Source organism: Aegilops tauschii, chromosome 3 (genome assembly GCF_002575655.3).
Source record: "Aegilops tauschii subsp. strangulata cultivar AL8/78 chromosome 3, Aet v6.0, whole genome shotgun sequence".
Taxonomy (NCBI): domain Eukaryota; kingdom Viridiplantae; phylum Streptophyta; class Magnoliopsida; order Poales; family Poaceae; genus Aegilops; species Aegilops tauschii.
The window spans coordinates 123,354,111-123,426,199 of NC_053037.3; the positions used below are offsets into that span (position 1 = coordinate 123,354,111).

The following is a 72,089-nucleotide window of genomic DNA, read 5'->3' on the forward strand; positions in this document are numbered from 1 at the left end:
GCAATTTCCTTGCCGGGGTCGTCTGCCTTGGCCTTCTTGGTGGCGCCGGTGTCCTCGGATCCCTCGACGGCAAGCATGGTCTTGCCCTTGTGCTTCCTGTTGCGGCGCCGGCCCTTTTTCGTCGGGGTGCTGTGTCTTCGTCTGTGGAGTCGGTTTCCGCGCCGGCGTCCTTGCCGGGGTACTTCCTCCCCTCTTCAGCTCGAGCGCACCTATCGGCCAAAAGATAAAGTTCGGCCACATCTTTGACCTTGTTCATCGCCAGCTCTTCACGCATCTTGCGGTTGCGCACATTCTGATGGAAGGCGCTGATCACGGCGGCGGGATGAACATCTGGGGTGTTGTACTGCACCCGACTGAACCTCTGTATGTACTTGCGCAGGGTTTCACCTTCCTTCTGGGGGATGATATGCAAATCGCTTGCCTGGCCATGAGCTTGGTGGCCTCCTATGAAGGCGCCAACGAACTCATGGCACAAATCCGAGCAAGAAGAAATGGAATCCGCCGGCAAGTGCATCAACCATGACATGACATTGGGTTTAAGCGCCAACGGGAAGTAATTGGCAAGCACCTTGTCGTCGCGAGCTCCGGCAGCTTGCATCGCGATGGTGTAGATGCTGAGGAACTCCAACGGGTGGGTCTTGCCATTGTACTTCTCGCCAACGTCGGGCTTGAACGTGCGGTGGGAGGGCCACTGGAACTGTCGCAGCTCAGGGGTAAAGGCTGGGCAACCCACCTCGTAGGGTAGGCCGCCAGAGCCTCCCGGTGCTGGGTGGCCCATAGTGGGCCCCGCCCGCCTATCTGACTGGTGTTGTGCTTCGCGCCGGCGCTCGATGGTGGCTCGAGCGTCTTCATGGGCTCGCTCCCGAAGAACTTGGCTCTGATCGCGGTGGGTCCGTGGGCCGGACGATGCTATGGAAATATTATCACAAGCGTCGTCACGACGAACCGACACCCGCGGTGGCTGGCGTGGGGGAGGAGAATGCACCATGGCCGCAGCACCTCCGGTCTTTCCACCACTGGCATGCGATGGCTCGACGGAGCGCCGGCCTGAGGGCCCCGCTGGCCGCGGCTCATCTTTGTTGGCAACACCGACGAGGCTCCGGATGGTGGCTCTCCACTCGTCGAGCTTTTCCGCAGCAGGAAGGAAGTCGAGGAGCAACTGCGCGCGCCAAAGCTTCTGTTGGCGTGGGTGGCGGCGAAAGCTGCGTGGACCGTGACGCGCTCCGACTTCTAACCACGTTAGAAGGAGCTCTATCATGGCCTTGCGGATGTGCACCATTGTCGCCAGCGCCTCGGTGTGCATGCTGGTCTTCTACATCCTGCAAATGAGGCACATGACTCTTCCCACGGCGGCGCCCAGGGTCACCAACGTGGTGACGCTGCTCGTTGCGCACAACCTGGGAAGAGCGCGTCATGGGCGCCGGCGTAGGCGTCTTGGAAGTCGCCGCACCGCCCGTGGGTGGCATGACGCCGCCCCTGGAGGGCCCCGTGCCGCCTGCGGGGGGCTCGGCTCTGTCTTTGGATTTGGTGGTGTGCGGCCCGTCGTCTCGCGCACAAACGACGCCGCTCGCCAGGCTTTGACTGCCAGAGCGATGTGGGTGTTCGCGGGCCGCGCCTCGGCTTCCGCCCGCGGCCGCCCCACCACTCGCCCGCACTGGTACGGGTCGTTCGGCCCCTGATGAACCGATCATTGTGATCGTCTTCTTCTTGGGAGCCATGGCGATGAAGGACTTCTAAACTAACTGCTAGACCGGATTTTCACAACTGTGCAGCCCCTACCTGGCGCGCCAAAGCTGTTGGTGGAAACGACACCTATGGGATCACTGGGATCCCTTCTACGGTTGGCGGGTGCGGGGTTGTGCAAAGAGCGGGTCTGGTAGTCAGCACAAGGATCGTTTACTCAGGTTCGGGCCGTGAGGATGCGTAATACCCTAGTCCTGCTTTGGTGTATATTTGAGTGTTCTTGAGCTCTCGAACTAGCTGTGGTGCGTGCCTTGTCCAAAAGATTTGGATCCTCATCCAGTATGCCTCGGGCCTCCTTTTATAGACAAAAGGGGTTGCCACATTGGCCACAGGAGGTGGAAAGGTATACAGTGTACAAGCTTATCGCCTGTCATTACGGGACAAGGCGCATTAAATGCGCCCCTTAGGTGTCCCATTGCTTTATTGGGGACGGCGACAAGTCCTGTCCCGTCCGTCGCCGCTCCGCCTCGCTCCGACACGCGTCTAGGCCAACGAGGCATGCAGCGCCACGTAGGCTGGCTGGCTGCTGAGATGGCGTGGTGGTAGGGTCTTCACAAAGATCTGCATGCCACGACGCAGGTGCTTGCTGAGTTGGCCTGGAAGCCGCACGTTGCCACGCAGGTGCCTGCCCAGCTGGTTGGGCTGGCAGCTATATGGGAACGGCAGTGGAGTCTTGGCAGACGTGGGTCTGGCCGTGGCCCCGCAGGTGTCCTCGGCAAGGGTCTCGCCGGGCCCCCCGACAAGGGTCTTGCCATGGCGTCGCGGTTGTCCCCGACAAGGATCTTGCCGGGGGTCTCGTGGATTTCCTCGGCAAGGATCTTGCCGAGGATCGTCGTCTTCTGGTCCTCATCTGATTTTGTGTGCTTATGATCTTCACAAGATCCGCATGCCACCACGGAGGTGCCTCCCGAGCCTTGGTTCCAATGTGGTTGATGGTATTGGAACCCTTGGGCTCAAGGGTGGCGCGCTCTGCTGGCGTTGGGCAAGTTGCCCCGGCAAGGCTCTTGCCGGGGCTGCGGAGGCCGCCCCGGCAAGGGTCTTTCCGGGGGAGTCCACTTTGCCCTCTTGCTCTTTGTGCCTCTGGTCTTGGTGTTGCTTTGCCCGTCTTGTGCTTTTGGCTAGAGCGCTGCTCTGGTATTCTTGTGCTTCTGCTCCCTCCCTTTGCCCTGCTAAGTGCAGCCGCAGGTGCGGCTCTGACTTCCCGTGCACAAGTAGAGGGGTAAAAAGGAGAGCCCCTACTTTTGTACACCGACATTGTCCCAGCTAGCCACTATAATTCTGCAACCAACAGAGCATTGTTTCCGGAATGTAGCAACAATCATGTAACAAAGTGCGACTAAATATGGCATTGCGGACCAATGAGCTATCCGTAGGTACACAACAACCTAAAAATGGCATCCAGCAGGGCAACCTAAAAAAGTAACTAAGCTCATGAGCAACTCGTAGCAAGAATAACAGCAGTTGCAACAACAATATCCTAGGATAACATCATCATACAAAGGAAAAAAGATCGAGCGTGCGCATAGAAAGGCATGAAGCAGGCGATGAGAACAGAGTAGCACCTGAGCTGGTAGCCACCAACAGCCAAGACCATGAGACAACCACAACAAGCAACAACAACAACAACAGTCCATGATGTGTAAACAGATTGCAAAACAATACCAGAAGCTGAAAATGGATTAGAGATGTTAACAGTATGGACATGCAGTTCCAAATAAATTAAGCTCCTGTAGCAGGTGATGGTGCCGGTTCAGCATTGTTCACAATACGGATATGAAAAACGAAGAAATAAATTAAGGCATAAGACTAAACTATGACATTCCCTTTCAGCATTCTATTATACTGTTAAGAATGCCATTGGTCTGCTTTGCCTAGCATGGCGAAAACAACAGAACTGCTATATATTCAGAGATGCGTGCAAAAAATAAATATTGCAGGAAGCCTCATGAAGTATTTGTAAGCCTGCAATTGTAAGCTTTACTTCTATAATTATTAAATTGCCTAGAATACAAAATAAAATGTTGAATCATCTGATATACAAAGCTAAAGACAAGTATCAAAGGAGGGATAATCAGTATGCAATATTATCACGATGCTAGACACCACTATTCTGAAACACCAAAACATACAAAATAAGATTATAAACACATATTTAAAGGCCCAGTTAAGGAGAGACGGAAGTGAGATTCACCAATGGATAAAGAGGAAAGGCCAGAAGGCAAACCCCCAAAATTAGTCACATGCTGATAATTTGCTCTCACATCTTATGCCTGACCCGTTTGCCCAAGCTTGTCATTATCCCCCATTGCCCAAGCTTGTAGTTAGCTGCAACATGCACTGGATTTTGTGCTTTCTTCCCTAGGTGTTGGCTAAAATATTTGTTGATGAAACCTTATTGTAAAATATGCACGTCTGAACACTCTCATCTCTTTATGTCAACTGAAAGCGAATTATCTCTAGCTTGATTTCTCACATAATAATATGTATGTGTGATGTGAGCGCATTGATCGGGCTCAATTTTTAGAGGCAAAGAACTGGCATTTCTACTAGTTGAGCAAAATGACATCTATGAGCAAAAGAAACAATGCAAACTTATTACTATATTGTTAGCACCATCAAGATGAACAAAGTAAATAAATAGACCTTCTGAGCATAGAAGACACACAACGGTATTGTTATAAGAAGCGAGGCAAAAATCTTCTGTGATATCTCGATACATGTGATTGCCCAATGCATGAGCATGTGTATAGTTATAAGAGGGGCGAAAGGAAGGTAACGACGGAAAAAGAAAATGGAAAGCACAAAAGATGTGTTAACAAAAGCACTTGTGCATCAAGAAAAACAAAGTCGGTATGCTTTATAGGGCCATCGTCGGTACAACACCTCCTGGATGATGGTGCCAAAGCAGAGTGCATCTGAATATTGCTACCTCTTGAGCATTGCATTGGTTTTCTCTTGAAGAGGAAAGGGTGATGCAGCGAAGTAGCGTAAGTATTTCCCTCGGTTTTTGAGAACCAAGGTATCAATCCAGTAGGAGACTACACGCAAGTCGCCTCGTACCTACACAAACAAATAAGAACCTTGCAACCAACGCGATAAAGGGGTTGTCAATCCCTTCACAGCCACTTGCAAAAGTGAGATCTGATAGAGATAATAAGATAAATATTTTTGGTATTTTTATGATATAGATTGAGAGTAAATATTGCAAAATAAACGACGACAGAAATAGGACGTTGGCTGGAGATTAATATGATGGAAAATAGACCCAGGGGCCATAGGTTTCACTAGTGGCTTCTCTCAAGATAGCATAAGTATTACGGTGGGTGAACAAATTACTGTCGAGCAATTGATAGAAAAGTGCATAATTATGAGAAAATCTAGGCATGATCATGTATATAGGCATCACGTCAGCAACAAGTAGACCAAAACGATTCTGCATCTACTACTATTACTCCACACATCGACCGCTATCCAGCATGCATCTAGAGTATTAAGTTCATAAGAACATAGTAATGCATTAGGCAAGATGACATGATGTAGAGGGATAAACTCAAGCAATATGATATAAACCCCATCTTTTTATCCTCGATGCCAACAATACAATGCGTGCCTTGCTGCCCCTGCTGTCACTGGGAAAGGACACCGCAAGATTGAACCCAAAGCTAAGCACTTCTCCCATTGCAAGAAAGATCAATCTAGTAGGCCAAACCAAACTGACAATTCGAAGAGACTTGCAAAGATAACAAATCATCCATAAAAGAATTCAGAGAAGATTCAAATATTGTTCATAGATAATCTTGATCATAAACCCACAATTCATCGGATCTCGACAAACACACCGCAAAAAGAATTACATCGAATAGATCTCCAAGAAGATCGAGGAGAAATTTGTATTGAGATCCAAAGAAAGGGAAGAAGCCATCTAGCTAATAACTATGGACCCGAAGGTCTGTGGTAAACTACTCACACATCATCGGAGAGGCTATGGTGTTGATTTAGAAGCCCTCCGTGATCGATTCCCCCTCCGTCGGAGCGCCGGAAAAGGCCCCAAGATGGGATCTCACGGGTACAGAAGGTTGCGGCGGTGGAAATAGGGTTTCGTGGTGCTCCTGGATGTTTTCAGGGTATATGGATATATATATATCGGAGGAAGAAGTAGGTCGTTGGAGATGCGAGGGGCCCACGAGGGTGGGGGGCGCGCCCATGGGGCAAGCGCGCCTCCCTGCCTCGTGGCCTCCTCGCTTCTTTCTTGACGTCCACTCCAAGTCCCCTGGATCACGTTTGTTCCAAAAATAACTCTCCCGAAGGTTTCATTCCGTTTGGATTCCGTTTGATATTCCTTTTCTGCGAAACACTAAAATAGGCAAAAAAAACAGCAATTTGCACTGGGCCTTCGGTTAATAGGTTAGTCCCAAAAATAATATAAAAGTGTATAATAAAGCCCATTAAACATCCAAAACAGATAATATAATAGCATGGAACAATAAAAAAATATAGATATGTTGGAGACGTATCAAGCATCCCCAAGCTTAATTCCTGCTCATCCTCGAGTAGGTAAATGATAAAAACAGAATTTTTGATGTGGAATGCTACCTAGCATATTTCTCAATGTAATCTCGTTTATTGTGGCATCAATGTTCAGATCCGAAAGATTCAAGACAAAGTTTAATATTGACATAAAAATAATAATACTTCAAGCATACTAACAAAGCAATCATGTCTTCTCAAAATAACATGGCCAAAGAAAGTTATCCCGACAAAATCATATAGTCTGGCTATGCTCTATCTTCATCACACAAAGTATTTAATCATGCACAACCCCGACGACAAGCCAAGCAATTATTTCATACTTTTGGTGTTCTCAAACTTTTTCAATTTTCACGCAATACATGAGCGTGAGCCATGGACATAGCACTATATGTGGAATAGAATGGTGGTTGTGGAGAAGACAAAAAGGAGAAGATAGTCTCACATCAACTAGGCGTATCAACGGCTATGGAGATTCCCATCAATAGATATCAATGTGAGTGAGAAGGGATTGCCATGCAACGGATGTAGAGCTATAAGTGTATGAAAGCTCAACAAAAGAAACTAAGTGGGTGTGCATCCAACTCGCTTGCTCACGAAGACCTAGGGCATTTTGAGGAAGCCCATCATTGGAATATACAAGCAAAGTTCTATAATGTAAAATTCCCACTAGTATATGAAAGTGACAACAAAGGAAACTCCTACCATGAAGATCATGGTGCTACTTTGAAGCACAAGTGTGGAAAAAGGATAGTACCATTGTCCCTTCTCTCTTTTTGTCTCATTTTTTTATTTGGGCCTTTTTTTATGGCCTCTTTTTTTCTTTTTTTTCGTCCGGAGTATCATCCCGACTTGTGGGGGAATCATAGTCTCCATCATCCTTTCCTCACTTGGGACAATGTTCTAATAATGATGATCATCACACTTTTATTTACTTACAACTCAAAAATTACAACTCAGTACTTGGAACAAAATATGACTCTATGTGAATGCCTCCGGCGGTGTACTGGAATATGCAATGAATCAAGAGTGACATGTATGAAAGAATTATAAGGGTGGCTTTGCCACAAATATGATGTCAACTACATGATCATGCAAAGCAATATGACAATGATGAAATGTGTCATAACAAACGGAACGGTGGTAAGTTGCCTGGCAATATATCTTGGAATGGCTATGGAAATGCCATAATAGGTAGGTATGGTGGCTGTTTTGAGGAAGGTCTATGGTGGGTGTATGATATCGGCGAAAGGTGCGCGGTATTAGAGAGGCTAGCAATGGTGGAAGGGTGAGAGTGCGTATAATCGATGGACTCAACATTAGTCATAAAGAACTCACATACTTATTGCAAAAATATATTAGTTATCGAAACGAAGTACTACGCGCATGCTCCTAGGGAGATAGATTGGTAGGAAAAGACCATCGCTCGTCCCCAACTGCCACTCATAAGGAAGACAATCAATAAATAAATCATGCTCCGACTTCATCACATAACGGTTCACCATACGTGCATGCTGCGGGAACCACAAACTTTGGAACAAGTATTTATCAAATTCACAACTAATGAACTAGCATGACTCTAATATCACCATCTTCATATCTCAAAACAATCATCAATTATCAAACTTCTCATAGTATTCAATGCACTTTATATGATAGTTTTTATTATACCCATCTTGGATGTTCATCATATTAGGACTAATTTTATAGACAAAGCGACTACCATGCTATTCTAAAAGACTCTCAAAATAATATAAGTGAAGCATGAGAGATCAATAATTTATATAAAATAAAACCACCACCGTGCTCTAAAAAGATATAAGTGAAGCACTAGAGCAAAATTATCTAGCTCAAAAGATAAAAGTGAAGCACACAGAGTATTCTAATAAATTCCGATTCATGTGTGTCTCTCCCAAAAGGTGTGTACATAAAGGATGATTGTTGTAAAATAAAAATGAAAGACACAAATCATACAAGACGCTCCAAGCAAAACACATATCATGTGGTGAATAAAAATATAGCCTCAAGTAAAGTTACCGATAGACGAAGACGAAAGAGGGGATGCCTTCCGGGCCATCCCCAAGCTTAGGCTTTTGGTTGTCCTTGAATTTTACCTTGGGGTGCCTTGGGCATCCCCAAGCTTAGGTTCTTTCCACTCCTTATTCCATAATCCATCAAATCTTTACCCAAAACTTGAAAACTTCACAACACAAAACTCAACAGAAAATCTTATGAGCTCCGTTAGTATAAGAAAACAAATCACCACCATAAGGTACTGTAATTAACTCATTCTTTATTTATATTGGTGTTAAACCTACTGTATTCCAACTTCTTTATGGTTTATACCCTCCGATACTAGCCATAGATTCATCAAAATAAGCAAACAACACACGAAAAACAGAATCTGTCAAAAACAGAACAGTCTGTAGCAATCTGGATAAAACGTATACTTCTGGAACTCCAAAAATTCTGAAATAAATTGGTGGACGCGAGGAATTTATCTATTAATAATCTGCAAAAACAATCAACCTAAAAGCGCTCTCTAGTAAAAAAATGGCAGCTAATCTCGTGAGCGCTAAAGTTTCTATTTTTTTACAGCAAGATCATAAAGACTTCACCCAAGTCTTCCCAAAGGTTCTACTTGGCACAAACACTAATTAAAACATAAAACCACATCTAACAAAAGGCTAGATGAATTATTTATTACTAAACATAACCAAAAAGCAAGAAACAAAAATAAAATATGGTTGCCTCCCAACAAGCTCTATCGTTTAACGCCCCTAGCTAGGCATAATGATTTCAACGATGCTCGCATGAAAGACAAGAATTGAAGCACAAAGAGAGCATCATAAAACACGTGAAAAACACATCTAAGTCTAACATACTTCCTATGCATAGGCATATTATAGGAAAACAAATCATCAAGGCAAACAAAAACTAGCATATGCAAGGAAACGAAAAGAAACAATAGCAATCTCAACATAACGAGAGGTAATTTAGTAACATGAAAATTTCTACAACCATATTTTCCTCTCTCATAGTAATTACATGTAGGATCAGAAGAAAATTCAATAATATAGCTATCACAAAACATATTCTTAGCACGATCCACATGTATACACAGTTGACACTCTTCCAAAATAGTGGCATTAACATTAACTAAAGTCATGACCTCTCCAAACCCACTTTTATCAAAAACTTCATATGATTGAACATTTTCCAAATATGTGGGATCTAAAGTTGACACTCTTCCAAACCCACTTTCAATATTATTGCAAACATTATTATCAATCTCATATTCATCATGGGGCTTAAATAAATTTTCAAGATCATAAGAAGCATCACCCCAATCATGATCATTGCAACAAGTAGAGGACATAGCAAAACGAGCATCCCCAAGCTTAGGGTTTTGCATATTATTAGCACAATTTACATCAATATAATTTATAATAAAATCATTGCAATCATGCTTTTTATTCAAAGATCTATCGTGAATCGCTTTATAAAGTACATCACAATTTTCGGATTCACGAATTTCAAGCAAAACCTCATAAAGATAATCTAGTGCACTCAACTCACTAGCAATAGGTTCAACATAATTGGATCTCTTACAGAGATTAGCAAGTGGATGAGGATCCATAAACTTTTAGCAAGCGAAGTTGCAAGCAAAAAGAAGGTACATGGTAACACAAGATTGAACAGAAGGAGGGCGAATAAAACGGCAAAGGTGAAGTGGGGAGAGGAAAATGAGAGGCAAGTGGAAAATAATGTAATGCGAGGGATAAGAGTTGTGATGGGTACTTGGTATGTCTTGACTTGGCGTAGATCTCCCTAGCAACGGCGCCAGAAATTGGCTAGTTGATAGGAGATCAAATCTTGACTTGACTTTGCGTAAGCCTCCCCGGCAACGGCGCCAGAAATCCTTCTTGCTACCTCTTGAGCACTGCGTTGGTTTTCCCTTGAATAGGAAAGGGTGATGCAGCAAAGTAGCGTAAGTATTTCCTCAGTTTTTGAGAACCAAGGTATCAATCCAGTAGGAGACTACACGCAAGTCGCCTCGTACCTACACAAACAAATAAGAACCTTGCAACCAACGCGATAAAGGGGTTGTCAATCCCTTCACGGCCACTTGCAAAAGTGAGATCTGATAGAGATAATAAGATAAATATTTTTGGTATTTTTATGATATAGATTGAAAGTAAAGATTGCAAAATAAATGGCAACAGAAATAGCACGTTGGCGGGAGATTAATATGATGGAAAATAGACCCGGGGGCCATAGGTTTCACTAGTGGCTTCTCTCAAGATAGCATAAGTATTACGGTGGGTGAACAAATTACTGTCGAGCAATTGATAGAAAAGTGCATAATTATGAGAAAATCTAGGCATGATCATGTATATAGGCATCATGTCCGCGACAAGTAGACCGAAACGATTCTGCATCTACTACTATTACTCCACACATCGACCGCTATCCAGCATGCATCTAGAGTATTAAGTTCATAAGAACAGATTAACGCATTAGGCAAGATGACATGATGTAGAGGGATAAACTCAAGCAATATGATATAAACCCCATCTTTTTATCCTCAATGGCAACAATACAATGCGTGCCTTGCCGCCCCTGCTGTCACTGGGAAAGGACACCGCAAGATTGAACCCAAAGCTAAGCACTTCTCCCATTGCAAGAAAGATCAATCTAGTAGGCCAAACCAAACTGATTTCGAAGAGACTTGCAAAGATAACAAATCATACATAAAAGAATTCAGAGGAGATTCAAATATTGTTCATAGATAATCTTGATCATAAACCCACAATTCATCGGATCTCGACAAACACACCGCAAAAAGAATTACATCGAATAGATCTCCAAGAAGATCGAGGAGAACTTTGTATTGAGATCCAAAGAGAGAGAAGAAGTCATCTAGATAATAACTATAGACCCGAAGGTCTGTGGTAAACTACTCACACATCATCGGAGAGGCTATGGTGTTGATGTAGAAGCCCTCCGTGATCGATTCCCCCTCCGGCGGAGCGCCGGAAAAGGCCCCAAGATGGGATCTCATGGGTACAGAAGGTTGCGGCGGTGGAAATAGGGTTTCGTGGTGCTCCTGGATGTTTTCAGGGTATATGGATATATATATAGGACGAAGAAGTAGGACAGTGGAGCTGCGAGGGGCCCACGAGGGTGGGGGACGCGCCCAAGGGGGCAGGCGCGCCTCCCTGCCTCGTGGCCTCCTCGCTTCTTTCTTGACGTCCAGTCCAAGTCCCCTGGATCACGTTTGTTCCAAAAATAACTCTCCCGAAGGTTTCATTCCGTTTGGATGCCTTTTGATATTCCTTTTCTGCGAAACACTGAAATAGGCAAAAAAACAATTTGCACTGGGCCTTCGGTTAATAGGTTAGTCCCAAAAATAATATAAAAGTGTATAATAAAGCCCATTAAACATCCAAAACAGATAATATAATAGCATGGAACAATAAAAAATTATAGATATGTTGGAGACGTATCAAATATACATATAGACATGGGAGGAAACAACACCCGAGTGTTTGCATAGCAACTTAGTAAGGCAAGGATGACACATAAACATAGGTAGACATGCATTGCATATGGAAAAAAAAGATTGGCTAATTTAGCAACATTAACAGGATGCATGAAGCGGGTAAGAAGAATAAACAACAAACACAATGTGGTGAGAATGAAATAACCAAGAAATGACTTGAACCACAACACCCATACACATACAAAAACAATCACTATCTTACCCACTAATTTGTCCATATGCACACATATAAAACAAACTGAGGAAGAGTTATGAGCAGGAGTTAACAAAAGGCTACCTAGCACTCTAGCAGATGGAGCCATCCCACTGTATCCTCTCAGACCGTGGCACCTCTCGGAGCATAGTTGAAGACAAACCTCCAAATTCCTAGGAGAAATTGACCACCGCAACACCTATCAATAATGCTACACAAATCAAGATGGAAAGGAACAAATCAGGTAGAAATCAACTCACCCACATCACCAATATAAGAAAGAAACAAAAGATTTTTTCCCCAATAACACGAACCTGCAGCCATAGCACAAAAAGCCTCCTGGAAGTCGAATTTGGCATCGACCTGGACTGCGAGCTATGAGGAGGGCTGGTCGTACATCACATCCACGGCTGCACGGCGGCGCCGACCTGCAAGCAAAAGGAAGATCATGAGAAACTGGTGCGCGTTGGTCCTAAACAAACGGTTTTTAACCCCTTTCCGCGACGGCATCTGGAACCGTCGCCAAGTGAGTGTGGGCGATAGGGGGGTCCTTCCCACATGACCCAGAAACCGTCGGGGATATGCCCTCCTGGCACACACGTTCGGCAACATGGGGTCGTGTGTGAACGGCGAGCGCGCAAATACGGAAATACATATAGTATAGATAAAAAATACAATTAGACGGCGAAATTGTTTCCGGTCACAAGTACATCCCACACAGTCAGTCCCCGCTAAACGTTTCTGTTCGTATGTACATCCCACACAGTCGCTCCAAGGAAAACGTTTGCGCAAGGTGGCGTAACGCAAACAGTTTTGAAGAGAATGTCGTGTGTGATTGTTCATTGATCCAACATAGTTTATTCCTAGAAACTGTGTGCGTTGCCTGAGGCCATCGCCCAAGGTGGTTTCTCATTAACCGTTTGCAATAGGAAAACCCAATTAGCAAGATAGTTGGCCAATTAGCAGGCTAATCCCCTATTTTCATAATCCATTTACTAATCTAATTGACATTCATATTAAGCACATAATATATTCCATTTCCATATTAAGGAAGCAGGATTTCATAATTGAAATACATCAGAGTACAACATGATATAGCTTCAGCACTCAGCTACCCCATTACACAACTGCACCAGCAGCAAGTTTGACATGCAACATCTAGAACCTTTCGAAATTAGCATCTTAGACGGTACATAGAGAGATGCATCTCATCTGAAAAACTGCTGAAGCGGAAGGCGAATATTGAGCCTTCATTCATGTTGAAGGTCTTTGCAACTTTATGCCAGTGCCTGTGGATGATTGACCGTCCATCCTTCAACCTCTTCAGGAACACTTCAATATTGAACCGTGGGTGTTGTATGAAAACTTTCCTCGCCTCCTGACCACAAAGGTGGTTTGAGAGGTAATCATCATTGAAGCCTGAAAACAAGGATGTGCATAAATATCTTCTCTATATTGGAAATGGGGCAAAGGAATACAAAAAGGCAAGGTATAATAGTTAGTACCATCTTGTAAACCTCAGTGCTTCCCATTGTTTCCCTGCAACACATATAAGGTAGTTAGTCATCACGTTAAGTAAGGGTTCGCATGCTATCAGTAAAATATGTTGATGATAAATAAGCACATTGCAGATTCATCAGATTAATTCAAGCCACCTGGAAAACCCATTTATCCAAACCAAGCATGATTAAGAACTAGGAAATATAGCACTCGTATATGTTTCTCATGTATTAAGTGCATCCAAATTCGATTTATTCCTCACATGGTATACAATAACAGAATGCAGCCACAGCAATTGAACATCGCATTGCAGAATTGAACAAAGCAGTTAACTAAACACCACAACAAATGAACCAAACGTTAACTGAGCACCACATTGCACAATATAACATACTCCTAACAGAAGATCAGACAGTTAACCAAACCAAGCATGCTTAACAACTTCGGAATATGGCAATTGTATTTGCTTCTCATGTATTTAGTACAGCCAAGTTCGATTTATTCCTCACATGGTAACAGAATGCAGCCACAACAATTGAACATCGCATTGCAGAATTGAACCAAGTAGTTAACTAAACACCACAAGAAGTGAACCAAGCCACAACAATTGAACCAAGCAGTTAAGTAAACACCAATTGAACAATATAACATACTCCTAATAGAAGATCAGATAGTTAACCAAACCAAGCATGTTTAACAACTTGGAAATATTGCACCCTGAAGAATTGAACATCACATTTGCAGAATTGAACCAAGCAGTTAATTGAACACCATATTGCACGACATATAGAACATATACACTATAGCAGAAGATTGCATGGTAAAAGTAGATAGCACAATTCACTAGAATTTGTTAAGGAAAGGCAGTAGCTAGCAAACTAAACATGGGTCCTTATAGTGAGCTAATAAGACAAGCTACTCCTCATTGTCGGAGATATCGATGACGATTGGCTCCTTGGACATGGAAGAGGGCGAGGCCTCCGCATCGTGGGTGCCCTCGTTGTAGTGGTGAGTTGCCTAGGCCGCTCCGGGCACCAACCTGCTAGCTCTCGGGATGAGGTAAGCACGTGCACGCTGAGAAAACACCTCGTAGTCTTCGTCGAAGCCACCGATGGTTGCCTTGAGAAAATGCCACGAACTGTCGTTTAAAGCAGCCAACCGCGTCGCGGCGTCGCGCGCGAGGCGTCAACGGTGGCCTCGACGGCGAGGTGCTCCTCCAAGATCTGGGGGTCGGCACGAATGGCAGCCATCGCGACCTCATCCGCGCGTGCGGCCGCAATTTGCTTCTCCGCTACCAAATGCTCCTTGAGGTCCTAGGTATACTACGTGCACCATGGCTTAGGCCGGCGCTTATTTGGTGGAGGGGTCGGTGATTTGGGTGGAAGATGTCACGCTCGCGCCGGCGGTCAGGTCATGTGGGATGTGGAAGGAGGGGGAGGATGGGGGTCAGGTGTGGATTACCTGCCTGGATAGGCGAGGCCGAGCAGCATGAAGGAGGGTCGCCGGCGAGGAGGCGGCGGTGCTGTAAGCAAGGAGTGAAGGTTTCAACTTCGAAAGGGAGGCGGAAAGAGGGGAAATGTGGCTTTTGGTAAGGTGGAGGGGGCGGGGCGGTAGATATTTCCACGGAAGCCGAAAATTTGGAATTGCTTCAGCCAAAAAACGGGCGCACAAAGTGTCATCAAACACGGTCCCTTATTCAGACACGGTCCAAAGATATTTTGTGCTGCATCTCACACGGCTGGTTATAATAAACTGTGTGGGATCTACTAGATTTTTGGTCTTGATTTGAATTACATAAAGTGGCCACAGCGGCCATGGACGGTGTTTCAATTGCTAGACCTTTTATCTGCAGTGATCATAAAAGAATTGGAATTATTCAGGGTTCGTTTGGACATTTTTATGCATTAAGTGAGTTTTCAATGCATTTATGTGCATAATTCAAATTTGAACTACATACACATGCTCTAGTGCATATAAATTCGTTGAAAAATCAAATCTTTGTCGTTGGGTGCATGCTTAGGTCCCATGCAAGAAATGGGAACGAATTTCAAACACCAGGGCACCGTTGATTGCCGGCAAAACAGTGAGATGCCTGGTTTTTAAATTCTAGTAAATCCAAAACTCGTCTAAAATTCATGAAACTTGGCATGCTATCATGGAGCGGCATCAAAAATGTCGTGGTACCAATTTTGTCCCATTTGGGGCAGGTTTGGGTATATGCTTCTCACAAATCGGAGCTTCTCACAACAAGCATCATGGTTTTCGGTAGGGAACGTCCCACCTTTGGGGACGAAATGATATCCATTGCCTCTTATTGCTTTCAAGTTTTTCTCTCGTGTCAACATAGAACAACAGGAGTGTTGTGTGAATTTTTGTGATTTTTCGCGGTTCGTTTGGACATTTTTATGCATTAAGTGAGTTTCCAATGCATTTATGTGCATATTTCAAATTTGAACTACATGTGCATGCTCCAGTGCATATAAATTCGTTGAAAAATCAAATCTCTGTTGTTGGGTGCATGCTTAGGTCCCATGCAAGAAATGAGAATGAATTTCAAACACCATGGCACCGTTGATTGCCGGCAAAACAGTGAGATGTCTGGTTTTTAAATTCTAGTAAATCCAAAACTCGTGTGAAATTCATGAAACTTGGCATGCTACCATGGAGCGGCATCAACATGCCGTGGTACAAATTTTGTCGCATTTGGGCAGGTTTGGGTATATGCTTCTCACAAACCGCAGTTTCTCACAACAAGCATGATAGTTTTTGGTAGGGAACGTCCCACCTTTGGGGACTAAACGATATCCATCGCCTCTTATTGCTTTCAAGTTTTTTTCTCGTGTCAACATAGAACAACATGAGTGTTGTGTGAATTTTTGTGATTTTTCGGGGTTCGTTTGGACATTTTTATGCATTAACTGAGTTTTCAATGCATTTATGTGCATAATTCAAATTTGAACTACATGCACATGCTCCAGTGCATATAAATTTGTTGAAAAATCATATCTTTGTTGTTGGGTGCATGCTTAGGTCCCATGCAAGAAATGGGAATGAATTTCAAAAACCATGGCACTGTTCATTGCCGGCAAAATAGTGAGATATCTGGTTTTAAATTCTAGTAAATCCAAAACTCGTCTGAAATTCATGAAACTTGGCATGCTAGCATGAAGCGGCATCAACATGTCGTGGTACAAATTTTGTCCCATTTGGGGCAGGTTTGGGCATATGCTTCTCACAAACCGGAGCTTCTCACAACAAGCATGATGGTTTTCGGTAGGGAACGTCCCACTTTTGGGGATGAAACGATATCCATTGCCTCTTATTGCTTTCAAGTTTTTTTTCTCGTGTCAACATAGAACAGCAGGAGTGTTGTGTGAATTTTTGTGATTTTTCGGGGTTCGTTTGGACATTTTTATGCATTAAGTGAGTTTTCAATGCATTTATGTGCATAATTCAAATTTTAACTACATGTGCATGCTCCAGTGCATATAAATTCGTTGAAAAATCAAATCTTTGTCGTTGGGTGCATACTTAGGTCCCATGCAAGAAATGGAAATGAATTTCAAACACCAGCGCACCGTTGATTGCCGGCAAAACAGTGAGATGCCTGGTTTTTAAATTCTAGTAAATCCAAAACTCGTCTGAAATTCATGAAACTTGGCATGTTATCATGGAGCGGCATCACCATGCCGTGGTACAAATTTTGTCCCATTTGGGGCAGGTTTGGGTATATGCTTCTCACAAACCGGAGCTTCTCACAACAAGCATGATTGTTTTCGGTAGGGAACGTCCCACCTTCGGGGACGAAACGATATCCATTGCCTCTTATTGCTTTCAAGTTTTTTCTCATGTCAACATAGAACAACAGAAGTGTTGTGTTAATTTTTGTGATTTTTTGGGGTTCGTTTGGACATTTTTATGCATTAACTGAGTTTTGAATGCATTTATGAGCATAATTGAAATTTGAATTACATGCGCATGCTCCAGTGACTATAAATTGGTTGAAAAATCAAATTTGTGTCCTTATGTGCATGCTTAGGTCCCATGCAAGAAATGAGAATGAATTTTAAACACCAAGGCACTGTTGATTGCCAGCAAAACATTTAGATGCTTGGTTTTTAAATTCTAGTAAATCCAAAACTCGTCCGGTGTGCAGATTCACCGAGAAGCGTGTGAGATGTTCAACGCAGGATTTGTGCATCTCTTCAACGCAAACTATTCAGTGAAGCAGTAAAGCAGCAGAAAATAAACCAAAAAATATACGTGCTGCCACATGCCCCGTTTGTCGTGCGAGCAGGCGTGAGTTTATGGGACGCATGCGAGCAGTCCGTTGCGCACGCATACCGAGAGGCGTGCGTGCAGGTGTGTGTATCGATGGGGAGGCGTGTGAGTATCTGTGTGAAATGATGGTAGGAATGGTAGACGTCCGCCGCGCAGGCTCACCGGGAGGCGAGGCAACTTTTGACCACAGCCTGCCTCGCTCCCACTGGTCCGTATTAATTGCGCGCCCGAGCCGCCGGCCATAATAGGCGGCCGCACGCTCATTCCACAGTGGTCACCGACGTCTGGACTCCGGAGTGTATGACGATGCCGCCGAAGCGCACCATCGGAGGGAGTGGCGACGCCGGGGCTCGTGAAGCACCCGCACAACGCATCAAGCTGGCCACAGAGGTTTCCGTCGCCGCCGACGAGGTCTTGCGCGGGCAGCAGCATGACCTTGAATTCGTCGGCGCCATCGTGCCCCCCCCCAAGCTGGAGTCGGAGGTCAACAACAACTCCGGCAACAACTGCGACTCTGATGAAAAACCGGTTAGTCACCTACATATATGTTTGTGCCTTTTTTCTTCCTGATCTTGGGAATTGATTTCGAGTGTCCTACATGTTACACCATTTTTTCTTTCAGCGCCGCCGCCGGATGTAGATCTTCGACCCGGCTGTGCGGCCAGAAGCGCCCCCCGGAACTGAGGAACCAGTAGAATCTCCGGCGGACCGTATCAGCGATCTCCCAGACGGAATCCTCGGGAAGATCATCTCCCTTCTCCCCACCAAGGATGGCTGCCACACACAAGTCCTCGCATCTCTGTGGCGCACCGCGCCTCTTAATCTCGACTATCGTCAGCTATCTGTCGATGATGATTCTGAACTCCCCGGAGCCATCATCTCCTCCCACGGGGGCTCCGTTTAATGCATCTGCATCCCGGCATGCTACTTGTTAGACATACCCTGCACGGTGGCCGCCTGCCTGACATCCTGTCAATTCAATAAACTCCAGCAGCTTGAGTTCTACCATTACAGCGATAGGTTTCCACCAAGAGCTGCATCTGTGCCCTCACCACCGATGCCCATCTCATGGTTTTCCTCCTCTCTCCACACCATCACCTTGACCCGGTGCCATCTAGCAGACTATCTGGTACAAATGCTTCGACTGCCAGTGCTGAAAAAACTTGCGCTTGTGTTGGTTGATCTGTCGGTGGCCTCACTTCATAGCATCATCCACTCTAGCTGCCCTGCACTGCATCGTTTGGTGCTTGTTTTTGGAATAGGAATCCATATCCCTTGTCTCAAAATAAAGTCGTCTCACCTTGTAAGCATCGGAATTCATTTTGAAGGACATGAGCTCATCATCGAAGACGCCCCTTCACTTCAAAGGTTGCTCCTTAATTGTTGTTATAAATCTTCACAAATAACTGTGGTCTCTGCACCTAAACTGGAGACCTTGGGTGCAATTAGTGATCCGTTTGAATGGTCCGAGATGGTGTTTGCCTCCACACCTATTGAGATATTGTATATTATTCACGTACACTTTTCTAATTTGCATTTTTCATTTGTGCGCATAAGTTAAATATCATCTTGGAGTACACTTTCGGTGCTAATATTATGTTCTATGCTCAATGAAGCGCTTGTCCATCCTATCAGTGGTGGTGGATTCTGTCAAGACATTATATATCACTATGTGGTGTTTTGATCTCAACATCATTATTGCCTTGCTGCAATGCTTTCCATGTCTGGAGAATTTGTATATGAATGTGATGATTTCATGCACATTGAAAGCCCATATATAATGTACTATAATTAATCGTTCAGCTATCACTCTTTCAACATAATCTTTTTTAGACATTAACTGTTTTCAATCTTCATCTCTATTTAGGCACTAACACATGGAAAAAAGGTATAACCAATCGATGGTTCAAGAAGCACCGGGATTTTCTCAAATCTCACGACATTCGTTTGAAGACAGTAACACTGGAAGGATATGCATCCAACAATGCAAACATTAGCTTTGTCAAATTCTTCATGTCGAATGCAAGGGCACTATTGTCCGTGAGGATTAAGTTTTTCAACAAGAAAATTCTTACGACTGCAGGTGTTGAACAACATAAAAAGAAGTTTCATGTGGACCTAAGGGCTTCTGATCATGCTCGGCTTCTATTTACAACAACTTTTCAACATGGACCAGTAGAATTTCTGGCCGTTGATCTTGATTTTATGGATCAGACCGATCCATTTGATTGTGACTGCCGAAAACTTTGGTTGAGTTATGTAACACCCCTGATGTAACTTTCCATATTTGTAACTCCAACTCTTGCCATTTTCGGCTATGTGTTATGATATTCCCTTCGTGGTCGGGTTTTGTTTTTCCGTGTTGCATTTTGTTCATGTCATGCATCTCATATCATGTCATCATGTGCATTGCATTTGCATACGTGTTCGTCTTTGGCATCCGAGCATTTTCCCCGTTGTCCGTTTTGCAATCCGGCACTGCCACCTCCTCCAGCGCACCCCTTTTCGTTTCTTTTCATGAGCGGGTGTTAAACGTTCTTGGAATGGACCGAGGTTTGCCAAGTGGCCTTGGTATACCACCAGTAGACCACCTGTCAAGTTTCGTTCCATTTGGAGGTCGTTTGATGCTCCAACGGTTAACCGGGTAACCGCAAAGTCCTTTTGTGTGTTGCAACAAAACCCCCCTCTAAACAGAAAAAAAACCCCTCTAAGTCTCCTCCATGCTCTAGGTCCTTCGATCACGATTGTGTGGGCGAAAACCGCACTCCATTTGGAGTCTCCGAGCTCCCTCTACCTATAAAACACCTTCCCCCTCCGAAAGTCTTCGCAGATCAAACCCTAGCAAAACACCCCGCCGCCACCGGACGCGTCCACTCCCGCCGGACAAATCCCCGCCGCCACCGGACGCGTCCACTCCCGCCGGACAAATCCCCGCCGTCGTGCCCGGCAAACCGGAGGCCGCCACGTCAGCGCCTCGGCCGCCTCCACCGCGCGAGCCCGCGAGGCCCGCTTCGGGCCCTCCCCGGCCCGGTAGCCGCCGCCGCTGCCCCGCAGGCGCCCGAGCCGTCCCGCGGTCGCTGCCGTCTCCGCTCCTCCGCGGCGGCCGCCGCCGCCGTCCGCCGTCCGGCCGCCGCCGCCAGCGCCAAGCGCCGCACCCCGCCGTCCTCCAGCTGCGTCGCTGCGCGTCGCCGCCTCCCCGCCGACCCTCTCATCCGTCCCGTCCACAGGCCGCGCCAGCCTTCTTCTCCGGCGAGCCACCCGAGCCCGATCCGATCTGGATCCAGTGGGAGGTTGACTTTCTTCCCCCCCCCCCCCCCGAATTTCTAAGTCCTAAATTTCTTACAATATGTGCTCATAACTCTCTACATATAGCTCTGTTTCGTGCGTGTAATATATCGAAATGTTCGTCTCGAGATATTCTTCATTTTGTTCCATTATGCCATGTTCATTTGAGTCCATATCGATGCCCAAATCTCTGGTGCAAGAATGCTATATGCTGTTAACTGCTGTTACTTATCAGAACATGAGGATTTGTTATTTTTGTTGCATTTAAGGTGTGCATCTTATGGGCATGAGCTCTACATGTGTTTTGATTTATGCCATGCCATCTTTACAGAGGTGTATGCCATGTATTTTTGTGATCTCTGTGGTGACTAGCACAAGCATGCAAACTAGGCTTCGTGATGTTTCTGTTTTCAGGGACTTGGTAATTTTGCTGTCTGTGACTGCTGTTATTTTGTAGCTATGTATCCATGTGGCTACAGAGAGATCAATGCTCCTTTTGGTGATGTTCAGTAAGGATGTTTTGTAGATATATTTGTGCTCCATCCATCCATGCCCATGTTTGCAATTATGGAGTGCCATAGCATGTCTTAAGCTTGCTCTACTTTTGCTATAAAATATTCCTGGCAGATTCTTAACATGATATTCAATTTTGCCAAGGTTGTTGTAGTTGTTTCATACATGCTATGATCTTGCTCTTGCCATGGATAGCTTCATAAACATGCCATCTTGCTGTAGGTATGCTTGTTTTGTCATGAATTACCTTGTGATGACGGAATCAAGCTCACCAAGATGCCCTCATAATGTCTGTTTCTGCCATGCTCTGTTTTCTGCACTTTTAACGAAACTTGTTATGTTTACATGGTTGCCATCATATCTTCTGATCCTTTTTGGCTTATGGTCAGTAAGGGACTTTTGTTATATGCATTTAGTAGATTAATTTCATGCCTTGTTTTGTTATGTTAAGTTCCTGTAGCATGTTGATTTCTTGCTCTGAACATTGCTACCTGATGTTGTTTATGCCATGTCCAGTAATTTCACTGTTTGTGAACCTGATATCTTTTGCACTTTTGCCATGCTTGTTTGAACATGTTATGGTGTGATCTAGCCGTAGCTCAGTGTTCCTCTTTTGTCAATCATCTCCTGTAGATTACTTTCATATGCTTTGTTGCTATGTTGGAGTGTTGTAGCATAGTTACTTGATGTATTCTAAGTGCTATCATGCTGTTAATCACAGATTCGTGTCATTCTTGTTTTGCTTGCCATTTGCAAACCGTGCATCCGTTTCCGGTGATCTTTATATCGATTTCGACCGAAATCACCTCATCTTTCCAGTGGAATACTTGGTTTGCCAAGTTACTGCCTTGTTTATCCTTTTTCCTCCGGAGCACGCATATGCATCGCATATCATATCTTGCATATCATTCGTGTTTTGCATCATGTTGCTTGTGCATTTCCCGTGATTGATTGTGGTTTCGTTGCTTGTGTTCTTGTTTTGGGTAGAGCCGGGAGACGAGTTCGTGAACGAGGAACCTGTTGAGTACGCTTACGAGGATCAAGCTTTCGACAACTCTGAGAACCTTGCAGGCAAGATGACCATACCCTCGAAATCACTTCTATCTTTGCTTTGCTAGTTGTTCGTTCTATTGCCATGCTGCGCTACCTACCACTTGCTATATCATGCCTCCCATATTACCATGTCAAGCCTCTAACCATCCTTTCCTAGCAAACCGTTGTTTGGCTAAGTTACCGCTTTTGCTCAGCCCTTCTTATAGCGTTGCTAGTTGCAGGTGAAGTTGAAGTTGGTTCCATGTTGGAACATGGATATTTTGGGATATCACAATATTCTCATATTTAATTAATGCATCTATATATTTGGTAAAGGGTGGAAGGCTCGGCCTTATGCCTGGTGTTTTGTTCCACTCCTGCCGCCCTAGTTTCCGTCTTACCGGTATTATGTTCCTTGAGTTTGCGTTCCTTACGCGGTTGGGTGATTTATGGGACCCCTTGATAGTTCGCCTTGAATAAAACTCCTCCAGCAAGGCCCAACCTTGGTTTTACCATTTGCCACCTAAGCCTTTTCCCTTGGGTTTTCGCGAGCCCGAGGGTCAACTTTATTTAAACCCCCGGGCCAGTGCTCCTCCGAGTGTTGGTCCAAACTAGAGCACCGTGCGGGACCGTCCCTTGGCAACTTGGGTTACGTTGGTACCTGTATGCTTAGCTTATCCGGTGTGCCCTGAGAACGAGATATGTGCAGCTCCTATCGGGATTTATCGGCACAACGGGTGGTCTTGCTGGTCTTGTTTTACCATTGTCGAAATGTCTTGTAAACCGGGATTCCGAGACTGATCGGGTCTTTTCGGGAGAAGGTTTATCCTTCGTTGACCGTGAGAGCTTATGATGGGCTAAGTTGGGACACCCCTGCAGGGTATTATCTTTTGAAAGCCGTGCCCGCGGTTATGAGGCAGATGGGAATTTGTTAATGTCCGGTTGTAGAGAACTTGTCACTTGACTTAATTAAAATACATCAACCGCGTGTGTAGCCATGATGGTCTCTTCTCGGCGGAGTCCGGGAAGTGAACACGGTTTCTGGGTTATGTTTGCCGTAAGTAGGAGTTCAGGATCACTTCTTGGTCATTACTAGTTGACGACCGTTCCACTGCTTCTCTTCTCGCTCTCATTTGCGCATGTTAGCCACCATATATGCTTAGTGCCTGCTGCAGTTCCACCTCATTACACCATCCTTTCCTATAAGCTTAAATAGTCTTGATCTCACGGGTGTGAGATTGCTGAGTCCTCGTGACTCATGGATTCTACCAAAATAGTTGCAGGTGCCGACGATGCCAGTGCAGATGACGCAATCGAGCTCAAGTGGGAGTTCGATGAGGAACGTGGTTGTTACTATGTTTCATTTCCTGATGATCAGTAGTGGAGCCCAGTTGGGACGATCGGGGATCTAGCATTTGGGGTTATCTTATTTTCATTTGGATTTGACCGTAGTCGGTCTATGTGTGGATTTTGGATGATGTATGAATTATATTTATGTATTGTGTGAAGTGGCGATTGTAAGCCAACTCTCGTTATCCCATTCTTGTTCATTACATGGGATTGTGTGAAGATGACCCTTCTTGGGACAAAACCACAATGCGGTTATGCCTCTAAGTCATGCCTCGACACATGGGAGATATAGCCTCATCATGGGCGTTACAAGTTAGATGTCATTGTCCTGTTCAATCTGGATTTTGTCTAAACCTGATGAGCAATTAATTCTCGTGCTTTTGTATTGTTTGTTAGCTGGAGTTAGATATTGTTTCCCTTTTCAACTCAGCTTTGACCCATATTTTCTTTCATACTAGGCCAATGGCTTGGCATTTCTTTAATTAAGACATAAATATTATAAGCATTCACAACATAGGCAAAGAACATCACTCTCATGAGATCCTTGAGATCTTTGTTCATTACAGAACCACAAGTTTTTAGTGCCGACCAGCACCCACAAACTTATTTTCAGCTTGCACACCAAGGGCTGTAATTCTTAATAAGAAAAGCTGCATGGTGGTCACATATTTGGATTTATCATTTGGGACCCACGAGGAAAAAGCCTATCCAGGGCGGTGCCGACTCGATAGTAAACATTGATAAACCTGGTTTTAAAATTACTGTAAATCCAAAACTCGCCTCAAAATCATGAAACTTGGCATGGTGTTATGTCATAGCACCAACATGTTGTGGTAATAAACTAGTCCAATTTGGGTCAAGTTTTGGTACAATCTTCTTACAAACCAGAGCCAATCTAATTATTGTGGTAATTTCTAGCTTATTTCTCTTTTTATTGGTTAACCCATCAAATACTTTTTATATATAATAGATGTGTGTGCCCGTCTAGCGCACACACGTTGATCTATCTAACTGTTTCAGTTGTTATGGCTAACCGCAAACAGTTCATCCATGTAAAGTGTATGCCATCAATCGCGGACACTTTGATCTGGATGACCGGTTTTTGTTCTGTTGCCTAATCGCCAACAGTTAATCCTTTTGAAGCGTATGCCCTCAATCACACACACCTAGATCTGGCTGACCGTTTATTTTGTGTTGCCTAATCACCAAATTCATCCGAGTGAACCGTATGCTCTATATCGCACACGCCTTCATCAGGCTGCCCGTTTATTTTGTTTCGCCTCATCACAAACAGTTCATTGGACTGAACCGTATGCCCTGGATCACACATGCAACGTTTTGCACCTTTTTTGACGGTTCTTTTACACCACTGTTTGCGATTATTGCATCGCACACAATTTCTTCGAAGGGTCTCTGATCGTAGTGTCGCGTTAGCAGCATCCTGCAGTAGTGAGAGAGAGAGTGCTTGAGCTCTGAGGAGCCTCGGTGGGTGCTTCCCCGTGTGCTCCTTCTTCGTTGATGCCTCAGCGCTGTGGATGATGAAGACAATGTGAAGGCAGAGGTGATGGAGCTCAGCGCCGAGGTCTAGCAGCGGACAGCAGATTGGCGTCTTCATCCCTTTCTAGGGTTAGGGGAGGAGGAAGAGCGGTGGCACCACGCGGCCTGAAGACGGGGAGGAGATGCGGGAGAAGGAGGACGGGAGTGAAGGAGTCGTCGTCGGCGGCCGGCTGGACGAAGGAGACGGCGGCGGCGGCGTATGGTTGGTCCCGCTGCGGGAGGAGTGGATGAGGAACGAGAGAAGGAGGCGGCGGCTAGGTCTTTAGCACGAGAGCCACCGTCCTTTTATAGATGTATGTGAAATGTCTAAAATGCCCTTGGCGGGGCACAGATTTTACCTGCGGTGGCACGAGATCTTTACAGCGGGAGGTAACTACGAGCTTCACATCAATCCGACGGTTGAGATCAATCCGGGGCGAGATCCGGCGGTCCAAACGACATCAAGCAAACGATCCAACCGCCGAAAAGCTCTAAGCTCTGAGAACGCCCGGTGCTATTGCGGTTTCTTGTTTCTGGATGTAGTTTTTTTAAACAAAACGGTTTTTCAAATTCACTAAAATAGGGACCACAGGTTGAATACTAAAAATACAGGGACCTTTTTGTAAAAACACCACAATGGTGAAGAACAATGGATGCTTTATTTAGTAGATAAAAAGATAAAGATTAAGGGTAAAGGTAAATGAAAAATTGAACACGGGACGATATCTTAAGATGGGAATGGGCCGGCCCGGACCTGGCCCTGTGGCCCTAAGGTCAATTTGTAAGGCCATGGGTCAGCCCATTCTACAGAATTTTGTGGTCTCACTGACCCATTGGGTATATAAGGCCGACCCAAAATTTAGCAAATATTTACACAGTGCATAAGATTGCAGGTGTTTTGAAACAGATGTTTACACAATCCAACATTTGTAGACTCGTCAAATTCCCAAAAGATTAGATATGCAGCAAATAGTTACACAGTCCAGTAAAATGACAAGATCTAATCTTTCCACATATCTAATCTTTTTACAATTAGTGCAATAACGAGATCAAAAGATTACAGGTTTCAAAGAGCATCAAGTTAAAGGACCTCAGTCCAACAGATTCAGATAAGATCAAAAGATTACAGGTTCAACATGCTAATCTTCTCTTCTTACGACTTATTCATTCGGGGTTACACATCTCACTTCATTGCTTGGAACGAAGGAGCACACATGAACAATACTCTGTAATCTTAATCCTTACATGAACACACATAAACAATACGAATCATTCATGAACAATATTCTGTAATCTTAATCCTTTGATCTTTCTTGGAACGAAAGAACTGTACTGCAAACTCATAATCGAATGAAAGAACTACTTCATAATTGAAACTACTTCAAAACCAACACCAAGGAGTGCATGATGGATTGGCGTTGGGAAGGGGAGGAAGCCGACAAGAGGTTGACCTGCGAGATGATGACGCTGAGGACGGCGACCAGAATGGCGAGGTCGACGGCGGACGGGACCGCGGGTCAGCGAGCTTGACGGCGACCAAGACGATGAACGAGAGGAAGGAGGAACGCCGGCGGCAGCAGGCCAACAGAGGTGTTCGGGGGCAGCCGACGGCGGCAGCAGGCCGGTAGAGATGGTCGGGGGCGGCCGGCGGCGCCAGAGATCGTCGAGGGCGGCGGCAGCAGGCCGGTAGAGATGGTCGGGGGCGGCCGGCGGCGGCAGAGATCGTCGGGGGCGGCTGCACAGAGATGGACTAGGGCAGAGCGAGACGGTTGGCTCGACCCGTCTGGTCCATCGGGTCACACGGTGCCAGCTCCATTGACCCGTTTTTTATTGCGAAAATTTTGTTTTTGCCACTCTAGCTTTTGCCAATTTTGCTTATGCCACTCTAGAATTTGACATCTCACTTTTGCCACTCTTTGCTTTTGACAATACATCACAAATGCCATTCTGTGGCAAAACCGATAATTTTTTATTTCACTTTTACCACTTTTAGCTTTTGACAATGTATCACAATTGTCACTCTGAAAATTTTGCTTTTGCCACTGAATGGCAAAAGTGATATATTGTCAAAAGTTTAGAGTGGCAAAAATAAGATGTTAAATTCTAGGATGGCATAAGCAAAGTGGGAAAAAACTAGAGTGGCAAAAATAAAGTTTTCCCTTTTTGATTCGAGGCCGACCCACCTGGCCCATTGGCCACGAGATTTTGGGCCGGGTCAGTGATCCAGCGGGCCGACCCGGCCTATTCCCATCTTGAACGATATCCATCGCTCCCTGCTTTTGAAAGACTCGAGGAGCGTCCCTCATCATCAAAAGGAAAAAAAAAGACTTGAGGTGCATCGAGGAGCGGAACCCTATCTTCACCGCCTTTTCTTCTCCGCCGGTAGCCATCCCATCGTCTTCCCCCAGTACACGAGCTTCTCACTGAGTTTTTTGGTGGTGGGGGGGGGCACCTTTATCATATTTCTTTCATTCGAGTTCCAACAGATCCGCGGTAGTATGCATAAAATTTTAATCGTTTGTTACTAGTTCTTCGGGCATACCAGCTCTTTTGTTTGCGCTATATGGGGATACCCTTTCTTTTTCCATTGTCGAGAAGGTTTGCCGTCTTGTTCATTCGAATTCCAACAGATCTGCGGTCGTATGCGTAAAGTTTTAATCTTTTGTTACTACTATTTCTTTCGGCATACCAGCCCTCTTGTTTGCACTATATGTGGTTCCCCATTCTTTTTCTGTTGTCGAGAAGGTTTGCCGTCTTCCAGGAAGGCGAAAAAGAAAAGCTGATCTTGGACATCTCTTTTTATGTGCACGAAATTATAAAATAGCCCTTGTTGCAGATCAATAGTTGTTGTTCCAGCTATCAGATCTGGAACTTTGTTCCATGTAGATCTGAGCTGCAGCCTATGGTGGTGGTCACTACTTGATCCTTCACCTTTTTTGCTTCCTACATTGGATATGATGGTCCACCCTTCATGCTTTGGACCTGTCCAAGCATGAAGTTATATTTGTATGTGCTGTACTACGGCAGAAGTAATATTGGTAATGAGCATCCAAAACCAAATGGTTTTTCTAGGCATACGGCAGTTGTGTATGTTTGCATTTCAGTTATCACTCTTCCGTTTAGGCTTGTTGCTGAAAGCATGTTTTAATTGGCAAGTATTTCAAATTTTGTTCTTTCTTTGTGTTTTCATGGCAAAGAAGGACTAGTTGCTGATGAATATTACAGACAAGTGTTGTCCCATGGAAAGCTTAAGCTTAAGACTCATTCCCTTGCTACCGAACACAAACATCGACCTTAGCTATTTGTTGATCAACTCCCATAATTGTTATGCATATATATGCTTCAGTCAAGTGTCATGATGTCCATACTGCAATCCGAGTGTCATGTGTAAAACACACTTATGTGTTATGCTCATGTTATCTACATCATCTTTACCATATTTCTCTAGAAAAAACACACTTAAACATAAGGTCTCATTTTATCATCATGGTCTTCGACATCAGCATTCACCATCACTGTATAAAACGATCACAATATACTATCAGGCTTCATTTTGTGAACTGACTTTAAATTCAATTTGGTGGTACTGTTTGTAGGAGCAAGGATATAGTAAGATTGAAGAAATTGTTGGTCAAAGTTTGCAATATTTAAGTTTGACTGTGGACCTATTTTACAGAGGGAGCACTAGCTGGGAATATGCTAATGTCATATTCTTTTTAGTGAACTGTTGATCTTTTTGCTAAATGATAAAACTGCCACACTAAGTTTAGTTTTGAGGTTTCTTTTGAAAGTTCAGTATTCCAGCCTCAAAATTGCCTAGCGCAAATTCTCCAAATGAAAAACATGATAACAACATGGATTGTAATTCCAGGTTGCACTTATTTTCAGGCAAATAAACACTGAAACTGGAATCCCACGCTTGTTCTTCACCAATGAAGACAATGCACAAGGCAACTGAATCTGCTTATGATGAAGATAATAGTAAAGGTAAGGATGTGCCAAGCATGGAAGAAAACGACCCATGGAATCCTTCGTATCCTCCTTGTGCTCCTGGTCCTGCTAAAGACTTGACTGACCATATCAAATTAATCAAGGAGGTGCAGTAACTAAACCACCTTTATGATATTTCTCTCTCCTGTTTCTTTTTCTTACTCACGCCTCTTCATGCTGGTACATTCTTTGTCCCAGTGGATGTGTGAAAGACATGCTTTCCTTGCTGTCTCCTGAGCAACCCATACAATCATCCCAGACCGTACTCCTGAGGTTATTTGCTATCTTTGTTACCATAATTGGACCGACAAATCATTTAGTTATAATTGTATTTGACTTGGCTACAGTGTGAAGTGCTTAGAGAGGGGCTTATAACAATAATTTAATAAACCCGTTTTTTCTTGAGCACCAGCGCTTATTTCTATACCAGTGCTTAAGCAAAACCTGCCTTCTACCAATAAGCACCAGTGCTTAAGCAAACCTGCTTATTTTTCTAAGCACCTCTGTAAGCACCTTGTACTGTAGATGGACGCCTTCTACCGAGACATGTGCATTGCAGCATGCCTTTTGTTTTTCTTATTATGCTTTTATTGATTGGACAATGGATTACCTTTTAACCCTTTTCATTTTTGTATGGATAAACCCAGCCATTGAATGATGCCTTCGTCGATAAATTACCCCGCTTGGTGGCCATCCTGGAGAAGGATAGTGTCAGGCTTTTCCTCAACTTATTCAAGGATGACACACTGGGATTGGCTTGGGGTTTCGTCATAACCCCACAGACCTTCAATCAGATGATTGTGCAAAATGCCTTGCGATGCGTGAAAGTTGCCTTGGAGGGCAAGGCTCCTGAGCTCAATGGGCACCGCGCCAATCCCAACTACATGAATTCATGTGGGTACTTTCCCCTCCACCAAGCTGCTAAAATGTTCTCTGCCGACATGATCAAATTGATCTTCCACTATGGCGCATCGGCCAATTTGCGTACGTCTGGCCCTGAAGTCATCGAGGGCCTACTCCCACTACATGTTGCAGTTGAGAACGCTTGCCGGCATAAGTTTCTTGAGGACAACCTATTACCTGACAAAGAGAATACCGACTATGTCTACATGCTCATTCAACTGGTTTGCTTACCTGAAATGGTTTGTCCCACTTTCCTGTTAACACATAGTATCACTATTTCTGCAACTATCTATGGCAGCTCCATATTCTTTGTACCCATAATTGTCTTTCTCACATCCATCCCAACATGAATTACTACTGCAGCATAACAAATGAAATTTCTAATGTACTGATATATAGTTTCTCTGTGTTACTCTTTTGTATAATCCATGCGGCAACAATTTTATTTTTTAATCGAGTAATGAAGTAGCCATTTCTAGCTGCTGTTAACAAATTTAAATGTTTCAATTTGCTTTTGCTTGGCGTCGAGAACATTGATGGAAGTTATTCGGCACTACTTGCTTGTGTAAAGATACTCAGTTTTTGTTCCATGTTGGTGGTTTTTGCAGAAGATCTTCTTGGATACAATCAGACTGATTGCAGAAAGAACAGATGATCTACTTGCTGAGCTCTGGAAATACATATAGGATGGAAAGCTTGCCGAAACAACAGTTTTGCTCCTGGTAGCTCAAAAGAAGATCCGCGCGGGATCTTCTTTCAAGACAACTGGCAATAGCAAGACAGATGGGTTTAGTATTATCTCAAATCTATGTACAAAGGATCTTGTTGCCATAGATTTGGAGATTGCTCAAAACAGAGCTGTGAAGAAGCAGCTACTGAAGGCGGAGAAAAGGCTTAGGCGTATGGCATTGTTGCTTGTCATTGTAATTTCCGAAGCTGGTGAAGCTCTTGATTCATACATTCGGGCGCATCCAAGGTACCAAACCATTTATATTTGCAGCTATAATGCATATGTGCTTGTCTTTCTACTAAATATGTAATACCCCCTCCGTCCCAAAATAAGTGTCTCAACTTTATACTCAAAGTTGAGATACTTATTTTGGGACGGAGGGAGTATTAAGGTAAGCATGGGCTTTTAGGAAATCAATGCATTAATCTGATCAATTTAAATCATGGAAATACCAACATTGACTTAGAGAAAGAACACAACATCCAGATTGCATAATAGACTTGTTATAAGTTGAGTTAAGATCTTTGAACTATTAAGTTTCATGCACCAACCAGTATTACCAAAAGTCCGAACTGATGGAGAAGGTTGGGCATTCTACATATACTAAAACACCACCTCTCACGCATGGCTCGATAAGGCCTAAGCATGGCCAGAAAGAGGGCAAGCATTTTTTTACTTAGATTGCGAAAGCTGAGATTGAACCCAAGATCTCTTGGCTCTGTTAAGTTTCATGCACCAACCAGTAGAACAAAAAATCCGAATTGACGAAGAAGGTTGGGCAATCCACATATATACTTAAGCATAAATAACCATGCCACGTAAAATCCTTCATTCGGAACGTAATACCATGAGTTGTGAATGCTAATTATGGAAGCAAGGATAACCTCAGATTTCCATGAAGATCTAGCAGTCATACTTTATTTGTTTGCCAGCCCATTTTAAAATGTTGTCTATATGCCTTGTTTCGGGAAGTTTCAGCTTCATAGCAACCAGATTATTAAGTTTGCCAAAGGGGCACTGCTTCTTTGGCCTTTGAATTAAGCTCAAACTACCTTAGTAGTTGGAAGCTGAGGCTCCTGTTATGGTCATGAGTGAGCAAGGCAGCATGAGATGAACAACTTCAAACACCTGTTAATCCTTGAAATAAAAATAATAATCCTTCCTTTCTTACATGCTAGGATGTCTACATTTTGCCTTGAATGTATGTCGCCTGATTTTATTAATTGCCCTTTGATCTGATTTGTATAAAGAAGATATCAGATCCTTTGTTCTATTCAAAGTGTTAAGGATGAGGGCGCGTCTTGTAATGAAACAATAAGGAAGCTATACCAACTGTCGCAGTAAAATTGTGGATATCGGCATCTCATTTTACTGGCACCTCAGAATCCGCCTGCAAGTATTGTTCCTTCTTATAATACTTTCTAGATGTTTCGTCTGCAAAACACAATTATTAAGTGAATAATTAAATTATGTTAATTAGTTAAACTTCCATGATTTTGGCAAAATGTGGCCTATCTTGTGCTCCCTCCGTTTCATAATGTTTATTATGGAATGGAGCAGTATTATGTTTATTATTAAATGCTTCCATTGCAACAATTATTTCCATCATCTCTCCGTTATATGTGGTTATGTGATGGTGCTCACTACAGTGCCATCAGCTGATTCATGTGGTATCTAGACTCTCTCTCTCTCTCTCACACACACACAGGGACGTTTTCTTATACAAGTTTAATGTGTCGTGTAGGTGCCTTATGCCACACAGGTGGCCCACGTCGAGGTCCTGAAACGTGTCTCATCGATTCTCAAGAACCGTGGTTTTTTTCCTACTGGAGAATGCATCAACATAGGAAACATGTACTTCTTTTACACCTGTTTTCTTTCTTTTCCATTATTATATTTGCATACAAATACACCATTTTTGTTTTACGTTATTCCATTTGTTTTTGTAGCTGCCCCTATGATCAACAATCGTCCAGGTTGTCCGGTGAAGAGTTGCCCAACAAATATGATGGGTATGCTACAGCTGAGAAGGTAAAAATATTCTAAAACTGGAGTTTGTCCTATTTGTATGCGGTATGCTTGTTCGCTATCCAAATTCTGTTCGGCAGGGTATGACACAAAAACTTAACACTTGGTGAAAAAATGGAAATTATCCTGTCAATAGAGATGCAGTCTGTAATGTTCTTGCTCTGGTTTTATGCAATGACCAGCAATCTTCTTGTAACATTTTTCTTGTGAGATTTCTCATGGGCTGAATGTGCTAATTTGTTAGCTGAAATGATCTGAATTTCAAGGGCTAGTCCAAACTGTGTGATGTGTATCGTGGTAACCACAAGATGTTACAGCAAAGGGAGAATAGTAACGATACATAGCTAGCAGAAGAAGAAAGATCTACATTGCATCAGATTGTACTAATTGCTAATTCTTTGTTATTTCATTTAGATATCATACATACCTTTTTACTCCCCCAATCTAGGTATCTTTTATTGATCACGGGTCAAAAGGCAGATAAAACGTGTTACAAATCATAATAGTATTTTGCTCAGTAATTTCTACTCCCTCCGTCCCAAAATAAGTGTCGCTGATGTAGTACAAAGTTGTACTTTGAATAACTTTGAAATAGGGAATTGAAATATTTTCCAAATCAAGGGGTTCCAGGGTGATGAATCTTACTTTATAGTTTGTACCCTGTTATTTGTGGTCAGCTTGTATTGCCTACAAAATAGAATGCTCCATTTGCCATTTTATAGTATCCCAATTGCGACCTGCATGTGTCTAAAACACATGCTTATGGAACTTGAGTGTTTCACATGAAGCTGGAAACACAAAAAATAAGGTAGAATGAACAGACGATAAAACTATGTGCAAGTATTTAAATTTGAATAGCATTAACATGGGAAAAAATGAGACTATAAACTGTTATGGCTCTTGGTTGCAATCTTCTTGGGGCAAACTAAGGACAATGACACTGCTATGCTGTTGACTATAAAATTAACATCCATTGGAAACGACAGCAAGGGGCCCGCTTCCACTTGTTTAGTCCCATACTGTTTGCTTACTCTTTTAACTTGCATGATCCTAGTAGTGATGCTCAATGATTTATACCGTTGGGTTTACTCAATGCTTGTGAGAACTTGTTTTTCTTCTGTTGAATTAACAAAAATATGGCTGGATTTGTTAAGGAAAGAGCAATCCTAGAGGCAACTAGCATAATTCCCGTGTGTTGATTTGGAACCAAAAAAATGATTCAGTTGATTAGATTAGTTGGATATAAAATGCACATGCAACACTGGGGAGAAGAAACTCAATTAAGCAGCCAACACCGCAGCTGCGTAATTGCGGCAGCAATGGGAGCACCATTCCAAGATATGTTTTTTTCCTCTTCAGATTGGAGGGGGTCCGGTGGGCTCTAGTCGGATGAGGGAGATTGGGATGGGGTGGAGGAGTGTACTCACCACCACCACCAACCCCAGTTTATAAGATAGTAGAGGTTGGGGAGATTGGGATGGGGTGGGTGGGGGAGTGAATCACCACCACCACCCCAGTTTATAAGATAGCAGAGTTTCAAATTGAAGGGGGGGGGGGGTCTGGTGGGCTCTAGTCGGATGGGGGAGATTGGGGTGGGTTGGGGGAGTGAACTCGCCACCACCAACCCCAGTTTATAAGATAGCAGAAGTTCAATTTGGAGGGATCTGGTGGGTTCTAGTTGGATGATGGAGATTGGGGTGGAGTGGGGGAAGTGAACTCAACACCACCATCACCACCACCAACTCCAATTTACAAGATAGTAGAGAATATCTATACTACTCTACTATATAATGTACATAATGTACTAACAGCAGAACATATGAACCGTTGGGTCATTACAATTGGACGGCTCTAATTGATTGATTCGAAATTGGGAACTCGTGGCATCAGCTGTGCCCAGGTTGGCCCAGCCGAAGCTCGGCAACTGTCTGTGCCATTGGATCAGGCAATCCTAGGACCCATATTGAAGGGATTCGTGGTGGGGACTGCTACCTTGCCTGCCATGTGATCTGGCTCTTGCTTCAGAACTTCCATCTGAGCTAGCTAGACGTGGTGAAATGGTCTCACAGTAGACAAGTAGCACAGGCTAGAAACATCTCGATACGTGCACATGCATAGGCTAGCAACCTAACATAGTAGCACACTGTTGAATACTTGAATGCATGTATGGAAGGATTTCTTTCTTTTTTATATAGTAGTACATGGCAATATTGATTACTGTTTTTTTTATAGAAAATCTGTACGAGAGACTAGTGTATAAATATGAGTATCAGGATTTGAACCCTGGTGGGTGGAGTCGTGCCCCCACAACTCAGCACCGTGCCATTGGTCACTGATAAGGGGGAGAAATGTTCAAACAACCTGTGAAAAAACAAATTTACATTTTTTGTTTTGTTTTCGGTCTAGGAAACAATCATGAAAGAGAAATGAGACATTCTGACTTAGGGTGAGAAAGAGGGAAAATGAAAAAGGGAATAGTTCTTACATCAAGTTTATTTTTTGATATTTCTATTTTGAATTAAAATATTTAAAAGTTCACGACACATCAATAACATTTCTTTTTGAAGAAACAATGGCCGTGTCTAAAACATTCCTCATAAAGAAAAAATTGTTGCGCTGTTGTGATTTGATGCGAAGAACAAGTAATCTTTCACAAGTTCTCAAGAGAAAATAGGGATCTCTTCTTGAAAATTTCAAGATAAATTTATCATAACATATGTTCTTTAGCTTTAATTTTAATGTTTTAGTATTTTTCTTATACTACATAACAATCTCGAACAAAGCACAGACAGATGACCAGTAATAGTAGAGATAGAGATATCAATGGCATATGTCCCAATCACTTTACATGTTCCTTGAATGCAGCTTACTCGTTCAGCTGCTTGCCATGCTAGGCAAGTGATATACTCTGAAAAGAAATATCTGAAAACATCACATAGTCCAGGGTAATCCAAATATAATATGTAAGATCTCAGCGGATCATATTTTCTGTGTTGAGTATTTTTAGCATCAACTTTATTGATCCATGATACAGGCTGCCAGAATGAAACAACCTAGAGGATGGAAGCTCGAACATGCAAGGAGAAGCTTCATCCCATGCTTGAAATCAGTGTTATCATCATCCAAGTTGGAAGCAAGGGCATCTCCCATATATCCCTTGATAGAAATCAAAAGCATGAGAGAGACTGAGGAAATTTGGAATAAATCAGCAACCGAAGGATCCTCTTCAATTCCAAATAAAAATCTTGGTTTGTTGGGAAGAGTTCTGCAATTAACAAGTAGTCATCAATCCAGAAGGCTATTCGGTACTGCTGCATCGACGGTCTTGAAACTTTTAAAGCATGCATGAGTTGAGAGGTATGTCATATGAGCTGTATTTTGTATTTCATGCTAACAAGCCGGTCTAATATAAAAAACGTCATGAAAGAATAGCAATTTTCAGATTTAACTTGATAAGTGGATGGCAATTTTCTTATTTAACTTAATAAGTGGTCTGCTGGGCACCACATATTTAACACATACAACTTGTTTTATTTGCAGTTTCTCAGAAGAGAAGTTACTTCTCTCTCATCATTTTCAAGTCTGCTCATTATTGCTTCCATGCTATCTTAGCCGGTGTGGCTTTCGATCTATGCAGATACAGAAGCGCCTGTTGTGACCTTATGCACAGATGTGGTGCAAACATATTTTATTTCAGTGGCATGCTCCTAACGTGCTTAAGCGCGCATGTATCCCTCACATTTGCCTGGATGTATCTCTCGCATTTGCCTGGATTTAAACTCTAGTTACATATAGTAGCATTTGAACCACTCTGACCCACTGAGCTTGCGTACATGGTCGATCGTGCATTCCTTAGGATATTGAACAGTTTGCGTGTATATGATTTTACTCCGCTTGGGGATACGGACTTAAAAATTCTCGTATGGAAACCAGTGCTACAAATTTCTACTGATCTCATTGAATTAACTGAAGCTTAAAATAGATTTTATAGTCTGTAAGATTTAATAGGATATATTTGAACTTGGAACGTAAGTTGTTTAAATTTTATTTTGGTTTGTGTCGGGACGTTAATTAAATCAAATAAAATGTGACCCTGATTGTTCGCAGGCAAGGAAAAGAGGGATCTGCCCTAAAAGTAGGACTATAGATAGCAAGAAGTTGACCGATGGCCTTTGCCCTTGCCATTGTCGTCTTTGTCGCGGTAGTAGTGCTTGAAGGCGACATCTCTCCTATAAATGACGCTACGTGGCTGCTGGCGTTGGCTCAGCCGTTTTTCTTTCTTCACGTGCAAAGCTGCTTCAGAAGTGGATGACCGGTTGGGCTCGTTGGCCTGGGGTCAGGAAATAACTACTACTGTACTTCTCAAGTCCTCGGCGTGAAGATGGATTTAAGAGAGATGAAATCCTAGCAATTCACTGCGGTGGAAAATATCCACATCCTTCCACCTCCGCCGCCACACTCTCCTCGTCCGCGTCCGCCACTCGCACCCCTCCCCTGATCCCCTAATTCCCTCCCTTGCGTCACCAGCTTCACCCACTTCTTCATGTGCGACGGCCGACGCAGCTCCCGTGCCTTCCCATTGCCGCTGGATGGGAGTTGTTGGGACATCGCCAGTCCACATCGGCGACGGGTGGTGACCAGCTCTCCGCGCATGTGGAGCAGCGGGTTGCCGGGGGCACAACTACCACTTCGCCACTGCCCTGACTCCTTCCAGTGGATGCGCCGTCGATGGAGACCGCCAACAGGATGAAGATTTGTCGTCCCAGCAAACTCATGCGCTGTTGCCGCCACAATTGTTCTCTTTGTTGGAGTCTTCCTCCTCTAGTACGTCCTCTCCTGCGACCTCCGTAAGTTCAAGGTTTCACTACCGGAGCAGCGGATTCCTTGTTGAAATGTTTGATGCGGTCTGCTCGGCCTTTTTCTTTGGCAGGAGAGAAAAAAATTGGTGTCTTTGACACTCCTGGGACCGACAGATCATTCATGGCATGGTTGGATTTGAATGGGGAAGTGTCCATCCAAAATTTGTTTGGTTGACTGGACTAATTTTTCCTTTGGCTGTTTTAATGGAAACCCATTCACATAATTTTTGCAAACATTAGCGAAGATTTCAGTGGCAGGGAGTGTTTGCCGGAGTGGAAACGATTCAAGAGCTGGAAGGAGCTCAAGATTTTGCTACTGCCTTGCTGATAGGTTTGTGAGGTAATTTAGCTACATATTTGCGTGTTTCTTTTGTGCTCTAGCAATGCATATTTTAATTTGGAAAATAGAAACATGGGGGGGGGGGGGGGGGGGGGAGAGAGAGAGAGAGAGAGAGAGAGAGAGAGAGTGTTTTATTCACACATTATCAATCCAACTTTTCTGTAACTATTTTATGTACATCTTATGGGAAACGCCAGTTCAGGGTGACGGTTGCGTGTTATATTGACAGGGGTGCAACTCCCTGATAGCGTACAATTGTTGTTGGGATCGAGACTTGGAGTACAAGCGATAAGCTAGAGATAGGAATAATGTTACAGAGATAACAGAGAATACACTGCATAGCCTATCTACGGTTGCAACTAGAACTCCTAGCCGCACCACCTTGGCACCATTGTCACGTTGTTTAACACCCTCCCTTAATCACAATTTGGTCAAGTTGAGATTACGCTCGAGCTTTCAAAGATTCTTGTGGGCAATGCTTTTGTGAAGCCGTCTGCAACCTGATCTCGTGAATGCACAAAACGAATGTCCAATTGTCTGTTTGCAACTCTTTCTCTGACAAAATGGAAATCTATTTCAATGTGTTTTTCCTTGCATGAAAAACCGGGTTAGCAGACAAATAAGTAGCACCCAGGTTGTCACATCATAAACATGGAACCTTAGCGTGCTTCACACCCAGCTCTATCAACATGGACTACACCCAGATAATCTCTGTAGTAGCATTTGCTAGTGCTTTATACCCAGCTTCAGTGCTAGACTGTGGCACAGTAGCCTGTTTCTTTGCACACCATGATATTAGATTTGGTCCAAAGAAAACTGCAAATCCACTAGTGGAGCGTCTGTCATCTAGACACCCTGCCCAGCCAGAGTCAGAAAAAGCACTGACAAGAGTTGATGAATATTTGCTGAATGTAAGACCAAGACTCATAGTATTTTTCACATACCTCACTACGTTTGGCAGCAGTCCAATGAACTGTGGTGGGTGCGTGAAGAAACTGGCATACTTTTTTTAACATCAAAGGATATATCTGGTCTTGTTAAGGTTAGGTACTGAAGTGCTCCTACTAGACTTCTGTATCTAGTACTATCCTCTTAATTCAAGAGGTCTCCCTCTTCAAGTGACAATTTTTCTGTGCTAGATAAATGAGTTGAGGAGGGTTTACACCCTTGTAAGCCAACTCTCCTTACCAAATCAGTAGCATGCTTCTCCTGAGAGAGATGAAGACCATCTTTATTTTTCTTTACCTCAATACCTAGGAAGAAGTGTAGGTCTCCCAAATCTTTAAGAGCAAACTCAGCACTTAGGTCCTTTAATAGTCCTGTCACTGCTTCATTAGATGAACTTGTGACAATGATACATCAACATAGATAAGCACAAATATGGATGTATTTGACTTATTGTAAATGAATATTGATGTATCAGACTTAGAAGGAACAAAACCAAGTACTTGTAATGTCTGACTGAGACGAGAGTATCACGCCCTAGGAGCTTGCTTCAGTCCATATAGAGCTTTGTCAAGCTTACACACATGGAAGGGTTTGTCCTTGTTCTCAACACCAGGAGGTTGTTTCATGTATACTTCCTATTCCAGAACACCATGAAGAAACGCATTCTGCACATCTAGTTGTCTAAGACTCCATCCCATGGAAACATCAATAGACAGCACAAGACAAATAGTAGCAGCTTTAACTACGGGATTAAAGGTGTCCTCATAGTCTATGCCACACTGCTGTTTGAAGCCTTTTGCAACAAGTCTGGCTTTGTAGCGATCTATGGTATCATTGGACTTTCTTTTTATCCTGTAAACCCACTTGCAATCAATCAAAATTTTACATTGCCGTGGAGAAACCAGATACCACGTGTTATTTTTCTGAAGTGCCATGTATTCCTCTTCCATGGCCTTTTTTCCAGCGTGTATCACTGAGTACTTCATCAACAGTATTTGGTTCACCTGTGGAACATGCTAGACGAAACTTGGTTATCTATTTGTAATTAACCGGTTGAATTACTCCCTTCCGTAGCCGTGTACGCGGGTGAATAGATGAAGTAGTGCTGTTGTTGAGCGTAGAAGATCCAGCCTTTGGACCCAGCAATCACGAGGCAGATCCCCCTGGCGCGGCGTTCCAGACGCGCCAGCCGCTATGGCAGCGGGATCTTCTGTGGCGATGGGTGATGCTGAAGCCGTCGCGGTGGGCGCAGAAGATCCCGGCCGCACGGATTGCGTGGGCCTGACCGGTTCGGCACCAGATTGCACACTTGTTGTGAGCCGAGGCGAATCCGCGCCAGATCGCGCGCCTAGCTGCTGACGGCGTACGTATTGGTGGGTTCCGCTCACGGGCCGGAGGCTGCTGCCGCGTGGCATCGGAGGATTGGTGTGGACCGGATGCCGCATCTGGCCCAGCTGGGGCAGATCGCGTGGCCGCCGCTAGATCGCTGCCCGCCGCACCTGGTGGGCGACACGAGATCTGGCGCGCTATCGCCTTGTTGAGCACGGATCCCGTAGCAGATTCGCTGCCATGCTACGGGAGCACCGATCGTTAGGAAGATTTGTCCCCCGCAGTGTGACACATAAAACGTGAAGCGTTTGGGGTGATTTCTTCACCGTTCTCTGCACCATTTTCATCTGTACATCACAAGAATCAAGTGCACGGTTACGAGGATTAGTCAACATGCGATCATTACAGTTATTTCCCCCTTGATCAAGACCGGTAAGACTAGATGGTAGAAGAAGAATTTCTTGGCGAAGTAGGGCACCAACATTGGGGATGAAGGGTGGCGAAGGGGAACTTTGTTTCATCAAAAACGACATCTCGAGAGATATAGGCGCGACCTGTTGGAACGTCAAGGCACTTGACGCGTTTGTGTTGAGCTCTATAGCCAACGAACACACATTGTTTGGATCTAAAACCGAGTTTGCGATCATTATAAGGACGAAGATTGGGCTAACAAGCACATCCAAACACACAAAGAGATGTGTAGTCTGGTTTGGTATGGAGAAGCCTTTCAGTGGGAGTTTCATTGTTTATAACACGACTAGGTAGCATATTAATGATATGAACTGCTGTGAGAAAGGCCTCATCCCAAAATTTTAGGGGCATGGAGGCACAAGTGAGAAGGGCAAAGCCAACTTCGATAATGTGTCCGTGTTTGCGTTCAACAGACCCATTCTGTTGATGGGCATGAGGACAAGACACGTGATGAGAAATACCATGTTTTTCGAAAAAGAAGTTGAGCTTCTGTTATTCACCACCGCAATCAGATTGGAGGGCTATGATTTTGGTGTCAAATTTTCTTTCAACTAAGGCTTGGAAATTGAGAAAACTAGGCATACATCGGATCTTTTCTTAAGAAGATAGATCCAAGGAAATTTGCTATAGTCGTAAATGAAACTCACATAATATGTGTGTCTACCAACAGAAGAGGGAGCAGGCCCCCACACATCAAAAAAAATAAGCTGCAAAGGCTTGGTAGAAATACTAGTATAAATAGGATAAGGTAACTGATGACTTTTAGCTCTTTGACAGGAATCACAAATTGTTTCAACATCACGCTCTCCAATATATGGGAGCTTATTTTTCCTAAGCAATCGCTCTACTAAAGAAAAAAGATGCATGTCCTAATCGATCATGTGACCATCTTGATGAGACTTTGGTGGCACTAAAAACTTGCTTATTGAGTTTTCTAATCTCCGGAATCAATGGGTAAAGCCCGCGAACACATCTACCTCGATGCCTGATCATTGATCAAAAAGAAGAAGGGGTGAAATTTAAGAAATACATGATTATCAATGGCAATGCGATGAATGGAAAGAAGACTTTTGGAAGCACTAGGAACATGCACAAAAATTCTGAGATGATTTTTTCTATGAGGAATTTTAATAACAGAGTGACCAATGTGACCAATCTTCATACCTTCTCCACTAGCGGTGTGGATGTGATCTTGGTCGCGGTACTTCTCGCGCATGGTCATTTTTTCCAGCTCGCCGGTTATGTGGTTGGTGGCTCCGCTGTCGACGTACCAGTTCATGTCGACGCCATACGAGGCATCAGCCACCCTGGCCACCTTTTCACCTTGGGACGATGCATCATCATCATCATCATCCTGAAAACGGTACCAACAGTCTTTTGCTGAGTGTCCCAACTTGCCATAGATTTGGCACCGAACAGCATCCGGGCACAATCTGTTGTTGGTGGAGGAGCTTGTGCACCGGCCCTTGTTGTTGGTGGAGGGAGGGCCGGCTATCGCCGCGTGCGTTGCCGTTCTGGCCACCGCTGTTGCCCCCGCCAGAGCCCTTGCCCTTTTTGCGAGGGGGTCCACGGTAGGGAGAGCTGTGGCCGCGGCCGCGTGTGGCGATGTTCGCCGAGGAATCAAAGCCGCCGCCGGTCCCTGCCCCTTGGAATAGAGCCACCCTTTGATCAAAGTTGCTCATCTGAGCGAACAATTCGTCAAGAGTGACCAGAGTAGTGCGGGCGTCAAGGGCAGAGAGCAACGACTGGTAGTCCATGTCGAGGCCGTAGAGGATGTAGGATACCAGCTCGTCATCCTAGAGTGGCCGACCCGCCGCCGCAAGCTCGTCGGCGAGGGAGCGCATGTGCGCAAAGAAGGTAGCCATCGATTGTGTTCCCTTCCACGCGTTCGTGAGGGCGGCGCGGATGTTGTTGATGCGGGACAACGAGGTCGATGAGAACATCCTTGCCAACGCCTTCCAGAGCTTGTTTGCGTGGGTGATCGCGGTCACCTGTACGAGCACTTCTTTGGACAGATTATTCAGAAGATATCCCAGTACCTGCTGGTCTTCCCTGGTCCAAAGTTGATGTAGAGGATTCGGGATGGTCTCCTCCTTGCCATCCTTGTCCTTGGAGACGACAACCTTGGCTGGCTCTAGCATGCTCCCATCCACGTACCCGATGAAACCAACACCATAGAGTTGTGGTGTGATCTGGGTGCGTCACATGATGTAATTGGTGCAGGTGAGGTGCTCGGTGACTTGGCCGGAGAGGGTAGGGTTGGAGGCGCTGGAGGAAGCCATGGTAGGAGGTTTCGGTGGAGGAGGAAAACCTAGATGTGATGGAAGAGTTAGGCTCTGATTACCATATGGGAAACGTTGTACCCAGTTCAGGGCGACAATTGCGTGTTATATTGACAGGGGCGCGACTCCCTGATAGCGTAAAATGGTTGTTGGGATCGGGACTTGGAGTACAAGGGATAAGCTAGAGATAGGAATAATGTTACAGAGATAACAAAGAATAAACTGCCTAGCCTATCTATGGTTGCAACTAGAACTCCTAGCCGCACCACATTGGCACCATTGTCACGTTGTTTAACACATCTATTTTATTTCTTCTTTGGTTTAGAGAACATAGAAATGCAGGAGGTGTTTTTATGAACATGGCAATGGAATTCGATAGGATTAATTAAATTGGTTCCCCCAAGGTGGTGTTGATCACTTTGTGTTTCTTTTCCTATTGGTGTGAAAACGAATTCCTTGGGTGACACCAATGCAGGCATTTGTGATCTTGTTAACCGATGCACCCGCTGACATCAAGATGTGGCATGGTGCGGGCTTTGGGGTTTCAGGGGCGTGAAATGGCGTGGAAGACAGAGATGGAAGTGGCCTGCATCCTCGAGTAATGCTTTCTAAAGGTGTGGAATATTTCATTTCCTCAAACTTAGATCCCCTCATTTTATTTCCCATGTTATTTTCAGATCGGGGTTGCCTCTTTGAGAGTAGCAGATTGCCGAGATGAGGACCTGTGTGGATGCCCAAAGTTACAGGTTTTGATTCTTTATGATTCTTTTTTGAATTTATTTTTCTATTGCTACAACCTGGTCATAACTAGATTACGTAACCACCACGTATAGTCCTACAAAATTCCTATGAATTTACTTCAATCCAAAGAGGGGTCTTAATTTGATAGTAGGGTTATAAACCAACCGTAATTATGGATCAAATGAAAGTGGTGGCATAGAAGCTTGAGAAATATGATGGTTTGCATTTAGTTTCGCTTTACTTTAATTTCGCTGTGTTTCCTAGAAGCTTAAGAGATGAGGTTTGAATTTTTGTTGTAGACATGGCCCTTGATGTGTGTACCATGGCTTCATTGCATATTGACTTTTACAAAGATGAAAGAGAGTTGTTTCTAACCTGCTACACAACAAGAATTGCCAACACTTTGTAGTCTCTTAGGATCTTGAAGGGAATGGAGGAAACTGAAGGTGCTAACAATTCTTGTTTGAAGGTCATCAAGAACTATATCCTCGAAACTAAAAGTTGTTGGAAAAGATCTGTTATGATGCCATAGAAGTTGCAGATAAGGATCTTCTCCCCTTATGCGCTGGGTCTGAAAGCAAGGGCATGTACTATTAAATGCACACAATATTTTCTCTTCTACATTTGTTGGATGAATTGGTACGAAGATTATGTTGACATATTTCTTTTTTCCCTTTTAAGAATCGATGATCGTAGCTGGTTGATTTTCCAACATAAGGACCAGAGAATTGCTACAGTTTGAGATGACAGTGAATGCTTACAAGGTTTGTTCTAAGTTTAAGATAGCTGATTGGTCTAAACTATTTATTGTTGCATTTATCATATGTAGTACTACTGATTTCCTTTCATACCCAGACTAACTTTGCAAATATGCGTGAGGGCGACATATGCCCTTCTCATCCTACATGACTTGGAATAGCTTTTGACTTTTCAGCTACATATCATGCTTTGAATTCACCTACAAGGTATTTGTTTACTGCACGTGTAAACATCTGGTTTATTGCAATGTATCCTCTAAAGCATGAATGAACATTGCTCATATTCATATCAATTGAAGAGCCTTTGAGATTGCCACTGAATCTCTTGATGTAGAATCTACCGTTACAACACCAGTGCATGATGAGACTGAGAAGATCTTGACCTTGCTGCGACATAATTTAAGGAGCTGGAATGAGGTTGGACCTTTAACACAATAGCAAAATTGAACTCGAAGAACCTCTGATATCACTAAATCATTATCAGGTACATAATACAACATGTATATTTCACATTTGCATTATCTACAACGTCATTAAGTCTGATCGTGAAACATACAACTAGAGATACCTACATGTATATATCAAATTTGCATTTGTTTTACAACTTCATCGTTTCTATAGCTGTAAATGTATAGATTTTCATAAGTATGATTGTTTTTTAAAATTAAATGCATAGGCTAACCAGCCATCTCAGGCCGAGTCTGTTGCTACTGTTGCTCAACCTTTCAGTGGACTACAAGATGATATACCACAAGGTAGCTTTAGTATTTTGAACTTTCAGCTACATTTGGTCACGAGTTATGAGATGCATATGGTTCTAGCATCCTTCACCACCATTCCTGTGATTCATTCAATTTGGTTTGTCATTGTTGGTACTTTCATGCCATTTGATTATGTGGTAGAGTGTGCTTCCGGACTGCGCGTGGGGTTGGGCATTCTTGGCTAGACCTAGGCGTCCTCGCGAGCGACTTGCTGTCTGACCCATCTACCGGCATACACCATCGTTTCCGCTCTTTCATATGTGGGCTCGGATGCAAGGTGCAAGTCACCATGATGGTAGCGGGTTGAGAGAAGTGGAGAATAGGGTTCCTCCAGGTTCCATCCATGAATGGTGTCAGTCCAATATCTCAGTTAAATGTCTGCTATTCCTTCATTTCTTCATCTTCGGTTGAAGAATAATCCCTCTACTGTCATCTTGAAGACTTGAAGGGTGGCATGCGCACGTCCATACAATAACTTTAAATTTTAAGTGTACTTTAGTTGATGTATTGTAGTTGATTGAATCCCGTCAAAGATTCAGAGAAAATCAAGTAACTTGATAATTATTTGCTTAGAGAGCAAGAAGTTGCTACTATATCGTGGTTCATGCCAAAAGCATTGTCAGCCAAATAGGATAGAGAATCCCTTGAAAATAATTGAAAGAATAATGCATTTCGAGTGAAAGGATCTTGTTTGCATCCCCGGGGTAGCATGGTAAGGGGTGTTAAAATTTCATTCAAGAGGTGTTCAATATTACGAAGTTAACTCTATCATCTCACTTGGATTTAGTATCGTGACATCTGACGGGTTGCTTTCTCCTTTTGATAATTTCATTGTGGTGCTTCTGTTCATTTGAGCTAATGATCGTAAATGTCATGACATTTTCGGACCGTTGAGATAGTTGCCATCGACATGGAAGTTGTCATATGTGATAGGAACATTGTATTATCTCAAGCGGACATAATATCTTATATTGTGATGATGTTCAAAGTGCCATAAGAAGAGGATGCTACACATGTTTCATCTATATATCAATTTTCTTCTTCAGAAAATAACATTTTAGTCTTTAACACAAGTTGTACTGCAGGAATATGAAACCAAATAATCTACTTATCGGTGCTGAACGACAACTCATGGTTGGGATTTTTTTCTGGCAGCAGGAGCCCAGAACAGAACCCCACCATATTCTTGTTAGTGGATTTCTATGGATCTACTTTTAGTTAACTCTGTCTCAGACTCTCTACAATCCCAAAACTGTATATAAACAGAATGTTGATGTCTACTACACAACTTGTTCTTGTAGATTCGTGTTGGGCCTCCAAGCGTAGAGTTTTGTAGGACAGTGGCAATTTTCCCTCAAGTGGATGACCTAAGGTTTATCAATCCGTGGGAGGCGTAGGATGAAGATGGTCTCTCTCAAACAACCCTGCAACTAAATAACAAAGAGTCTCTTGTGTCCCCAACACACCAAATACAATGGTAACTTGTATAAGTGCCACTGGTGCGCGTCGGTCCTAAACAAACGTTTTTTACCCCTTTCCGCGACGACATTTGGAACCGTCGCCAAGTGAGTGTGGGCGATAGGGGGGGTCCTTCCCACACGGCCCAGAAACCGTCGGGGATATGCCCTACTGGCACACACGTTCGGCAAAATGAGGTCGTGTGCGACTGGCGAGCACTTAAATACGGAAATACGTACAGTAGAGCTAAAAAATACAATTATACAGCGAAATTGTTTCCGGTCGCAAATACATCCCACACAGTCAGTCCCCACTAAACGTTTCCGTTTGTATGCACATCCCGCACAGTCGCTCCAAGGAAAACATTTCCGTTCATAGGTACATCACACACAATTTTTCCCGTTAAATCGTTTGCGTTATTGAATGTAGCACACACGGTCCGTAGAAGAAACTGTGTGGCAAAGGCTGTCCATGACACATAGTTTTTATATGTTAAACGTTTGCGCAAGGTGGCCTAACGCAAACATGTTTCAAGAGAAAGTCGTGTGTTATTGTTCATTGATCCAACACGGTTTATTCCTAGAAGCTGTCTGCGGTGCGTGAGGTCATCGCCCACGGTATTTTTTCAACAACCGTTTGCAATATCAAAACCCAATTAGCAGGCTAATTCTCCATTAGCAGGCTAATTGCCCTATTATTAATAATCCATTTACTAATCTAGTTGACATTCATATTAAGCACACAATATATTTCATTTCCATATTAAGGAAGCAAAATTTCATAATTGAAATACATCAGAGTACAACATGATATAGCTTCAGCACTCAGCTACCCCATTACACAACTGCACCAGCAGCAAGTTCCACATGCAACATGTAGAACCTTTCGAAATTAGCATCATAAACGGTATATAGACAGATGCATCACATCTGGAAAACTGCTGAAGCGGAAGGCGAATATTGAGCCTTCATTCATGTTGAAGGTCTTTGCAACTTTAGGCCAGTGCCTGTGGATGATTGACCGTCTGTCCTTCGACCTCTTCAGGAACACTTCAATATTGAACCGTTGGTGTTGTATGAAAACCTTCCTCGCCTCCTAACCATAGAGGTGGTTTGAGAGGTAATCATCAGTGAACTGCTTTGGAAAGGCCTGAAAACAAGGATGTGCATAAATATCTTCTCTATATTGGAAATGGGGCAAAGGAATAAAAAAAGGCAAGGTATAATAGTTAGTACCATGTTGTAGTGAACTGATGTCTTCTTCATTGTGCAGACAAAGATCTTGTTGTTTTTTTTCGCTAATTTCTTTATCCTAACAATCTTTCTGAGTTTCTTGATTTCATTGATATTCATGGACAACTCATTTCCCCATATGCAAAAAGGGACGAACAGTGGGTCAAAACCTCTGACAGCAGGACCTACATGTGCCAGACAAAATTGTTACAAACCAAAATATTAGAATGGTTCCTGCAATTGCAGAATAACGTGCTATTAGACAACGGACAATGCACGTGCTAACCTCGATTGTAAACCTCAGTGCTTCCCATTGTTTCCCTGCAACACATATAAGGTAGTTAGTCATCAGGTTAAGTAAGGGTTCGCGTGCTATCAGTAAAATATGTTGATGAAAAACAAGCACATTGCAGATTCATCAAATTAATTGAAGCCACACGGAAAACCCATTTACCCAAACCAAGCATGATTAAGAACTAGGAAATATAGCACTTGTATATGTTTCTCATGTATTAAGTGCAACCAAATTCGATTTATTCCTCACATGCACAACAATACAAAATTCTACCCACGACAATTGGACATCGCATTGCAGAATTGAACCAAGCAGTTAACTAAACACCACAACAAATGAACCAAACATTAACTGAGCACCACATTGCACAATATAACATTGAACCAAGCAGTTAACTGAACACCACAACAAATGAACCAAACATTAACTGAGCACCACATTGCACAATATAACATACTCCTAATAGAAGATCAGAGAGTTAACCAAACAGTTAACTACAGCTAACTGTAGCAATTGTATTTGTTTCTCATGTATTTACTACAACCAAATTCAATTTATCCTCGCATGGTATACAATAACAGAATGCACCCACAATTTTTTAAAGATAAATTCGATTTATTTCTCACATGAAAGACAATACAAAATTGCAGCCCGAAGAATTGAACATCATATTTGCAGAATTGAACCAAACAGTTAACTGAAGACGAGAACTAATTAACAAAATAGTTAATAAGTGAGCACCACACTGCATGACATATAGAACATATACACTAGAGCAACAGATTGCATGGTGAAATTAGATAGCACAATTCACTAGATTTTGTGAAGGAAAGGCAGGAGCAGCACAAGCAACGGGTAAACCGAGCATGCGTAACCGGCGTAGCTAGCAATTGGCAAGGTGCTCCTCCAAGATCTGGGGGTTGGCACGAATGGCAGCCATCGCGACCTCATCCGCGCGTGCGGCCGCGATTTGCTTCTCCGCTGCCAAATGCTCCTTGAGGTCCTGGCTATACTGCGTGCACCATGGCTTAGGCCAGCGCTTATTTGGTGGAGGGGTCAGTGATTTGGGTGGAAGGTGTCGCGCTCGCACCGGCGGTCGGGGCATGTGGGATGTGGAAGGAGGAGGAGGATGGGGGTCGGGTGTGGATTACCTGCCTGTATAGAGGAGGCCGAGCAGCGTGAAGGAGGGTCACCGGCGAGGAGGCGGCGGCGCTGCAAGCAAGGAGTGAAGGTTTCAACTTGGAAAGGAAGGCGGAAAGAGGGGAAATGTGGCTTTTGGTAAGGGGGAGGGGGCAGGGAGGTAGATATTTCCGCGGAAGCCGAAAATTTGGAATCGCTTTAGCCAAAAAACTGGCGCGCAAAGTGTCATCAGACACGGTCCCTTATTCAGAACTGTGTACGATATGTGGACATCACAAACGATTCAGATAGCTTAACCCGTGTGTGATGAGTTTGAACGTCAAAAGTTTTGGTTCGAATTTCCATGGTTACAGTGGTCATCCACGTCATTGCATAATTTGGGTACACAAAGGCGACTACAGCACACCCACACTTCTTAATCGGGGAAGTTCAGCATTTAAACAGAGCTAGCTGACCTAAACATTACTCTAACAAATTAAAGACCGACGCTCTTAATTAAAAAAACATAGAGTACTACTACGGCTAGTGCTCGTCGATCTCCGCCGGCGCCTCCATGTCCAGCTCGCGCCAGACGGTCTCCTGGGGAAGGGGCTCCATGGCATCCATCACACCATACTCGGCAAACATCTCGCCATCCGCGTCCGCCATCTCTTTGGAAAAGGCCGCCACGAGCTGGGCGTGGGCGGATGCGATCTGGGCTTGGACGGGCTCCATCGTCGCAAGGTATGCGACGGAGGAACGGATGGCTGCTCGAACGCCCTCGGCGATTGCCAGCTCTTCGGTCGTGGGTTGCCGACCGTTGTCGGAGAAGCTTCGTTCGATTTGTGCGGTGATCGCCAGGAGCTAGGCGTGGGCGGCCTCGACATGGTCGTGGGCGGCCTCCATCAGGGCTAAGGCCACCGTTGCGGAACGGACAGCTGCTGTGCCGCTCTCGCCAGTTGCTATCCCCGAGGCAGATGTTGCTGCCGCCACCTGAGAAGCAACATCGGCCGTTTGGGCTGCCTTTGCCGCCCGGTCGCAAATTGCGGCCGCCTCATGCACCTTGTTAGCGCGCGCATGTCGGCTGCGGCCGCGCTCTCGCCTGAGTGGGCCACCGAAGTTGCCCTCACGACGCGGGTCCACGTGCCCATCTTTCACCGGCGACGATTGAACAGTGGAATGATATTTGGGGAGCAAGCTAGTGTGCTTGAGACGCCGGCTATGGACTGTAGCCGACGCACCTTCTCGCGTAAGCCATAGGCTTACTATACGCCGACGGTGCTCCAAGATATTTTCTACTACATCTCACACGGTTGCTGATAATAAACTTTGCGCGATCTACTTGATTTTTCATCTTGATTTGAATTACATAATGGGGTCATAGCGGCAATGGATGGTGTTTGAATTGCTAGACCTTTTATCTGGAGTGAACATGCAACTATATGTGTGTCGTAAAAGAATTGGAATTATTCAGGGTTTGTTTGAACATTTTATACATTAAATTGGTTTTCTAGCCATTTCAGGTGAACAATTCAAATTTGAACTACATGCACATGCTCCAGTGCATATAAATTGGTTTAAAAATCAAATCTGTGTCCTTGGGTGCATGCTTAGGTCCCATGCAAGAAATGGGAATGAATTTCAAACACCAGGGCACCGTTTATTGCCGGCAAAACATTGAGATGCCTGGTTTTTAAATTCTAGTAAATCCGAAACTCGTCTGAAATTCATGAAACTTGGCATGCTATCATGGAGCGGCATCAACATGCCGTGGTACAAATTTTGTCCCATTTGGGGCAGGTTAGGGTATATGCTTCTCACAAACCGGAGCTTCTCACAACAAGCATGATGGTTTTCGGTAGGGAACGTCCCACCTTTGGGGACGAAACGATATCCATTGCCTCTTATTGCTTTCAAATTTTATTCTCGTGTCAACATAGAACAAAAGGAGTGTTGTGTGATTTTTTGTGATTTTTCGGGGTTCGTTTGGACATTTTTATGCATTAACTGAGTTTTCAATGCATTTTATGTGCATAATTCAAATTCGAACTACATGCACATGCTCCAGTGCATATAAATTGGTTGAAAAATCAAATCTGTGTCCTTGGGTGCATGCTTAGGTCCCATGCAAGAAATGGGAATGAATTTCAAACACCGGGGCACCGTTGATTGCCGGCAAAACATTGAGATGCCTGGTTTTTAAATTCTAGTAAATCCAAAACTCGTCTGAAATTCACGAAACTTTGCATGCTATCATGGAGCGGCATCAACATGCCGTGGTACAAATTTTGTCCCATTTGGGGCAGGTTTGGGTATATGCTTCTCACAAACCGGAGCTTCTCACAACAAGCATGATGGTTTTCGGTAGGGAACGTCCCACCTTTGTGCACGAAACGATATCCATTGCCTCTTATTGCTTTCAAATTTTTTCTCGTGTCAACATAGAACAACAGGAGTGTTGTGTGATTTTTTTGTGATTTTTTGGGGTTCGTTTGGACATTTTTATGCATTAACTGAGTTTTCAATGCATTTATGTGCATAATTCAAATTTGAACTACATGCACATGCTCCAGTGCATATAAATTGGTTGAAAAATCAAATATCTGTCCTTGGGTGCATGCTTAGGTCCCATGCAAGAAATGGGAATGAATTTCAAACACCGGGGCACCGGTGATTGCTGGCAAAACATTGAGATGCCTGGTTTTTAAATTCTAGTAAATCCAAAATTCTGTTAACCATTCACATGACGCCACGTGTCTTGGTTTTAATGGCTGTAGGAGGTGCCGTGCAGACAGCTTCTTGACCTTGACTGAATGGGAGGCGTGCGAGCACCGTCCGGTGCGCAGGCTGACCGAGAGGCGTGCAAGATGTCCTTGAGTGCGCAGGCTCACCGGGAAGCGTGCAAGCTGTCCTTGAGTGTGCAGGCTCACTGGGAAGCGAGCCCTTTGACTTCCATGGTTGCCTGCCTTGCTCGCATGCTCTCCATTAATGGCGCCCGAGCCGCAGTTTAATTCACTTTTTAAATATAAAACACTCATCGCAAACGTTTTAGTTAGAACACCCATATGCAAAGTGAGAGCAGCGCAGGATTTGTGCATCCCTTCAACGCAAACGGTTGTTTTGGATGACCCGTGTGGAACCACGTACAAACAATTTGGTAAGATTTGTCAATCCTTGTAACACTGCGATTTGTAAAAATATGAAGCTAAAAATCACTAGCAGTATCTAATTTTTGCAACTCAAATTCAGTAACTAAGCATAGATTTCATTCATAGATTGAGCAGTCGTTCTTAATTTATACAAACAGTTCAACTCGACAGCTGAAACGACCACACTTTTCCCCAATTGTTGCCAACCACGTACTGAAATAGCTAGTTCAACTATATATACTAGCTAAATTTAAGTACGTTGTACAGTTCCACCACATCTATAGTCAGACAAACTGAACAAAATAGCCCCTAAATACTACTACTCCTGCGGAGGGGCTTTGTACTACTTCCGGCTGCCTCTCCTCTGCCGAGAGCGCTCAGTAAGAGGCGGAGGAGGAGGAGCCTACCGACGAGCTGGGCAACCGCAATGCGGTGCCTGCCGCTAATGCAGCTTCAGCGACGCTCGCCTCGAACACCGTCTGCTGCTCCAGACGCCCCCTCTCAAGGCGGTGGTTCTCCTCGTAGATATCCTGATTCCTCGCCTCTAAGGCGGCGTGTGTCGCTGCCACTGTGGCAGTAAGGCTCTTTGCGTGCTCGACGAGGCGCTCCTCCTCCTCCCGCAGGAACTCGCTGTAGCGCGCAAGGTCGCTGTCGCACGTGCGGGCATCCACCTCTGCCTCCCGCCTTCGGGCGGCGGTGGCGGAGCGGGTGATGACCCCAGCGGTCGACGGTGGGCTGGCGGCCACGACGGCCGACGAGGGGGTGGCAGCCACGACCACCCACTACAAAAAAAGACACATCCGTGACATTTTGGGCCGAACGATTTTTTTCTGTCATACTTATGACACTTCTATGACGATAATTGTGACAAAACCCGGTATCATCATAGATGTGGTGGGGTCCTACTTCTATGACAAAAAATCATGACAGAAAATGGGCTTTTCGTCCTGGGCGGGCTGGAGACGCAGTTGCATGACATTCTTTGGGCCGTCCATGACGGAAAAAACCGTGGTAGAAGCGAGGGCGAGGAAAATATTGGGGTGTTCCCTGTTACGGTGGGTGGTCGGGGCCGAGCGGTGCGCGTTTCTCTCGTACACGCACGCACATGGGTGCGAGGCGTTGGGCTCTAACTGAACCCGAGTGAGGCGTTGGGCTCTAACTGAACCCGAGCGATTGCACTGCAGGCTACGCGTTACTGAACCCGAGTGATCGATCGATGGCTGTTAACTGAACCCGATCGAGCGATTCCTTCGCTATTGCTGCTAACGTAAGCCGATCGTTGCTGCCTCTGGATGAACAGTGAGCGTTGCTGGGGGGGTTTGGATGAACAGTTCCCTGTGGGGGTGGATGAACAGGACCCCGTGGTGTTGCCTCTAGATGAATGGTGGGCGTTGCTGGGGGGGCGGGGGGGTTGGATGAACAGTTCCCGGTGGGGGTGGATGAACTGGACCCCGTGGTGTTGCCTCTGGATGAACAGGACCCCGATCGATCGAGCCGGTTGGGGCTGGATGAACAGGACACCGTGGAGGGCTGGATGAACAGGACCACCCCGTGGAGGGCTGGATGAACAGTAGATGGTGGAGGGCTGGATGAACAGTAGCCCGTGGAGGGGTGGTTGAACAGGAGCCCGTGGAGAGGGCTGGTTGAACAGTAGCCGATGGAGTAGCATGCGGTGGAGGCTCGATGAACAGGAGCCCGTGGATGAACAACACAGGTGGAGGCTGGAGGAGGTCGACGGTGGATGAACAGTAGCCCGTGGAGGCTGGAGGGGGTCGACGGTGGAGATGAACAGTATCCCGTGGAGTCCTGTTTTGCGGTATGCCACACCCCTCCCGATGAACAGGACCGCCGTTTCGACCGTAGCGCTCCAACACAAGTACGTTTCCTCCATTTTGCGGTATGCCACACCCCTCCCGATCAACATGACCCCCATTTCGACTGTAGGAGGTCCGTTTCCTCCGTTTTGCGGTACGCCAGACCCCTCCCGATGAACAGGATCCTGTTTCGAACATGGCCGGTCGAACACAAGGCTGTTTCCTCCGTTCTGTGGTATGCTAGGCCTCGTTTCCATCGGCTGTTCGGTCCAAGCCGGTTGGCTCCCACGCGTTCCGTTGCCTCCCGATGAACACGACGCGTTCCGTTGCCTCCCCATGAACAAGACGACGACGTTGTTTCTCCGTTCCGACCCAGGCATGCACACGAGCCCTGGCTGTACGTATGCGCGAGTAGGCGCTCGAGACCCTGCCCGTATGTACGTACGTGGCCGTATTTTGTTTCTTGCACACTGGCCGTTGTACGTACGTGTACATGCTACGTGCGCGCCTCTACTACGACACGTGCGCGCCTCTACATCGACCAGTATGTACGTACACGTTCGCAACCGGAATGACAACGCTACATATGCTTCAACCAGGTAGGTCCCGACTGTCACACACTTCCTTGCCTGCGAAGATATAGCTGGTGGGTCCCAGCAGTCAGGGGGGGCGAATCATTGTTTTTGCCCGGACGCACTTCCTTGCGTGCGAAGATGTAGCTGGTTGGTCGCAGCAGTAAGGGGGAAACATTTTTTTCGCGAAATACGGTGGGCCGTCCGGTGGGTCCCCGCTGTCAGGTGGAGTAATAATTATTTTGCGCGTAATAAGGAGGCACTTCCTTGCTGCGGCCGTGGACCCAGCTGTCAGCCTCTCCACGTACAGTACTCTTCCGATGGAAGTCGTTCCTTGACCATGTTGACCACGTCGCGCCGTGAGCACCAGGGCGGTGGACGACGGCGAGGCCTAGGAAGGGGACAACGCGGAGCCGGGGAAGACGCGGCAGTGGAAGCCCGCGCGGAGAGGAGTACGAGGGTTCACTGGTTCGGCTGCGGTGTGAGGCTGCCGTCGCCGCAGGGCCTGGCCAGTGGTGGGAATAGTAGGGGCGGGGAGGCCTCCGCGGCAGCACAGCCGGCTGCGGGAGGCAGGAGCATGCGGCACGACCATCGCTGCTTTGGGCGGCTGGAGCAAGAAGACCAGAGGTTGAAGAAGCACTACGGCCGTTGGATGGACATCGTACGGTCACTGGAGCTAGAATCGTGCATATTGACTAAGTTGACAAAGCCCTCCGTCCCCGTCAACTTAGTAGGCCCACAAGTCAGCCTGCCACTATACTGGGTCCCAGCTACCAGGGGGAGTATTCATTTTTTTGTGCGTAATAAGCAGGCACTTCCTTGCGTGCGAAGATATAGCTGGTGGGTCCAAGCTGTCAGCGGCGGTAACGTTTTTTCGCGAAATACAGAGGCCCTTTCGGTGGGTCCCAGATGTCAGGTGGAGGAATCATTATTTTACGCGCAATAAGGAGGCATTTCCTTGCATGCGGCCGTGGACCCAGCTGTCAGCCTCTCCACGTACAGTCCACTTCAGATGCATGTCGTTCGTTGACCACGTTGACCAGGCCGCGCCGAGAGCACCAGGCGGTGGACGATGGCGAGGCCTAGGAAGGGAACGGCACGGAGGCAGGGAAGACTCGGCAGTTGTTTCCCACGCGGAGGGGAGTACGACTGTACGAGGGTTTACTGGTTCGTCTGCCGTCACCGGAGAATAACATCAGGTGTGGGTGAGTAGAGGGATGGCTAGGCCAGCGATGGGAGTATGGTGGGGCGGTGAGGCCTGCGCGGCAGCACAGCCGGCCGCGGGGGCAGTCCCGCCGGCGCTTGTTTGAGTGGCTGGAGCAGGAAGAGCAGAGATTGAAGAAGCACGACGGCTGTTCGATGGACATCCAACAGTCACTGCTTGTGCGTCAACCTTTTTTTAGGAAAGCCTCAAATCTGTGGAAAACATCATACAGCCCATCTGCCATTATTTCTAATAATTTACAGCCTATTTGTCAATTCTTAAGGTTTTTTGAGCCCATATTCTTTTTGTTAGCATTACAGCCCATATTGTGGCCACGGTTAAAAAATTATACGAAATTTTGCATATTTCGGTGCGGTCCAAACTGTTTTTAATCCCGAAATTTCGAGTTACATTCAAACTGATTTAAAAAATAAATGTATATCAATATAAAATCCAACAAATTGTCCACGCATAAAAATCAATGCAATTTAAAATCTCGAAATGAAAAAAAAGAAATTTGAAACTAATTGCCGGTTTGATGTGTTTTAAAAATGTACAGCCCATTTCTCATTACTGATAGGCCATTTTCTCGGCCAGCCGAATGAAGCTCTCCTCGTCTTGAAAGATTTGCAGCCCAACAGGCCTGACAAAGCGACCTACTTGGCAAATCACAAAAAAAACTGGGTTGTGGCCGTGGACCCAGCTGCGGCCATGGACCCAGCTGTCGGCCTCTCCATGTACAGTACTCTTCGATGGAAGTCGGTCGTTGACCACATTGACCACGCCACGCCGAGAGCACCAAGGCGGTGGACGACGGCGAGGCCTAGGAAGGGGACGATGACGGTGTCCTGGACTAGGGGGTACTCACCACGTCATCTCCCGGTGAGTTGATTGGGCCGAGGACCCCTGTGGCCGTATACTCATGGGCCAGTTCGGACAGCCCATGCCGCATACAAGGAGGATTCTACAAGACTTGGCGCCCAAGACAAGGGCTCCTCTAAACCCTAGGCCTACGGTGCATATATAAACCGAGGCCAGGCTAGTCAATAGACAATCTCATATTCATTACTAAAATCTCGTGGTAGATACATGTACTCTGTACTACACCCATATGAATACAATCAAAAGCAGCATGTAGGGTATTATCTCATCAAGACAGCCCGAAGCTGGGTAAAACCTCGTGTCCATGTTACCATCGCTCCAAGATGCCTAGCTTAGGACCCCTACTACGAGATACGCCGGATATTGAACTGACATTGGTGCTTTCATTGAGAGCCTGCTGGCGGTCGCCACGGGGCGATGGGAATTCGGATCGTCTCCGGCGCGATCTACGCATCGGAGCCGAGCTTTATGGTCGATGTCGGCATCTTTTGTCGCTGGCTCGACTGGTCACCTTGGCTTAACCAAGGACTGTGCCCTACCTCCAATCATCATGTTCGGACGAGGGCCTTCATCAACATCAACTCCGATCTCTATCATGGTCATGGAGGAATCATCCTTGGAGCTCGGGGGCTCAATGTCAACATTGCCGTCGGGCGATCGTGCTATTTTTCCGGCCAGCAAACTTGTATCCGCTGCCACCACCTCCTCGAGCATCGCTTTGACGATTCCTTCGGTGGAATTGTGCGGAATTAAGTCTACAATAACCATGCAAAATTTCATCGAGTTCTGATGGAGGAATCTCCAGCAATCTACGATATACCGGAGCCCTATCAAATCTGGATGGGAATCTGGACGAGTTTAGGGTGTGGTCTCTAGAGCCAAGCTTGGAGGTCCTTTGGAAGATCCAACCGTTCATCTTCTGCGGAATTCCCATATGTACCACCCCTCAAAATTTCAGCTCGATCCGACCGTCCAAACTCCGGGAACCTTCCGATGAGTGGACCAATTTTCAGATCTGTTTTCTGCGCAAATACGAATCCGACCCGAGTTCATGTTTCTTCATGAACGTGATATTGGACAACCTTTTTAAAGGAATTTTTCTTCTAAGGTATTGTATGTTGTTTTTAACACATGCCAATAAATTTTTTAGCCTTCTCTGAGGTTCTCTTCAACATCACGCTGGTGTCAAACCAGTCCGGTAACATTGCTCCACGGCTGCCGACCTGCGCTAGACACATCGTTGCTTTGTTGAGCCGAGTTCAACTTCTTCGGATCATCATCTCGGTGAGCCGAACAAGAGTTCGGCATCACGAAGCATAAATCATCACCAACATCGCCGCCCCACGGATTACACGGAGTGGGACACCGGCATCACCGCACGGTCACTTCATCAAGCCGGCATTGACCACGTCACGAGTTACGACCTGCATCGGCATGGTCGCACTGTTGCTTCTTCAAGCCGATGTCCATCATGCCGACCTACTTCGACTCATTGGCTGACATCGAGGCTTCGACACCTTGGCTGGACCGGGGGCTCCGCTATTTCTTCATCAACATGCTCTGGTGACTTCGGCGTCATCAGCCGACCAGCTTCGACACATCGGCTGGCATGGTGGCTACAATGTCACCTTACCGACCTGCTCCGTCACCTCGTCTAGACCGGGGGCTTCGCCATCTCTTCATCAACCTACTCCGGAGACTTCGGCATCACCAGCCGACCAGCTTCGTCACGTTAGGGGGACCGGGGGCCTTGCCTCGGCGAGCCAACCTTTGCTAGCATCGCCATGCCGTCGCTTCATCGCCCATCAGGCAATTGGTGTGCGGATCGAGTCCTAATTTTGGGAGTCACCTTTTCTTCGGATTGCTACAAATAAACCAGGTGCTATTAATCCTAGTAATTTTTGCTTGTTTGGGTTTATTTTTCCCGAGGAATTATTACTCTGGTTTGTTCCATCATCTGTAAACAGATCTGTCTAATGATGGCCACATTAATGATGGTTGCGCGATGGTTCGGTCAGTTTCCCGTCCGCAGTTCAGCGAATGCCGCATCTAGAGCCCGGACTGCCCTGCAAATTCAGGCTTTGTCACGCCTTCACTGCGTCATGCCGACGCCCTGCATCGACATTGGCTTCGGCGCCAGGCCACATCTCTTTAAATAATTTTTTTTTGCGTAAAGCAATGATGCAAGGATTTTATATATATTTATATTCTTATTTTTTGGACCGCACTATTTTATGTGTGTAGGTAATCGACTTCGACTGCATCACGTGGTCACTTTGGCAAGCCGACGTCGTTGTCCCAATCGGCATAAATCGGCTCGCATGATCACCTTGTTGGTCGAATTGCCATACCGACATGTTCGGTTGCCTCGGGGACTTTGGCATCATCGAGAGGGTTCTACCTCATCGGGTGTAAATTATCTGGGTTGGGCGGTGCTGTCACCTAGGCGTACTTACGTACCACATCACCTCGGCTGACCGGGGGCTTCATCATTACTTCATTAACCCACGCCGGGAACTTTGGCTTCATACTGCCGCCCTGCTCCGTCGCCTCGGACGGACTGGAGGTTCCACCTTGCCACATTGGCCGTGCTACGTCGCCACTTCGGAGTGCCGAGCTCTTCGCTCCGCCACCTCGGGACCAGCTTGGGGGCTGGGACCTTGTCCCGCATCAAGCTCGGACCACGTCATCAATGCCGAACACATTAACCAGCTAAGTCGCTTTCATGCTCAAAGTTTTAAATTTTTAATTTGTGTTCGGTTCGACCATGCTCACAAACGTTGTTTAATGAAAAACACTTCATTTCCCCTGTTAACTGGGGGCTCTTAAATTTATGTGAGTTGTTTTATAATAAGTGTTCTTCTTCTTAGTCGTTGCAAAGTCTTTTTCTATCACTCCTTTTTTCGACGCGAGTGTGTGGTCAATAGTCGGGGAGCCTAATTTCTATCTCAAAGCCGCTAGAGTTTAGTTTGCTAAACTGGCCTAACGAGAAGTACTCCGCCTTCGGGATAGGAGGTTGAAGCTGTAGGCTGACTCGCTTGAAGTCTTGAGATAGGATGTGTCATGTTAAAGCACGACAGAAGCACAATTTTTTTTCATTCTAAGACTAGTTTTAGGATTGGCACCGAACACTTGATTTAGTTCGGATGTCAAGTTTTTACTGAAGTTTTTTGGTTTTCCAAGCCTATGGCACTTTTAAACTATTTGTGTGTTTCCAGCATAAGTCTCGTAGTGCAACGCCGGACACCTTTAGAGTTTCGGCAAAAACATTCTCGGATATTGCTATATATGCATCAGTTTCAAGTTGTGTCTTTGGTCAATGGTTGGGTTGCCCGGCTCCTGTGCTTGCCTCCTACGTTCTGCTTTGTTCGGCTAGGTGTGCAAAGGGAGACCACTGTGATTGTGCTTCTAGCTCGCATGGTTAAGCGCCTCAGTGGAGAAAGCCGAAAACTGATTGTCACAATAAGCGTAAACTGGTCAGCGATCCGATGACTGTGTTAAACTATAAGATCGATGGAGGTCACCCCGTGTTAAATGATGGTCCGTTCATAACATTGGCCGAAGTGTTTACGGCTTGACCTCGACTGTCGCCGAACACTAACCGGGGGCTAGTAACTGGCCTCCCAACTTTAAGCTCCTATGACTAAGTGGAAGTTATAAAGCCCGCATATCTGATTGCCTCGTTTCCGCTAACACAACCACCTCCGGGCACCGAGACATCGGATAAGGGTTGTCTTGTTATTGCGGAAACCCCCTGCGTATCATCTACAAAGGGGTAGAAGCCGACGATGGGTCACTTTCAACTGATAAACGGTCGCAAAGGAGTCAAAATAAACATATCATCGGCATTTGTATTTAATATACAAGGGCTACCTTCCGTAATCATCGTTATAAAGCCATAAATATGCATCAATTTGACTTAAGATTTTGGCCAAGCTGGGTTGCCTGGCTCCTGTGCTTACCCCTATGTTCCCGATTGTTCGGCTAGGTGGTAAAGGGAGCACCTCTGTGATTGTTAATACCGGGTCATCCGAGTAAGTACCTCAGACTGGGTGAAGCCGAAAGCTAGCAATTGATACGTCTCCGTCGTATCTATAATTTTTGATTGTTCCATGCCAATATTCTACAACTTTCATATATTTTTGGCAACTTTTATACTATTTTTTGGGACTAACATATTGATCCAGTGCCCAGTGCCAGTTCCTGTTTGTTGCATGTTTATGTTTCGCAGAAACCCAATATCAAACGGAGTCCAAACGGGATAAAAACGGACGGAGAATTATTTTGGAATATTTATGATTTTTGGGAAGTAAAATCAACGCAAGACGGTGCCCGAGGGGGCCACGAGGCATGGGGGCGCGCCCTGGACCCTCGTGGGCACCCCGTAAGGCGGTTGATGCTCTTGTTTTGCCGCAAGAAAGCTAATTTTATGAGAAAAATCTGGGCGAAAGATTCAACCCAATCGGAGTTACGGATCTCCGGATATAAAAGAAACGGTGCCAGGGCAGAATCTGGGAATGCAGAAATAGAGAGAGACAGAGAGACAGATCCAATCTCGGAGGGGCTCTCGCCCCTCCCACGCCATGGAGACCGTCGACCAGAGGGGAAACCCTTCTCCCATCTAGGGAGGAGGTCAAGGAAGAAGAAGAAGGAGGGGGGCTCTCTCCCCCTCGCTTCCGGTGGCACCGGAGTGCCGCCGGGGGCCATCATCATCACCGCAATCTTCACCAACAACTTCACCTCCATCATCACCAACTCTTCCCCCTTCTATGAAGCGGTGTAACCTCTCTCTTACCTGCTGTAATCTCTACTTAAACATGGTGCTCAACGCTATATATTATTTCCCAATGATGTATGGCTATCCTATGATGTTTGAGTAGATCCGTTTCATCCTATGGGTTATTTGATGATCAAGATTGGTTTCAGTTGCATGTTTTATTATTGGTGCTGTCCTATGGCGCTCTCCATGCCGCGCAAGCGTGAGGGATCCCCGCTGTAGGGTTTGCAATATGTTCATGATTTGCTTATGGTGGGTGGCGTGAGTGACAGAAGCACAGACCCGACTAAGTAGGTTGTTTGCGTATGGGATAAAGAGAACATGATACTTTAACGCTATGGTTGGGTTTTACCTTAATGATCTTTAGTAGTTGCGGATGCTTGCTAGAGTTCCAATCATAAGTGCATATGATCCAAGTAGAGAAAGTATGTTAGCTTATGCCTCTCCCTCAAATAAAATTGCAATAATGATTACCGGTCTAGTTATCGATTGCCTAGGGACAAATAACTTTCTCGTAACAAAAAGCTCTCTACTAAAACTAATTTAGTTGTGTCTTTATCTAAACAGCCCCTACTTTTTATTTATGTGCTCTTTATATTCTTGCAAACCTATCAAAAACACCGACAAAGTATTTCTAGTTTCATACTTGTTTCCGGTAAAGCGAACGTCAAGCGTGCGTAGAGTTGTATCGGTGGTCTATAGAACTTGAGGGAATATTTGTTCTACCTTTAGCTCCTTGTTGGGTTCGACACTCTTACTTATCGAAAACTGTGGCGATCCCCTATACTTGTGGGTTATCAAGACCTTTTTCTGGCGCCGTTGCCGGGGAGCAATAGCGTGGAGTGAATATTCTCGTGTTTGCTTGTTTGCTTTATCACTAAGTAATTTTTATTTGCTGTTCTTAGTTGTTTTCTATCTTTAGTTATGGGTAGGAAACGCAAAATACCAAAAAAAAGTTGTACCTACTGAACCAATGGTTGAGGAACCACTCAAAATCTATCACACTCCTGAAGCTTTTTACTTGGATCATCTTCGATCCCTTTGTGCTCGTGCTGAAACCCCAACTAGCTTAGTTGAGGGCAAATCTTTAGATGAGCATGCTTGTTATGCGCGACACCGAATATCTGAAAAAGGGAAAATTCTATTGAGTCAAATTCATCGTTTGCAATGCTATGCTTGGAATTTATGTGAAATATATGATGTTACTTGTTGTTCTGAAAACCCTAAGAAACACCTCCCCTACCAATGTGATTTTATTGATAATGGAATCCTATCTTCGTATGCTAAGGGTGTTTATAATTACTATGATATTCAACAAATTGAAGAATTTGTTGCTTTTAAGAGTTCTTATTAAATTGCTTCTTTGATTGAAACGTATGATGCTACTCTTTGCAAATCTGAAAATTTTGCCATACTTAAATATTGCTATGATAATTATGCTTCTAATGCCTACGTTGAACCATATATTGAGGACTACTCCGCTGTCCAAGAAGAGATTAATATTTTGCAGGAGTCTGTGGAAGAAGAAATTGATAAAACCGTGAGCTCATTGGATGAAAAAGATGATGAGGAGAGCGAAGAACAAAAGGAGGAAGAGCGGATTAGCTACCCATGCCCACCTTCTAATGAGAGTAACTCTTCAACTCATACATTGTTTAATTTCCATTCGTGCTTACCGAAGGATGATTGCTACGATGATTGTTATGATCCTGGTGATTCTCTTGAAATATCCCTTTTTGATGATGCTTGCTATGCTTGTGGCCAAGATGCCAATATGAATGATGCTTATGGAGATGAACTTGCTATAGTTCCTTATGTTAAACATGAAATTGTTGCTATTGCACCCACACATGATCGTCCTATTATCTTTTTGAATTCTCCCGACTACACTATATCGGAGAAGTTTGCCCTTATTATGGATTATATTGATGGGTTGTCTTTTACCATTGCACATGATGATTTTGATGAATATAATATGCATGTGCCTGCTGCTCATACTTGCAATTATTATGAGAGAGGAACTATATCTCCACCTCTCTATGTTTCCAACACGATAAAATTGCAAGAAACTGTTTATACTATGCATTGGCCTTTACTTTGTGTGCATGAATTGTTCTTTTATGACATGTCGATGCATAGGAAGAGAGTTAGACTTCGTTGTTGCATGATATATGTTACTTTGTGCTCACTACTAAATTACAAATCATTGCTAATTAAAATTGACTTTGATATACCTTGGGATCCGGGTGGATTCACTACTTGAGCACTATATGCCTAGCTTAATGGCTTTAAAGAAAGCGCTGCTAGGGAGACAACCCGGAAGTTTTAGAGAGTCATTTATTTCCGTTGAGTGCTTTCATATAGTTTAAAAACAACAAAAATAAAGAGGGGAACCCAAAACTTTTTCAAAAAGAAAAGTGAAACTGAGAGAGACAAGCATTGTTGAAGTGGGAGCTAGCCTTGAACTTTGTTCATGCTCACGGAAACTTTGTGAATCTTGATTACAGAAACTTTTCAACAAAAATAATTATCCCCTTGTACAATTCCATTGTATTATAAAAATAATGTGCCAAGGTTTGCCTTTAGGATGTTTACAATGCTTGTTGGTTTGTGCGGTGCAGGACAGAAACTTTGGCTGTAGTGAACGATTTTTCATTTTTTACTGGAACGTCAAACGGTTCTGATTCTTTTGCACTGTCTTTATATACAAATTGTTTATTTTTTCTAATTTTGGCAGAATTTTTAAAGTATCATAAGTATGGTGAATGTTCAGATTATTACAGACTGTTCTGTTTTAGACAGATTCTGTTTTTGATGCATAGTTTGCTTGTTTTGATGAAACTATCGATTTATATCAGTGGATTAAGCCATGAAAAAGTTATATTACAGTAGATACAATGCAAAACAAAATATGAATTGGTTTGCAACAGTACTTAGAGTAGTGATTTGCTTTATTATACTAACGGATCTTACCGAGTTTTCTATTGAAGTTTTGTGTGGATGAAGTGTTCGATGATCGAGGAGGTCTCGATGTGAGAAGAAGGAAGAGAGGCAAGAGCTCAAGCTTGGGGATGCCCAAGGCACCCCAAGTAAATATTCAAGCAGACTCAAGCGTCTAAGCTTGGGGATGCCCCGGAAGGCATCCCCTCTTTCTTCAACAAGTATCGGTATGTTTTCGGATTCGTTTCGTTCATGCAATATGTGCAAGTCTTGGTGCGTCTTTTGCATTTAGTTTTCATTTTTATTTTATGCACCATGCTGGTATGAGATAGTCCTTGGTTTATTTATAGAATGCTCTATGCACTTCACTTATATCTTTTGAGTATGGCTTTATAGAATGCTTCATGTGCTTCACTTATATCATTTGAAGTTTGGATTACCTGTTTCTCTTCACATAGAAAACCGCCATTTGTAGAATGCTCTTTTGCTTCACTTATATTTGTTAGAGAGTGGGCATATATTTTGTAGAAATAATTAAACTCTCTTGCTTCACTTATATCTATTTAGAGAGATGACAGGGTCATTCACATGGTTAGTCATAAAATCCTACATAAAACTTGTAGATCACTGAATATGATATGTTTGATTCCTTGCAATAGTATTGCGATATAAAGACTGTGATATTAGAGTCATGCTAGTGGGTAGCTGTGGATTGTAGAAATACTTGTGTTGAGGTTTGTGATTCCCGTAGCATGCACGTATGGTGAACCGTTATGTAACGAAGTCGGAGCATGATTTATTTATTGATTGTCTTCCTTATGAGTGGCGGTCGGGGACGAGCGATGGTCTTTTCCTACCAATCTATCCCCCTAGGGGCATGCGTAGTAGTACTTTGCTTTGAGGGCTAATAAACTTTTGCAATAAGTATATGAGTTCTTTATGACTAATGTGAGTCCATGGATTATACACACTCTCACCCTTCCATCATTGCTAGCCTGTTCGGTACAGTGCATTGCCCTTTCTCACCTCGAGAGTTGGTGCAAACTTCGCCGGTGCATCCAAACCCCATGATACGATACGCTCTGTCACACATAAGCCTCATTATATCTTCCTCAAAACAGCCACCATACCTACCTATTATGGCATTTCCATAGCCATTCCGAGATATATTGCCATGCAACTTCCATCATCATCATATACATGACTTGAGCATTTATTGTCATATTGGTTTGCATGGTCGTAAGATAGCTAGCATGATGTTTTCATGGCTTGTCCATTTTTTGATGTCATTGCTATGCTAGATCATTGCACATCCCAGTACACCGCCGGAAGCATTCATATAGAGTCATACCTTTGTTCTAGATATCGAGTTGTAAGTAAATAAAAGTGTGATGATCATCATTATTAGAGCATTGCCCCAGTGAGAAAGGATGATGGAGACTATGATTCCCCCACAAGTCGGGATGAGACTCCGGACGAAAAAAATAAAAAAATAAAAAAAGAGAAAGGCCAAAAAAAGAGAAGGCCCAAAAAAAAGAGAAAAAATGAGAGAAAAAGAGAGAAGGGGCAATGTTAATATCCTTTTACCACACTTGTGCTTCAAAGTAGCACCATGTTCTTCATGTAGAGAGTCTCTTGAGTTATCACTTTTATATACTAGTGGGAATTTTCATTATAGAACTTTGCTTGTATATTCCGATGATGGGCTTCCTCAAATGCTCGAGGTCTTCATGAGCAAGCAAGTTGGATGCACACCCACTTAGTTTTCAGTCCGAGCTTTCATACACTTATAACTCTTAGTGCATCCGTTGCATGGCAATCCCTACTCACTCACATTAATATCTATTGATGGGCATCTCCATAGCCCGTTGATACGCCTAGTTGATGTGAGACTTTCTCCTTTTTGTCTTCTCCACACAACCTCCACCATCATATTCTATTCCACCTATAGTGCTATGTCCATGGCTCACGCTCATGTATTGCGTGAAAATTGAAAAGGTTTGAGAACATCAGAAGTATGAAACAATTGCTTGGCTTCTGATCGGGGTTGTGCATGATGTGAATATTTTGTATGGTGAAGATGGAGCATAGCCAGACTATATGATTTTGTAGGGATAACTTTCTTTGGCCATGTTATTTTGAAGTATTATTGTTTTTATGTCAAATGATAGACAATTGCTTTGAATCACTCGTGTCTTAATATTCATGCCATGATTAGATACATGATGAAGATTATGCTAGGTAGCATTCCACATCAAAAATTATCTTTTTTATCATTTACCTACTCGAGGACGAGCAGGAATTAAGCTTGGGGATGCTGATACGTCTCCGTCGTATCTATAATTTTTGATTGTTCCATGCCAATATTCTACAGCTGTCATATATTTTTGGCAACTTTTTATACTATTTTTTGGGACTAACGTATTGATCCAGTGCCCAGTGCCAGTTCCTGTTTGTTGCATGTTTATGTTTCGCAGAAACCCAATATCAAACGGAGTCCAAACGGGATAAAAACGGACGGAGAATTATTTTGTAATAGTTATGATTTTTGGGAAGTAAAATCAACGCGAGACGGTGCCCGAGGGGGCCACGAGAGAGGGGGGCGCGCCCCAGGGGGGCAGGCCCGCCCTGGACCCTCGTGGGCACCCCGTAAGGCGGTTGACGCTCTTCTTTTGCCGCAAGAAAGCTAATTTTATGCAAAAAAATCTGGGCGAAAGATTCAACCCAATCGGAGTTACGGATCTCTGGATATAAAAGAAACGGTGCCAGGGCAGAATCTGGGAACGCAGAAACAGAGAGAGACAGAGAGACAGATCCAATCTCGGAGGGGCTCTCGCCCCTCCCACGCCATGGAGACCATGGACCAGAGGGGAAACCCTTCTCCCATCTAGGGAGGAGGTCAAGGAAGAAGAAGAAGGAGGGGGCTCTCTCCCCCTCGCTTCCGATGGCGCTGGAGTGCCGCCGGGGGCCATCATCATCACCGCAATCTTCACCAACAACTTCACCGCCATCTTCACCAACTCTTCCCCCCTCTATGCAGCGGTGTAACCTCTCTCTTACCCGCTGTAATCTCTACTTAAACATGGTGCTCAACGCTATATATTATTTCCCAATGATGTATGGCTATCCTATGATGTTTGAGTAGATCCGTTTTGTCCTATGGGTTATTTGATGATCAAGATTGGTTTGAGTTGCATGTTTTATTATTGGTGCTGTCCTATGGCGCTCTCCGTGTCGCGCAAGCGTGAGGGATCCCCGCTGTAGGGTTTGCAATATGTTCATGATTTGCTTATGGTGGGTGGCGTGAGTGACAGAAGCACAGACCCGAGTAAGTAGGTTGTTTGCGTATGGGATAAAGAGGACTTGATACTTTAATGCTATGGTTGGGTTTTACCTTAATGATCTTTAGTAGTTGCGGATGCTTGCTAGAGTTCCAATCATAAGTGCATATGATCCAAGTAGAGAAAGTATGTTAGCTTATGCCTCTCCCTCAAGTAAAATTCCAATAATGATTACCGGTCTAGTTATCGATTGCCTAGGGACAAATAACTTTCTCGTGACAACAAGCTCTCTACTAAAACTAATTTAGTTGTGTCTTTATCTAAACAGCCCCTACTTTTTATTTACGTCCTCTTTATATTCTTGCAAACCTATCCAAAAACACCTACAAAGTATTTCTAGTTTCATACTTGTTTCCGGTAAAGCGAACGTCAAGCGTGCGTAGAGCTGTATCGCCGGTCGATAGAACTTGAGGGAATATTTGTTCTACCTTTAGCTCCTCGTTGGGTTTGACACTCTTACTTATTGAAAACTGTTGTGATCCCCTATACTTGTGGGTTATCAGCAATCTTAAAGTATCACATTGGTCGGCAATGACGAAAGTGAAAATTTTGGTTCGCTATAAACCACATAGTCCGGGAACTTTCCCAAAACTAAACCCTCCATATTTTCCTCCCACATTGATCAGAGTGGAGGTTTCATGATCATGATCAGCATGATGACCCAAGGAAAGGAACCGATAGCGGGACTATTTTCTTTGGAAGATGTTTCTTACATTAAACAGTAATATAACATATCTCTCTGCGTACCTTTGTTTATAAAACCGTATGACCGGATTGCCTTGTTTGCCGTAAAACTTTGCCCTTGTAAAGGCTTTATAAAGTAGGACAAACACTCCCCAGCTACTGGCCGAGGAGGTTGAAGCCGATGGTCGGTCAACAAAGTTTTGTACAATGTGGATCTGAGCATTAATAATGTAAAGTACTTGGATACATAGAATCATTACACATAAAAATTGCGAGTAAAATCCATTTACTGCATTCCATCTTTTAAACCCCTTGGGGACTACCTTGGCGAGCTCGGATTTCAACCAGCTCTTAGCTTTTTAAGAGATCTTTATTCTCTTTCCGAGAAGTTTGTGTTAAACACAACAAATTTTTTTGTCAAACGGACTTCGATTCTTAATTCGGCCACCCGTGCCCACATTAAGGCTCGGGGGCTAATTCCTGCTCGTCCTCGAGTAGGTAAATGATAAAAACAGAATTTTTGATGCGGAATGCTACTTGGCATAATTTTTTAATGTAACCCTCTTAATTGTGGTATGAATATTCAGATCCGAAAGATTCAAGCTAAAAGTTTAATATTGACATAAAAGTAATAATACTTCAAGCATACTAACTAAGCAATTATGTCTTCTCAAAATAACATGGCGAAACAAAGTTCATCCCTACAAAATCATATAGTCTAGTCATGCTCCATTTTCGTCACACAAGAATGCTCTCATCATGCACAACCCCGATGACAAGCCAAGCAATTGTTTCATACTTTAGTAATCTCAAACATTTTCAACCTTCACGCAATACATGAGCGTGAGCCATGGATATAGCACTATGGGTGGAATAGAATATAATGATGGGGGTTTTGTGGAGAAGACAAAAAAGGAGAAAGTCTCACATCAACGCGGCTAATCAATGGGCTATGGAGATGCCCATCGACTGATGTTAATGCAAGGAGTAGGGATTGCCATGCAACGGATGCACTAGAGCTATAAATGCATAAGAGCTCAACAAAAGAAACTAAGTGGGTGTGCATCCAACTTGCTTGCTCACGAAGACCTAGGGCATTTGAGGAAGCCCATTGTTGGAATATACAAGCCAAGTTCTATAATGAAAAAAATTCCCACTAGTATATGAAAGTGACAAAACAAGAGACTCTCTATCATGAAAATCATTGTGCTACTTTGAAGCACTAGTGTGGAAAAAAGGATAGTAGCATTGTCCCTTTTTATAATTTTTTTGGGCCTCCCCCTTTTTTGGCCTTTCGCTTTTTTATTGGGACAATGCTCTATGAATGATGATCATCACACTTCTATTTATTTATAACTCAATGATTACAACTCGATACTAGAACAAGGTATGACTCTATATGAATGCCTCCGGCGGTATACCGGGATAGGCAATGAATCAAGAGTGACATGTATGAAAAATTATGAACGGTGGCTTTGCCACAAATACGATGTCAACTACATGATCATGCAAAGCAATATGACAATGATGAACGTGTCATGATAAAAGGAACGGTGGAAAGTTGCATGGCAATATATCTCGGAATGGCTATGGAAATGCCATAATAGGTAGGTATGGTGGCTGTTTTGAGGAAGATATAAAGAGGTTTATGTGTGATAGAGCGTATCATATCACGGGGTTTGGATGCACCGGCGAAGTTTGCACCAAATGTGAGAAAGGGCAATGCACGGTACCGAAGAGGCTAGCAATGATGGAAGGGTAAGAGTGCGTATAATCCATGGACTCAACGTTAGTCATAAAGAACTCACATATTATTGCAAAAATCTACAAGTCATCAAAAACCAAGCACTACGCGCATGCTCCTAGGGGGATAGATTGGTAGGAAAAGACCATCGCTCGTCCCCGACCGCCACTCATAAGGAAGACAATCAAAGAACACCTCATGTTTCAAATTTGTTACATAACGTTTACCATACGTGCATGCTACGGACTTGCAAACTTAAACACAAGTATTTCTCAATTCCACAACTACTCAACTAGCACAACTTTAATATCACTACCTCCATATCTCAAAACAATCATCAAGCATCAAACTTCTCTTAGTATTCAGCACACTCATAAGAAAGTTTTTACTAGTCTCAAATACTTAGCATATTAGGATTAATTTTCCTATTTAAGCAAATTACCATGCTGTTTAAGACTCTCAAAATAATACAAGTGAAGCATGAAGAATAATAGTTTCTATAAAACAAAACCACCGCCGTGCTCTAAAAGATATAAGTGAAGCACTATAGCAAAAACTATGTAGCTCAAAAGATATAAGCGAAGCGCATAGAGTATTCTAATAAATTCCGAATCATGTGTGTCTCTCTCAAAAGGTGTGTACAGCAAAGATGATTGTGGTAAACTAAAAAGCAAAGACTCAAATCATACAAGAGTCTCCAAGCAAAACACATATCATGTGGTGAATAAAAATATAGCTCCAAGTAAAGTTGCCGATGGAAGTAGACGAAAGAGAGGATGCCTTCCGGGGCGTCCCCAAGCTTTGGCTTTTTGGTGTCCTTACATTATATTAGGGTGCCATGGACATCCCCAAGCTTAGGCTCTTGCCACTCCTTGTTCCATAATCCATCAAATCTTTTACCCAAAACTTGAAAACTTCACAACACAAAACTTAACAGAAAATCTCGTGAGCTCCGTTAGTGAAAGAAAACAAAACACCACTTCAAGGTACTGTAATGAACTCATTCTTTATTTATATTGGTGTTAAACCTACTGTATTCCAACTTCTCTATGGTTTATAAACTATTTTACTAGCCATAGATTCATCAAAATAAGCAAACAACACACGAAAAACAGAATCTGTCAAAAACAGAACAGTCTGTAGTAATCTGTAACTAACGCAAACTTCTGTAACTCAAAAAATTCAGCCAAAATAGGAAGACCTGCACAATAT

At 44.3% G+C, this 72,089-nt stretch overlaps 1 protein-coding gene and 2 long non-coding RNA genes across 3 annotated transcripts; all 3 read left to right on the forward strand.

Annotated features, from left to right (window-relative positions):
• Positions 1–29,467: 29,467 nt before the first annotated feature.
• LOC109757045 (uncharacterized) lies at positions 29,468–33,287 on the forward strand. Its single transcript, XM_020315863.1, has 5 exons — positions 29,468–29,623; positions 30,164–30,658; positions 31,106–31,395; positions 33,099–33,180; positions 33,258–33,287. Exons 1-5 carry the CDS (start codon positions 29,468–29,470, stop codon positions 33,285–33,287), a joined length of 1,053 nt encoding a protein of 350 aa, XP_020171452.1.
• Positions 33,288–37,643: 4,356 nt separating this feature from the next.
• Positions 37,644–44,745, forward strand: LOC141020946 (uncharacterized). The gene is made up of 4 exons (XR_012180942.1): positions 37,644–38,376; positions 43,882–44,004; positions 44,084–44,152; positions 44,617–44,745. It is a non-coding gene; the product is annotated as an uncharacterized lncRNA (long non-coding RNA).
• A 40-nt stretch (positions 44,746–44,785) lies between these two features.
• LOC120975399 (uncharacterized) lies at positions 44,786–46,660 on the forward strand. Its single transcript, XR_006671370.2, has 4 exons — positions 44,786–44,911; positions 45,003–45,112; positions 45,240–45,389; positions 45,582–46,660. It is a non-coding gene; the product is annotated as an uncharacterized lncRNA (long non-coding RNA).
• Positions 46,661–72,089: the final 25,429 nt, after the last annotated feature.

Bases quoted from the DNA above. Each gene is read 5' to 3' on its own strand.
- LOC109757045 (XM_020315863.1), top strand. From the start codon at position 29,468: ATGCACAAGGCAACTGAATCTGCTTATGATGAAGATAATAGTAAAGGT. The intron at 29,624-30,163 runs GTGCAGTAACTA...GGATAAACCCAG, and splicing joins ATATCAAATTAATCAAGGAG to CCATTGAATGATGCCTTCGT. The intron at 33,181-33,257 runs GTAAAAATATTC...TCTGTTCGGCAG, and splicing joins GGTATGCTACAGCTGAGAAG to GGTATGACACAAAAACTTAA.